At 45.5% G+C, this 72,089-nt stretch overlaps 2 protein-coding genes across 6 annotated transcripts; both read right to left on the bottom strand.

Moving 5' to 3' along the window:
* Nucleotides 1-2,004: 2,004 nt before the first annotated feature.
* On the bottom strand, nt 2,005-4,606 carry LOC120035126 (homeobox protein MSX-2-like). Its single transcript, XM_038981919.1, has 2 exons — nt 4,215-4,606; nt 2,005-3,023 (listed from the first exon to the last, which is right to left on the bottom strand). Exons 1-2 carry the CDS (start codon nt 4,552-4,554, stop codon nt 2,563-2,565), a joined length of 801 nt encoding a protein of 266 aa, XP_038837847.1. The 5' UTR covers nt 4,555-4,606; the 3' UTR covers nt 2,005-2,562.
* Nucleotides 4,607-24,383: 19,777 nt separating this feature from the next.
* Nucleotides 24,384-42,917, bottom strand: LOC120035006 (cytoplasmic polyadenylation element-binding protein 4-like). 5 transcript variants are annotated; one of them, XM_038981749.1, is made up of 11 exons: nt 42,812-42,917; nt 39,256-40,585; nt 35,064-35,159; nt 33,739-33,829; nt 32,932-32,982; nt 29,588-29,764; nt 29,310-29,399; nt 28,537-28,655; nt 28,034-28,148; nt 27,709-27,890; nt 24,384-27,497 (listed from the first exon to the last, which is right to left on the bottom strand). In XM_038981749.1, exons 2-11 carry the CDS (start codon nt 40,327-40,329, stop codon nt 27,270-27,272), a joined length of 2,223 nt encoding a protein of 740 aa, XP_038837677.1. In that variant the 5' UTR covers nt 40,330-40,585; nt 42,812-42,917; the 3' UTR covers nt 24,384-27,269. The 5 variants fall into 5 exon arrangements, with proteins under 5 accessions (XP_038837677.1, XP_038837673.1, XP_038837676.1 ...); XM_038981745.1 differs by having other exon boundaries at nt 33,739-33,832; XM_038981748.1 differs by having other exon boundaries at nt 33,739-33,832; nt 39,256-40,409; nt 42,812-42,895.
* Between the last annotated feature and the right edge of the window lie 29,172 nt (nt 42,918-72,089).

The raw sequence follows: 72,089 nt of genomic DNA on the forward strand, positions 1-72,089 counted from the left end.
AGAGAGAGAGAGTTAATGAAAGGTCTACAGTTTGTGGATGGATACAGCCAAACTCAATGCATAGAGCTGAGTCTCTGTGCTGCGAGGAGATATGGAACACATGCCAACAATCAAGTCAATGTGAGAAGTGTTATTTGCAGAAAATGTGCAATTTTCTTGTATATAATATAATTATGTGTTTAAAGTCAATTGGGCGATGAAAATATGAGTCCCAGGATAAAAGCACCACTTTACCTTGCCACCCAGTTGACCCCACACACACAGACTCAAACACACAACCTGACCCCAGATCTGTTTTTACTTTAACCAACTCCTCTAGTCAGACTGCAGTTAAGGCACATACAGATCTGGCAACAGGCTTCCAAAGACATTCATACTGCTTCAGCAATAACCTGGGTCGTATTCACTTGGCAACAAATGGAAGTAAACAGACTGAAACAGGGAGGGACTACCTGAACTTTTCCAATAAGAAAGGTTTGTTTTCTGTTGCAAAGCATTTCTCTACGGTTTGCATTAACGAATACAACCCAGGGCGGTTCAGTAAGACCCTAAGCATTTAGCTACACATCCTTCAGTTTAAAGACATTAAAGGGATTAGGGGTTAAATACCATATATGATTGGTCTAATGTGTTATGGTTCCTCATGTAATGACAATTGGCTCATTTCTTCTAAGACCGCCAGCTTGAGGAAAAGCCTCAGACGGGGAGCGGCGGACTTCAAAGTTTCCAAACATTATTACAGTAATAATATATATAGCTATTAGTTGACCTAACTGGTTTAATATATCTGCTATTAGTTGACCTAACTGGTTTAATATATCTGCTATTAGTTGACCTAACTGGTTTAATATATCTGCTATTAGTTGACCTAACTGGTTTAATATATATAGCTATTAGTTGACCTAACTGGTTTAATATATATAGCTATTAGTTGACCTAACTGGTTTAATATATCTGCTATTAGTTGACCTAACTGGTTTAATATATATAGCTATTAGTTGACCTAACTGGTTTAATATATCTGCTATTAGCTGACCTAACTGGTTTAATATATATAGCTATTAGTTGACCTAACTGGTTTAATATATATAGCTATTAGCTGACCTAACTGGTTTAATATATATAGCTATTAGTTGACCTAACTGGTTTAATATATATAGCTATTAGTTGACCTAACTGGTTTAATATATCTGCTATTAGTTGACCTAACTGGTTTAATATATATAGCTATTAGTTGACCTAACTGGTTTAATATATATAGCTATTAGTTGACCTATCTTGTTTAATATACTGTATATAGCTATTAGTTGACCTAACTGGTTAAATCTACCTCCCCCACTAACGCTAAAGCCTAATTTATACCTGGCCCTAACATGCGTTCTTTGTTCTGATCTTGTCCATATTCTGATTGTGCCCACATTTTCAGACAGCGTCTACACATGGTATTAAAATGTTTTTCTTATCCGTCCACTGTGTCCGGACTCAGAATCAAAGGTGAATTAGCCTATACTACACGTTTTAAAGCTCCGGGTACAAAGTTAAAGGTCGGATCAAACAGTCAGATCGACACATGATTAAACAATCCACTTGCATATGAAATTCTGTCGAATTTAAGCAATTTGTTCTTTGTATTTACCAGACGTAGAAGCATAATCATGACTAAAATACATACTGTAACTATAAGAAGAAGGTGACACCAAATCAAAAGACTAGATGTTTTACTCAGCAAATAACGACATTTATATTCAACATCAGACCACAAACTATTTACACTTGTAGATACACTTCATAAAATATATATTATAAACTGGGTGGTTCGAGCCCTGAATCCTGATTGGCTGACAGCCATGGCATATCAGACAGTATACCATGGGTATGACAAAACATTTATTTTTACTGCTCTAATTACATTGGTAACCAGTTTATAATAGCAATAAGGAACCTCAGGGGTTTGTAATATATGGCCAATATACGACGGCTAAGGGCTGTGTCCAGGCACTCCGCGTTGCGTCGTGCTAAGAATAACCTTAAGCCATGGTATATTGGCCATATACCACACCCCCTTGACTTTTACTGCTTAATTATATTACATTTATTCAATAAATATGTTGTCCTATATGTATATCACAAATATGAAAGTCTAAAAATAAACTTTCCCAAAGACAGGAAGGGCAAAAACAGAGACATCACTAATGCTATTATAGAGATAATCTGGCATTTACGGAGTGATCAGACAAACAGATCAATATCCTTCGGGAACGAGCCAACTAGCTTTGGCAAATACAGCACAGGTCAGGAGGTCAGAGGTATAGAATAAATGAACAATTACCCTGCAATGATGCTTGTACTATGGGTGTTCTGATGCGCTAGTCACTTCCGTAACAAACCAGGGAACACAAGGTACCGTATAACAATGTACACTTCCACATCTCTTGAATATATCAAAGTAGGTCCAGCACACTATATTCAAAGCACCCCTGAGAGTTAGAGTAGAATTTAATATCTTGTTGTAAGGTTCATCGCATACGCACACAAAAACACACACACACACCCCGACCAGTCTCAGGACAGGTGGAAGAGTCCGTACCCTACAGGTGAGGTGTACACCCCCAGATGTGGTACTGTTGTTAACAGAGTGGTACGTCTGAAGGGGTACCCCTGTCCTCCGCACATCCCTGAGACCCCCCCACCCAGACCCTCCAGACTGAGACAGAGGGGGAACGGCAGCGAGGAGAACCCCGGGTGATAGAACCCCGGCTTGGATCCAACACCTGCGGCGGCCATCTTTAGTTTCTCTACGTCTGCCTCCTGTAGTCTCTTGGCTTTAGCCCGCCGGTTCTGGAACCAGATCTTGACCTGGGTCTCTGAGAGGGACAGGGAGGAGGAGAACTCAGCCCGCTCAGCGATGGACAGGTACTGTTTATGATGGAACTTCCTCTCCAGGGACAGGAGCTGGGAGGTGGTGAAGGGGGTCCGGGGCTTCCTGTTGGTCTTGTGTTTCCTCAAGGAGGGATTGACCTGGTCTAGAGGGAGGGAGGGAGGGAGGTAAAAGGGGAGGGGAAGAGGGAGGGAAGGAGGGAAAGAGGGAGGTAAAATGGGAGGGGATGAGGGAGGGAAGGAGGGAAAGAGGGAAAGAGGGAAAGAGGGAAAGAGGGAGGTAAAAGGGGAGGGGAAGAGGGAGGGAAGGAGGGAAGGAGGGAGAGAAAGAGGGAGAGGAAGAGGGAGAGGAAGAGGGAGGAAAGGAAAGAGAGAAAGAGGGAGAAAAGGAAGTAGGGAGGGAAAGAGGAAGGGAAAGAGGGAGGGAGAGAGGGATGTCTCAGTAAAGGCGTAATGAGTGTTTGTGGTATTTGTCAACACCCAATAGCCTAAACATGTCATTAATATACAAAAAGAGAACATGAATCAAAATACACTGAGTGTACAAACATTAAGAACACCTGCTCTTTCCATGACATAGACTGACCAGGTGAATCCAGGTGAAAGCTATGATCACTTATTGATGTCACTTGTTAAATCCACTTCAAATCAGTGTAGATGAAGGGGAGGAGACATGTTTAAAGAAGGATTTTTAAGCCTGGAGACAATTGGGACATGGATTGTGTATGTATGATATTCAGAGGGTGAATGGGCGAGACAAAAGATTTAAGTGTCTTTAAACAGGGTATGGTAGTAGGTGCCAGGTGCACTGGCTTGTGCCAAGAACTGCAATGCTGCTAGGTTTTTCATGCTCAACATTTTCCTGTGTGCTCAAGAATGGTCCACCACCCAAATGACATCCAGCCAACACAAAAGCATTGAAGTCAACATTGGCCAGCATCCCTGTGGAACGCTTTCAACACCTTGTAGAGTCCATGGCCTGACGAATTGTGGCTGTTCTGCTGGTAAAAGGGGGTGCCACTCAATATTAGGAATGTGTTCCTAATGTTTGGTATACTTAGTGTATATACACAAATACATGAATTAAGCCTTCTCCCCTGATGATATGCAGTGTATTGAATGATATTGATCTGTAGATGGAATGGTATAAAACTACTGCACACTAAGACTTCTCCAATTCCATTTAAAAGTTATCTTATTTCAACATAGGCTACAACTTTAAAATACATTAGAAAACATAAATAACGGATATTTCCCAACAGTTCAGCATGGGACAATAATATACCAGGCCGTAGGCTATTCGATAACTCTTCTACAGTATGAGGTTGAGCACTTACTGAGCGCTGGAGACAACCTGCACCGCGGTGACATCCATGACGCACAGTCCCCTGGTTCCGACGTCTCTGATTTAACTGGCGAAGAAGACGGGTCAAAATTGTGAATAAAGTATTCTGGACTAGAAGGCTGTCTGGACACGGATACAGAGTAATTCCCCAGGGGAGAGACTATCGTACCGCTGTCGCGTCTCCCTCCTTCGCTATGAGTCCTATCCAACATGATCGCTTCCACACTGAAAGGTAAAGGTGATAAAGGTGTTTTGCGCTCCTTAAACTGCCTCCGTGGAGGAGTGTCCTCATAGGTTGAAAATCCATCTTTCGAATCTACTGGAGAATCCATGCTTCAAGTAAACAACAATATGCGCATCTCAACTGTTGTCCGCGGAGTCAACAACAATTTCTCAACTTCTGAAGTCTGTGTCTCTAAACTCATGAGAACGCTTGTTTAAAGTACTGGGACTTTCAACCAATTAAAACCCTGAAAAAACTGTAGAGGCGGAAGGAGACTTGTGATTGGCCTGTGAGTTTGGGGGATTACCACTCCGCGTAAACACTAGGCCGGGTAAACACGAGGCTAATTTACCGTTAACTGCGTGAGAAGGGGGATGTGTAGGGAAAATATCTGGGAACTAGTTCATGCTTCATTCCCTAAATGAAAGCTATTCCTCCAAATATGTAGATTAGGCCTGCCTAACCCCATTTTCCCAGAATAAATTACATAATTTATATTTAAAAATTAATATAATAAAAAATATGCTACATTCAACAAATGAAGGACATGAATCAATGATGAAAAATAGCCCATTGCCTTAGAAGTGAAAATTAAAAAAAGACTCTTTCAGTGCAGTAAATAGACAGCAGGTTGGCTGACAACATCACAAAAATGATGCACAGCATCCATGGGGGGCTGAAAGCATGTGCTGTTATGATTCTGAACCGTCAGAAACAATGACAGAAAGCTGCCATAAGGAGGAGTCGAAGGTGACTCGTTTCAGCTTGTATGTACCAACGTAAGGACGGAGACAGATCCACAGACCACACCCCGATTTCAATCATGGGAGTGTTTTTGCCAGGGTCAGCCCTGTGCTATCTCACTTGCAGACTAGTCCAGTGCTGCTGATAGGGAGCTGATTGTAGTGATATATTAGAGGTTGAGCCCCTGTCCTACTACTGTACCTCCCTCTCTGCTATTAGCTTGATGTGTATAGGTCTATGTGTCATCACAACTTGTCTCTGGGCGTCGGTCGGTGGCAGGAAGATGAAAGCGGATCAGAGAAACAACTTAATTGTTGTGTTACCACTTCAACACAGTCAAAGGACACCGCTCTGGCTCCATGGAGCCCTGACAAGTCTCTCTAATGTTGAAACTCGCTATGACCTTAAACATCACTTTGGTAGTCAATCACAATGGTAATCAATAAGAATTATGTCAGTCAACCAGGGTCCCAAATGGCACCCTATTCCCTATGCAGTGCATTACTTTTGATCAGGGCCCGATAGCAGGTTAGTAAATGACTGTCGTTACATTGTTGTTATTAACACCTTGTAATTAGGAGTGTGGAATCCGTCTCCTTTAAGCAGGATTTTTAAGGGTAATGAAGGTAAATTACTACCTTCCTGAGGTGTGTGGCGCCCGCTCACATTAGCCTCAGTCTATCATCACTCAGTCTGAGCAGTGCTGTCAGGTTAGGGTGTGTGTATGTGTGTGTGTGTGTGTGTGTGTGTGTGACTGTATAAAGCTCAGATGTACCTGTAGGGCTGCGCGTATGAAGAAACAGTAGATATACCGGTACAGAATAATAATAGTAATAATAATAATAAATATAATCTTCCAAGACAAAGCATCTCTGTTCTGTAGAGATCATGGATGTTATTCAAACAAATGCATTATCCAGAAAATCTAGAAATGATGCGTGGCCGCGCTCACACACACAAACACAAGCACGCACGCACAGATTCATAAAGGCCTAATGACGCAGGGGGGGCGAGGGGCTGACACCACCACACTAATCCTCAACTGTTTACAGTGCACAGCCCAGACACACTGGAGGCACTTAAATAATGCCTGTGTGTGTGTGTGTGTGTGTGTGTGTGTGTGTGTGTGTGTGTGTGTGTGTGTGTGTGTGTGTGTGTGTGTGTGTGTGTGTGTGTGTGTGTGTGTGTGTGTGTGTGTGTGTGTGTTTACAGCAACACAAGCCCCAGCCTCATGGAAACACATGCAAATCAATTAAGGGTCTCTCTTTCATCCCTACGGTTTCCCACTGTGATCTGTGTTTGTGTACGTGTGTGTTTGTGTAGGTGTGTGTGTCATAGTTTAGCTGGGTCAGGAGGAATAAGAGGAAGCGTATTCACACTTCCAGGATAATTATAGTAGTTTAATGAGAAGAGGCAATTAGCTGGAAAGGCAGTGAAGGAGAGAGAAGAGCGTGAGGTTTATACCAGAGCACAAGAAAAGTTCACTGATGTTGACATCCTTAGATTCCACCCATTAGTCATCTCCTCTCCTCTCTTCCCTTCTTCTCTCCTCTTTCCTCTCCTCTCCTCTGATTCATATCCCTGGTTAAGGGGGCAGAGTGGCCACACCAAGCCCAGCAGGGGTCTGTCTGATTGGGGGTAGACACTGTCCCCTCCTCCCTGACTCTACAGATAGATAGACGGCCAGCCTTAAGGAAATGTGTTCACATCTCTCTGGTTGTCCACCTAAATGTCAGCGTGCCAGGAGTCCAGCGTGAGCTTTGAGCTCCAGACCACTACAACCCTCAGTCCCATTGATTAGATACCATACAATTAGCACTGCCACACACACACACACACACACACACACACACACACACACACACACACACATACACACCCACACACACACACAGAGCTCACTGTCAGTTCCGCCTTTCTGAGTTAAGCTGGTGTATCTTTAGCCATTAGGAAACTAAAACACATGGTTTCCTAGACGTAGAGACCAGGGGGAAGGAATGGCTATGGGGCGTAGACGTAGAGACCAGGGGGAAAGAATGGCTATGGGGCGTAGACGTAGAGACCAGGGGGAAGGAATGGCTATGGGGCGTAGACATAGAGACCAGGGGGAAAGAATGGCTATGGGGCGTAGACGTAGAGACCAGGGGGAAGGAATGGCTATGGGGCGTAGATGTAGAGACCAGGGGGAAGGAATGGCTATGGGGCGTAGATGTAGAGACCAGGGGGAAGGAATGGCTATGGGGCGTAGATGTAGAGACCAGGGGGAAGGAATGGCTATGGGGCGTAGATGTAGAGACCAGGGGGAAGGAATGGCTATGGGGCGTAGATGTAGAGACCAGGGGGAAGGAATGGCTATGGGGCGTAGACGTAGAGACCAGGGGGAAGGAATGGCTATGGGGCGTAGACGTAGAGACCAGGGGGAAGGAATGGCTATGGGGCGTAGACGTAGAGACCAGGGGGAAGGAATGGCTATGGGGCGTAGACGTAGAGACCAGGGGGAAGGAATGGCTATGGGGCGTAGATTAGCAGCTTTACTCTGTCTCCTCTTTAATAATGCAATTCTGTTTGAATAGTGTTTTTTCCTCAAAAATATTTGATCCTAATTGCTTCAGCATAGACCCTGGTCTAATCTACCCCAGAAGCTAGCCTGAGGTCACAAAAGGCAGTCTCTTATTCTAGAAACCAGGGGAAGGGTCTATATTGTTGTACAGAAAATTGACATTTTATTGAATGCTATTTTCTGTACAACAATACTTGCTTCACTAAAAACCCAGGTCTAATCCACTCCAGAAACTAGCCTGAGGTGTTAGTAGCTAGTGTAACGGATGTGAAATGGCTAGCTAGTTAGTGGTGGTGCGCGCTAATAGCCTTTCAATCGGTGACGTCACTTGCTCTGAGACCTTGAAGTAGTGGTTCCCCTTGCTCTGCAAGGGCCGTGGCTTTTGTGGAGCGATGGGTAACGATGCTTCGTGGGTGAATGTTGTTGATGTGTGCAGAGGGTCCCTGGTTCGCGCCCGGGTCGGGGCGAGGGGACGGACGTAAAGTTAAACTGTTACATTGATGCTGTTGACCCAGATCACTGGTTGCTGCGGAAAAGGAGGAGGTCGAAAGGGGGGTGAGTGTAACGGATGTGAAATGGCTAGCTAGTTAGCGGTGGTGCGCGCTAATAGCCTTTCAAATCGGTGATGTCACTTGCTCTGAGACCTTGAAGTAGTGGTTCCCCTTGCTTTGCTTCGTGGGTGACTGTTGTTGATATGTGCAGAGGGTCCCTGGTTCGCGCCCGGGTCGGGGTGAGGGGACGGACTAAAGTTAAACTGTTACACTAGGACAAAGTCCCTTAAGCATGAAGCACCGGAAAAATGTACATATTTACATTTGATCTGTTATTCATTGTGAATAGAAATATTATATATATAAAAAAAAGCATGAAACCAGAATCTCACTTATCACAGTGGGAGGCCGTTCCTTCTCCTGCTAGAACAGAAGTGATACCTGCTGTGTGGCAACCCGGTAGCGACAAACCTATATAAATAAATAAAATATTTAACTAGGCAAGTCAGTTAGGAACAAATTCTTATTTACAATAACAGCTTACCAGGGAACAAACAGTAGGTTAACTGCCATGTTCAGGGGCAGAACGACAGATTTTTACCTTGTCAGTTCGGGGATTTGATCCAGTTACTGGCCCAACGCTCTAACCACTAGGCTACCTGCCGCCCTAGTGATTCTACTTGTAGAATCGCAATGCTTGTCAGTGGCCAACAACTTGACTTTGAGCCAATCAGAGAGCGCGGAACCCCACGTGGGGGAGCCAACAGGAGTGACAACAAAAAGGAAAAAAGAGGCCATTTTCTCTGTAAATCCAGTTAAATGTCACGAGCCAGTTACACTACATTTGCATTGTAGGCTATGGGATGGTAGCTCGCTAAGTGCACAGATGCAATACACAACACTAAATGCTTCCTCTAAGCTCGCTAACCACCTTAGCTAGTATTGACATTATACGTAAATCACAATGGATTCGTTTCCATGAAACAGCTGCCGAGTTAGTGCAACGCTCCTGCCACCTTCTGGTTTGGAGTTTTTTAACATGGCTGAGAGGCTGACGACTTCAAGGTCTTTGCTGTGTGAACACAAATGAGATTGACTGCCGACACTCTGTTCAGAAGTGCTAAGTACTGTCGGTAGTCATATATTTGACAATCCTACCGGTGTGTCTGAGCGATGGATTAGAATCCTTGAGGAAAACCAGAAAGTAGCTACATGCCGAAGCTACTGGAAGACTGATGTCCTCCTCTACAGACTGGTCACCAAGACAACCCCTTATTACAGCTGTCAACCCTAAGGAGGGTTAATAGTTAGAAGAGCCTCTTCTGAAAGTACATGGTGTCCTGACTGTTTCAGAGACCTCTTAGTAATAACAGGTCTGGATACAGGTTAAAACACGCAAATCACTGAGTTGAACAACCTATTCTAAACAGACTGACCCACACGGTCTCTCTCACTGTGTCTGGACGGATATTTTCCAGACTTCAATGGACAATATAATCTAAGCCTAACTTTTCATTCGGTACCTGTCAAACTGCGTCCACAGAAAAGAGTTTGATGACAAAAGTCAAAATAAACTTCAAGTTAACTTAACCCACATTTTGATTTAATTATAAGTATAGTTTAGATCTTGGATTTAATTATAAAAACAACAGTGAAAAGAGTTCTTTCCTTAAGTAGAAATTAACTGGGAAAGCTAGTGCTTTCTGGTTAATTTAGGGCACACAGGGCTTGCATTATCAAATGGCACCCTATTCCCTACATGAGGCTCTGGTCAAAAGTAGTGCACTATGTAGGGAATAGGGTGCCATTTGATAATGTTATAACATAACCTCCACCACTCCCTAAAGACAATTTTCTTTCTAGAGCACAGTGAATAAACACACGGTATAAAATGCTCTCACAGTACAGTCGAGTACATAAGACGTGTGGGTGTGTGTACGCATGTCTGCATTAAACATCCATGTTCTTTTCCTTTGGTCCCCCAATTCTAAATGACCAAATCGCAGTGACCACTGGTTCCTAATCACAATAAATGTCTGAATTGTAACCACTTTCCAGGGAAGAATTTATAGTGGGTTTAGTTTTGCTGGTATATTTTCCCACTGTTTTGCTTATTGCTCCAACTCATCAATATAACCCCAGGGGGGTTAAAACAGCTGGAACCACAACTCTGGCTCAGCACTGTCAACAAATCAGACCTCATTTCTCATGAAGGATGTAAAAATAGGATTACTAGTAAGCATGTCAGAGAAATGAGAGTGTTTGGACAATGCAGGACATTATGGTTGTCCAGTGTAAAGTCATGCTTGTGTTGGCTTCTTGTTTCTAACTCCCTCAGACTTACTGTACTGTAGCTTTACAGGGCAGTCAACAACTTTTTATTCAACTCCTCAACCCTGACCAAGCAACAAAAACAGACTAAACCCTGACCAAGCAACAAAAACAGACTAAACCCTGACCAAGCAACAAAAACAGACTAAACCCTGACCAAGCAACAAAAACAGACTAAACCCTGACCAAGCAACAAAAACAGACAAACCCTGACCAAGCAACAAAAACAGACTAAACCCTGACCAAGCAACAAAAACAGACTAAACCCTGACCAAGCAACAAAAACAGACTAAACCCTGACCAAGCAACAAAAACAGACTAAACCCTGACCAAGCAACAAAAACAGACTAAACCCTGACCAAGCAACAAAAACAGACTAAACCCTGACCAAGCAACAAAAACAGACTAAACCCTGACCAAGCAACAAAAACAGACTAAACCCTGACCAAGCAACAAAAACAGACTAAACCCTGACCAAGCAACAAAAACAGACTAAACCCTGACCAAGCAACAAAAACAGACTAAAACCTGACCAAGCAACAAAAACAGACTAAACCCTGACCAAGCAACAAAAACAGACTAAACCCTGACCAAGCAACAAAAACAGACTAAAACCTGACCAAGCAACAAAAACAGACTAAACCCTGACCAAGCAACAAAAACAGACTAAACCCTGACCAAGCAACAAAAACAGACTAAACCCTGACCAAGCAACAAAAACAGACTAAACCCTGACCAAGCAACAAAAACAGACTAAACCCTGACCAAGCAACAAAAACAGACTAAACCCTGACCAAGCAACAAAAACAGACTAAACCCTGACCAAGCAACAAAAACAGACTAAAACCTGACCAAGCAACAAAAACAGACTAAACCCTGACCAAGCAACAAAAACAGACTAAACCCTGACCAAGCAACAAAAACAGACTAAACCTGACCAAGCAACAAAAACAGACTAAAACCTGACCAAGCAACAAAAACAGACTAAACCCTGACCAAGCAACAAAAACAGACTAAACCCTGACCAAGCAACAAAAACAGACTAAACCCTGACCAAGCAACAAAAACAGACTAAACCCTGACCAAGCAACAAAAACAGACTAAAACCTGACCAAGCAACAAAAACAGACTAAACCCTGACCAAGCAACAAAAACAGACTAAAACCTGACCAAGCAACAAAAACAGACTAAACCCTGACCAAGCAACAAAAACAGACTAAACCCTGACCAAGCAACAAAAACAGACTAAACCCTGACCAAGCAACAAAAACAGACTAAACCCTGACCAAGCAACAAAAACAGACTAAACCCTGACCAAGCAACAAAAACAGACTAAACCCTGACCAAGCAACAAAAACAGACTAAACCCTGACCAAGCAACAAAAACAGACTAAACCCTGACCAAGCAACAAAAACAGACTAAACCCTGACCAAGCAACAAAAACAGACTAAACCCTGACCAAGCAACAAAAACAGACTAAACCCTGACCAAGCAACAAAAACAGACTAAAACCTGACCAAGCAACAAAAACAGACTAAAACCTGACCAAGCAACAAAAACAGACTAAACCCTGACCAAGCAACAAAAACAGACTAAACCCTGACCAAGCAACAAAAACAGACTAATACTTGACCAAGCAACAAAAACAGACTAAACCCTGACCAAGCAACAAAAACAGACTAAACCCTGACCAAGCAACAAAAACAGACTAATACTTGACCAAGCAACAAAAACAGACTAAAACCTGACCAAGCAACAAAAACAGACTAAAACCTGACCAAGCAACAAAAACAGACTAAAACCTGACCAAGCAACAAAAACAGACTAAAACCTGACCAAGCAACAAAAACAGACTAAAACCTGACCAAGCAACAAAAACAGACTAAAACCTGACCAAGCAACAAAACAGATCCAATTTCAGGAAAACAGCTGATTTGTATGGTATGTCATTTAAAAAAATTATTTTAACCAATTCTAAAGACACAACATTTAAAGGACAACTGCTCTGCTTTTAAAATATTGAGTGCGTCTGATCTTTTTGCAAATTATGGCAGTTTAAATGTCAAATAGCCTATGGTAACATCCAAAATATAATTTATCTTCAAAGTCAGACTAGCAAAGTCAAACCAAAACACACACACACACACACACACCTCATGACATAACACCATGACAAGATTTAATTGTCCATCAGACTAAAATAACTCAATACCTCCTCCATCTCCTTAATCAACCAGTTTGAAGCATGTCATTAGCATATACAGTATGGTAGAAGTGCCCTACATGTATACAGTATGTGTGAGAAGATCTGCAGAGAATGTATGCTATTTACTATGCAGTGTATTCTCCAGCAAAGGTAATGACAGATAGGAGGAGTCTGAGGAGACTTGAAAGGAAACACACAACTTTGGGGATGCACATGTTTTCAAACCAGTTAATTTTAATAAGGCCCCTATCAAACATAATGAATAAGGTCAAATTAGCATAAGATAAGTTCTATATTAATCTCCCGAGTGGGGTAGCAGTCTACGGCACTGCATTTCAGTGCTAGAGGCGTCACTACAGACCCTGGTTTGATTCCAGGCTGTATCACAACCGGCTGTAATTGGGAGTCCCATAGGGCGGCACACAATTGGCCCAGTGTCGCCGCCCGGGTTTGGCCGGGGTAGGCCGTCATTGTAAATAAGAATTTGTTCTTAACTGACTTGCCTAGTTAAATAAAGGTTCAATAAAAACTGTTTTGCAGAAAGGTAGTGGAAGAAGGGTTGGACCGGAGGTACTTGCATGTTCTGACTACAGAACATGATCTCAATAAGACATAGTCTTGGTGTCAGACTGGAAAGAAAAATAGAGACGAAAGAAAATCTAATTGTTGACCATAACCTTTAATCACCAGAGACACTCAGAGAGGAGGCCTGCTGTAAGCAACACTGGGGCTAATCACCAGAGACACTCAGAGAGGAGGCCTGCTGTAAGCATCACTGGGGCTAATCAGGGCTGGGATCATGGCTCACTTACATAGACTGTGTGTTTGTGTGGCTTTAGGATGTGATGAATGCCACCCATCCTCAATCCCCAACTCACCCAAGTGAGTAATAGCACTAAGCATAGGCTTTGCGACTGGGACCCTGACACAAACACACAGCCAATACGATCGATATGAACTGAACTAAAATACGCAACATGCAACAATTTCAACTATTTTACTGCGTTTACAGCTCATAATAAGGAAATCAGTCAATTGAAATAAATTCATTAGGCCATAATCTATGGATGGCACGAGTGGGCAGAGGCGCAGCCATGGGTGGGCCTGGGAGGGCATAGACCCACCCACTTGGGAGCCAGGCCCACCCACTGGGAAGCCAGTCCCAGCCAATCAGAATTAGTTTTCCCCCACAAAATGGCTTTATTACAGACAGAAATATTCCTCAGTTTCATCAGCTGTCCGGGTGGCTGGTCCCAGACGATCCCGCAGATGAAGAAGCCAGATGTAGAGGTCCTGGGCTGCGTGGTTACACGTGGTCGGAGGTTGTGAGGCCGGTTGGACGTACTGCCAAATTCTCTAAACCAAAGTTGGAGGTGGCTTATGGTAGAGAAATGTACATTAAATTATCTGGCAACAGCTCTGGTGGACATTCCTGCAGTCAGCATTCCAATTGGACGCTCCCTCAAAACTGTGGCATTGTGTTGTGTGACAAAATTGCACATTTTAGAGTGGCCTTTTATTTCCCCCAGCACAAGGTGCACCTGTGTAATGATCATGCTGTTTAATCATCTTCTTGATATGCCACACCTGTCAGGTTGATGGATTATCTTGGCGAAGGAGAAATGCTCACTAACAGGGATGTAAACAAATTTGTGCACAACATCTCTGGGATATTTTATTTCAGCTCATGAAACATGGGATCAACGCTTTACATGTTTTGTTTATATTTTTGTTCAGTGTAGTTGAGTTTGGCGGTCGATCAGGTTGAATAGTGTTCACCAGCTCTTTCAGCTTAGCATGCTAATGCAATCTAACAGGGTGGGTCTCTCCTAGCCTGGTCCCAGATCTGTGTGTGTTTTTGACAACTCTATTGCTTATTGAGTTGGCATTATAGCACAAACAGACTGGCCCTCAGGCTATGCCTAATGGTTTTTTAATACAACACACTCCATTCTCAGGACTAGCCTAAGAGCCCAGAAACCTCCTTTGTGTCCAGGGGCCTCTCCATATAAACAACACTGGGGGGAGTGGGGTCAGGAACAATCATAACAATAGAGTAAACATTCAATAGAGTATAGAGTGATAGAGAAAACGGCCTCTCCTCATCAACAATACAGTGAACAACAAGACCAATGCTGAGGCTAGGGCTGTGTGGTTGGAAGGTAGAGCCGCCATGATCTACCACCAGTGTCTGTCTCAAACCACAGCCTTGATTAGAAGATCTGTTCAGACCTTACACTGAAATGGGCTGTTTAGACCCTAATCACCTCCTGAGAATGTCTTTATCCACAACACTGTACTTCTAACACTCTTAGTAAATATACTGGGGATTGTTGTTGCCATACTGTACCACTAAACACTTCCTGCTACAACCTATTCCCTTCCACAGGAGGTTGGTGGCACCTTAATTGGGGAGGATGGGCTCGTGGTAATAGTGGAATGGTATCAAATATATCAAACACATGGTTTGATGCCATTCCATTTGGTTCATTCCAGCCATTATTATGAGCCATCCTCCCCTCAGCAGCCTCCACGGGTCCCTACACAGTGTGCTACTTTTGACCGGAGCCCTGCAGAAAGAGATGTTTAGGGGTGGGAGTGCTGAAAAAAATGGTCTCCCTGCACTGTTGATGACTATTTATGTCCGCTCATACAGGAGTGCAGCACCCTCAGCAACCCTACTTCCCACGGCAACTTTCCATAGGACTCTGGTCAAAAGTAGTGCACTATAAAGGGAATAGGGTGCCATTTGGGATGTGTCATATCCTTCTCCAACTCTTCTTACTCTCAATGTCACGTAGCCTAAGTTACGTAGAATTAGTATGTGCAAGATATCACCTGTACCTGGTTATCCTTTTCTAAAGTTGCTGTTATGTAGGCCTAACTGCATCAGCAAACCAAATGTATAATTGTGGTTGTTTATTAACGTACACTCACCAGCCAGTTTATTAGGCACATCACCCCGCTCACACAAAATGGATAGCTCCTAGACAGAGAGTCACGCAGCCGTGGCTGGCTATATAAAGCAGGCAGACGGGCGTCCAGGCATTCAGGTACTGCTTGATTGAACGTTAGAATGGCCGAAACATGTGACCTAAGTGACTTTGAGCGTGGTATGATCATTAGTGCCAGGCGCGTCGGATCCACTATCTCAGAAACGGATGCCCGCCTGGGCTTTTCACGCACAACAGTGTCTAGGTCAGGGCTCTCCAACCCTGTTCTTGGAGAGCTACCATCCTGTAGGTTTTAACTCCAGCCCCAGCTGTAACTAACCTGATTCAGCTTACCAAACAGCTAATTATTAGAATCAGGTGTGCTAGATTAGGGTTGGAGTGAAAACCTACAGGACAGTAGCTCTCCAGGAAAAGGGTTGGAGAGCCCTGGTCTAGGGTTTACCGATAATGGTGCGACAAACAAATGGTGCGACAAACGGCAATCCTGTGTGGGAAAACAGCTTGTTAATCAGAGAGGTCCAAGGAGAATGACAAGAATCGTGCAAGCTAACAGGCGGGCCACAGACAAATAACAGGGCAGTACAACAGTGGTGTGCAGAAGGGCATCTCGGAACGCACAACTCGTCAGTCCTTGTCACGGATGGGCTATTGCAGCAGACGACCACATCGGGTTCCACTCCTATCAGCTAAAAACAAGAAGAAGCAGCTCCAGTGGGCACGCGATCACCAACACTGGACTGTTGAGGAGTGGAAAAACATTGCCCGGAACATGATAGCAAGTTCAGTTTACTTGAGCAGCCTGTGCAGTCCCAAGACCTCAACCCTATAGAGCAGCTTTGGATGAGATGGAACGGGCTGTTCACATCATGAATGTACCGCCTTCCAATCTGCAGCAACTGCGTGATGCCATGGCGTCAACATAGACCAACATCCCTTTGGAACATTTCCGACACATTGTAGAATTCCCCAAAGAATATAGGCTGTTCTGGAGGCAAAAGGGGATCCGACCCAGTACTAGATGGATATACCTAATAGACTGGTCAGTGAGTGTATTTTATTTATTATTTATTTAACTATCTTCATGGTATCCAAGACAGAGAAGGGTAATGTAATTCATGTGAGTAGGTACCATGTCATTCAGCCTGTGTTAAACGATGTACGCTCAGTTGAAACTTGTCTGATTACAGGTAGAGGTGAGACAGGAGGTAATGGGGAATCATTACAGGTAGAGGTGAGACAGTTAGGAGGTAATGGGGAATCATTACATGTAGAGGAGAGACAGGAGGTAATGGGGAATCATTACATGTAGAGGAGAGACAGGAGGTAATGGGGAATCATTACAGGTAGAGGAGAGACATGAGGTAATGTGGAATCATTACAGGTAGAGGAGAGACAGGAGGTAATGTGGAATCATTACAGGTAGAGGAGAGACAGGAGGTAATGGGGAATCATTACAGGTAGAGGAGAGACATGAGGTAATGTGGAATCATTACAGGTAGAGGAGAGACAGGAGGTAATGTGGAATCATTACAGGTAGAGGAGAGACATGAGGTAATGTGGAATCATTACAGGTAGAGGAGAGACAGGAGGTAATGTGGAATCATTACAGGTAGAGGAGAGACAGGAGGTAATGGGGAATCATTACAGGTAGAGGAGAGACATGAGGTAATGTGGAATCATTACAGGTAGAGGAGAGACATGAGGTAATGGTGAATCATTACAGGTAGAGGAGAGACAGGAGGTAATGTGGAATCATTACAGGTAGAGGAGAGACAGGAGGTAATGGGGAATCATTACAGGTAGAGGAGAGACATGAGGTAATGTGGAATCATTACAGGTAGAGGAGAGACAGGAGGTAATGGGGAATCATTACAGGTAGAGGAGAAACATGAGGTAATATGGAATCATTACAGGTAGAGGAGAGACAGGAGGTAATGGGGAATCATTACAGGTAGAGGAGAGACATGAGGTAATGTGGAATCATTACAGGTAGAGGAGAGACAGGAGGTAATGGGGAATTATTACATGAAGTGGTGAAACATGAGGTAATATGGAATCATTACAGGTAGAGGAGAGACAGGAGGTAATGGGGAATCATTACAGGTAGAGGAGAGACAGGAGGTAATGGTGAATCATTACAGGTAGAGGAGAGACAGGAGGTAATGGTTAATCATTACAGGTAGAGGAGAGACAGGAGGTAATGGGGAATTATTACATGAAGTGGTGAAACACAGGAGAGGTAATAACCAGAGGTATGTGGTTGTTTAACATTTCCCTGCTGAGAAAATAACTGGGAGTCCCACAAAATGACCCATGAAATACAGGGAGAGGTGTAGTCTGTCTTATCAGACACTTACTGTACCTTATTTCAAATACTCTAGATTAGATAGATGTCTGTGTCAGTTGATCAATATAGCTGATCCTTTTGGGGATGCTTTTCTGTGTGTATGTTGTGTTCCATGTGTATACTGTACAAGGCCAGACTTTAGTGTGTTGTGACACACAGGGCAACACAACTGGCCTGTTAATACTACAGAACCACATGTTGGCTGTGGGTTGTTAATTCACTAATAAGGAGCAGGAAACAGAAACACATGTTGGCTGTGGGTTGTTAATTCACTAATAAGGAGCAGGAAACAGAAACACATGTTGGCTGTGGGTTGTTAATTCACTAATAAGGAACAGGAAACAGAAACACATGTTGGCTGTGGGTTGTTAATTCACTAATAAGGAACAGGAAACAGAAACACATGTTGGCTGTGGGTTGTTAATTCACTAATAAGGAACAGGAAACAGAAACACATGTTGGCTGTGGGTTGTTAATTCACTAATAAGGAGCAGGAAACAGAACCACATGTTGGCTGTGGGTTGTTAATTCACTAATAAGGAGCAGGAAACAGAAACACATGTTGGCTGTGGGTTGTTAATTCACTAATAAGGAGCAGGAAACAGAAACACATGTTGGCTGTGGGTTGTTAATTCACTAATAAGGAGCAGGAAACAGAACCACATGTTGGCTGTGGGTTGTTAATTCACTAATAAGGAGCAGGAAACAGAACCACATGTTGGCTGTGGGTTGTTAATTCACTAATAAGGAGCAGGAAACAGAAACACATGTTGGCTGTGGGTTGTTAATTCACTAATAAGGAACAGGAAACAGAAACACATGTTGGCTGTGGGTTGTTAATTCACTAATAAGGAGCAGGAAACAGAAACACATGTTGGCTGTGGGTTGTTAATTCACTAATAAGGAACAGGAAACAGAAACACATGTTGGCTGTGGGTTGTTAATTCACTAATAAGGAACAGGAAACAGAAACACATGTTGGCTGTGGGTTGTTAATTCACTAATAAGGAGCAGGAAACAGAACCACATGTTGGCTGTGGGTTGTTAATTCACTAATAAGGAACAGGAAACAGAAACACATGTTGGCTGTGGGTTGTTAATTCACTAATAAGGAGCAGGAAACAGAAACACATGTTGGCTGTGGGTTGTTAATTCACTAATAAGGAGCAGGAAACAGAAACACATGTTGGCTGTGGGTTGTTAATTCACTAATAAGGAGCAGGAAACAGAAACACATGTTGGCTGTGGGTTGTTAATTCACTAATAAGGAGCAGGAAACAGAAACACATGTTGGCTGTGGGTTGTTAATTCACTAATAAGGAGCAGGAAACAGAAACACATGTTGGCTGTGGGTTGTTAATTCACTAATAAGGAGCAGGAAACAGAAACACATGTTGGCTGTGGGTTGGTAATTCACTAATAAGGAGCAGGAAACAGAAACACATGTTGGCTGTGGGTTGTTAATTCACTAATAAGGAGCAGGAAACAGAAACACATGTTTGCTGTGGGTTGGTAATTCACTAATAAGGAGCAGGAAACAGAAACACATGTTGGCTGTGGGTTGTTAATTCACTAATAAGGAGCAGGAAACAGAAACACATGTTGGCTGTGGGTTGTTAATTCACTAATAAGGAGCAGGAAACAGAACCACATGTTGGCTGTGGGTTGTTAATTCACTAATAAGGAGCAGGAAACAGAAACACATGTTGGCTGTGGGTTGTTAATTCACTAATAAGGAGCAGGAAACAGAAACACATGTTGGCTGTGGGTTGTTAATTCACTAATAAGGAGCAGGAAACAGAAACACATGTTGGCTGTGGGTTGTTAATTCACTAATAAGGAGCAGGAAACAGAACCACATGTTGGCTGTGGGTTGTTAATTCACTAATAAGGAGCAGGAAACAGAACCACATGTTGGCTGTGGGTTGTTAATTCACTAATAAGGAGCAGGAAACAGAAACACATGTTGGCTGTGGGTTGTTAATTCACTAATAAGGAACAGGAAACAGAAAAACATGTTGGCTGTGGGTTGTTAATTCACTAATAAGGAGCAGGAAACAGAAACACATGTTGGCTGTGGGTTGTTAATTCACTAATAAGGAACAGGAAACAGAAACACATGTTGGCTGTGGGTTGTTAATTCACTAATAAGGAACAGGAAACAGAAACACATGTTGGCTGTGGGTTGTTAATTCACTAATAAGGAACAGGAAACAGAACCACATGTTGGCTGTGGGTTGTTAATTCACTAATAAGGAGCAGGAAACAGAAACACATGTTGGCTGTGGGTTGTTAATTCACTAATAAGGAGCAGGAAACAGAAACACATGTTGGCTGTGGGTTGTTAATTCACTAATAAGGAGCAGGAAACAGAACCACATGTTGGCTGTGGGTTGTTAATTCACTAATAAGGAGCAGGAAACAGAAACACATGTTGGCTGTGGGTTGTTAATTCACTAATAAGGAGCAGGAAACAGAAACACATGTTGGCTGTGGGTTGTTAATTCACTAATAAGGAGCAGGAAACAGAAACACATGTTGGCTGTGGGTTGTTAATTCACTAATAAGGAGCAGGAAACAGAACCACATGTTGGCTGTGGGTTGTTAATTCACTAATAAGGAGCAGGAAACAGAACCACATGTTGGCTGTGGGTTGTTAATTCACTAATAAGGAGCAGGAAACAGAAACACATGTTGGCTGTGGGTTGTTAATTCACTAATAAGGAACAGGAAACAGAAACACATGTTGGCTGTGGGTTGTTAATTCACTAATAAGGAGCAGGAAACAGAAACACATGTTTGCTGTGGGTTGTTAATTCACTAATAAGGAGCAGGAAACAGAAACACATGTTGGCTGTGGGTTGTTAATTCACTAATAAGGAACAGGAAACAGAAACACATGTTGGCTGTGGGTTGTTAATTCACTAATAAGGAGCAGGAAACAGAAACACATGTTGGCTGTGGGTTGTTAATTCACTAATAAGGAGCAGGAAACAGAAACACATGTTGGCTGTGGGTTGTTAATTCACTAATAAGGAGCAGGAAACAGAAACACATGTTGGCTGTGGGTTGTTAATTCACTAATAAGGAGCAGGAAACAGAAACACATGTTGGCTGTGGGTTGTTAATTCACTAATAAGGAGCAGGAAACAGAACCACATGTTGGCTGTGGGTTGTTAATTCACTAATAAGGAGCAGGAAACAGAACCACATGTTGGCTGTGGGTTGTTAATTCACTAATAAGGAGCAGGAAACAGAAACACATGTTGGCTGTGGGTTGTTAATTCACTAATAAGGAGCAGGAAACAGAAACACATGTTGGCTGTGGGTTGTTAATTCACTAATAAGGAACAGGAAACAGAAACACATGTTGGCTGTGGGTTGTTAATTCACTAATAAGGGACAGGAAACAGAAACACATGTTGGCTGTGGGTTAATTCACTAATAAGGGGCAGGAAACAAAAACACACAGGGCTCTGTTCATAAGTAGTGCACTATAAAGGGAATAAGGTGCCATTTTGGACACGCCCAGGCTTTACTGAGAACCTCTGATTGAGAAAGTTAAGCTGTGGCTGACCTGTGTATTCTACCGTTAGGTGGCTGAGTGTACAGTATCTAACACACCCACACACACACAAAATAGAGACAGTTCCCTCTAGTGGAAAAAGAGGTGAGGTTCTCCATGAGGAAGAAGGGCTGGTGCAACAGCCTTCAAACCCAGTAGTAGCACTCCAGGAGGGTTGGCTGACCTGTTATAGCTCACCAGACATAACAGAAATTAACAACACTTTCTCCTCAAGAAGTTGTTTTAATTCAGAACTCTTCGTTCCCCATGACAACAGTCAAAATCTGTGTGTTCCCCATCAAAACCAACCTATAGTCTATTTCTTCAACCAGAGGAAACTATAGGAACAGATTGCTAGAGATGTACAGTACAGGTTTAGTTTCAGGTAACATAAATAACCTCATCTTAATTCCATCTCAAATCAGCACATTTGCCAGGTAGTCCATAAACTTGGTTAAAACAAAATCATAACATTTAAGGGAAACAAATAAAACTATTCCATTCCTGAGTTTGAGAGGGAAAGAGAAGTTCCATAATCTATGTATCATTCCCAGATTGTAATCTAGTCTTCAGACTGAGTTGAATGTATAACTTGACTGCTATGGCTGAGGGAGACCAGTCTCTCTCTGATGCTCCTGTTCTCCTGCAGCATCCTACCGATGGTCCTTAACACAGCCTGTCTGGCTGCCCACTGCTGGGGAGGAGAGAGAAGTAACAGAGTTATGGCAAAGCCCACATCAACATCATATAAAAACTTTGTAGGTTAGAGACAGTACAGTAGTTTAATAACGGTAGGTCTGTGACAGGTAACACAATTCAACAGCTGCCAGACTGCCAAGGAAATGGAGGCAACAGACTCAAACCGCACAAATAAATCAGACATATTTGTAATACAGCATCAAATTTACAGGTTGGTTGGTTGATGTGTGCTTGTCTCTCTGGTAGAAGGTGAAGAGGTCTTCATTCATCATGGTCTGAGGAGTGCCTGTATTGGACATGGAGGAACAAGGAAGGAACGAGGCTGCGGCCCCGTTTAAAATATTTAAAAGTGATTCCTTCCTTCCTAGCTTCCTTGAAATTAGCACTGGTTAGACATGATTGGACAGGTAAACTGAACGACCCACATATATTCATGTTTTTTCATTCTAATCAGTGAATACTTCCAGGAAGTTACGATGGATTAATGAACTGTTAAAGAATTCTAACAGGGTTGAGTTGGGTAGCCTACCATTGACATAGCACCCAATTTAACGTTATCTAGCTAAATTAGACCATCACATGACAACATTCTGCTGATAGCTAACTACTTATTCTGACAATATTCTGGATAACGTTATTTTAGTGTAGTTACATCTTTGGCCAACGCTAGGACTTCTCCGTCTCTGTTGTTGTGATCTCTCTCCTTCACCTTGACTTCGGGCAGCTGTCATTCTCTCTATCACGGGAGGTGGTGGAGGCATCGACCTTCTCTCATCCTTTCGTTTCTTCTTTGACAGTGCAGGCTTGCTGTTACACTTCGTTAATTTGATCTTTTTTGTTGACAACGTATCTTGTCTTCTCCGTGAGCTGGACAACTCGATCAAGTACTCATTCATTTGCTGTCCATCTTTTTGACTACATCGTGAGGATTGATATCCAAAACTTGGCACGTAAACAGCCTTGAACTGAGCACCTGGCATCTTATTTCTATGCCTGTTTATCAACAATAATTTGAAGTTAGCTAGCAAAAGTTAGTCTAACAAAATGCTGCTGGCTAGCTAGGCTAGTAAACGGACAGTCTCGAGCCCGTGCCCTACCTACCTCGAGCAGTTAGGATTAGCTGCACGTGCCCAGTCTGTAAACATGAATCTAGAGATGCAACAACGCACTATTTAATTCTCAATTTAGCTGCTAATCACTCATTTTGTGAACATTAGTGTTGTCACTCATTGACCAAAAGAGCAGTACAATTTGCCACTGCCGGCCAAATGGATTGATGAAAATAAAAGATTTGCCTGCGGCATTACAATGGCTTCTCTTCGCCAGCAGATGGCGTTGCTTTCTTTTTCTGACATATGAAATAGCACATAGTGCAGTGGCCTGCTGAGTCCACTTTCAACCCTCTAGGTATCCGTCGTTGTTGGTATCAGGAGCCAAAGGTCCGGGCTGGAGAATTGGATCTGCCTGCATCTATAATTTGTGTCAGAAACCTCCTCCTTGGTCTCGGTCACACACAGCTGCACTCAACGGTTGTGGTCCAATACTCTACCCTTCTAGTCAAGTCAAATGCATTTAACAAGGGTCAACACCGTTCAGACAAATAAAAAAGACTAACAAAACAATGTAGAAAGACTGGTCTTGTAAGGAGGGACAATCTTCTGCATGAAGTGTGCACTTACTCACTCCCCATCATGGATTAAAAAGGAATGGACTGGTGTAACAATATTTATACCAATCCAGTGGGTTTAAATCCATGGAGGGGAGTTATGTCCACTTTTAGCAACATAATGAGAAATTGGAGTGTTTGAGTCAATAGTTTATTTGGGTGCAGGGTTCAAAAGGAATGTACTGAAAAAATAACCTGCGCGTTGTCCTTTTCATGTACAAACCTAGCAGCACACACGCCTTGCTTTCCTCAAGAAATTGACTTCAACCCCTGTTCTCCTCACAGCTGAGTTTTATTCTTTCAACATCTCACATTACAAATACTTCAAATGTTGTATGCATACAGTTATAAATAATTGGCTGCAGATGATTATATGACTTTAGATCTTGATTTTTACTTCAGTTCTACAAACCAACTATAAAAACTGACATCTGTTACCACATAACGTAACCGGGGGGGGGGGGGGGGGGGGGGGAGAAATATACAAATTGGAACTTATAAATGCGAAATGACCATAATAAAAATCAAGATGATGTCTCAAGTAAAAAAGGTATATCAATAAATACAACCTTCCCAACATACCATTAAAAACTATTGACATGTTTCGCAATCAAGTAATACTAACAGACATTATTCCTCTGAATGTGGCACACAAACAGCAATTAGAAAACCTAGACATCAACAAGTTCAACACATCACCCCAAAAAATATACAAATCTGATCCAAATGATAGTTTTACATTTCAATTGAAAATATAACAAATGCTAAATACGTTATCAACTTAGTATATACAATGTTTTCTTAATCACAGTAGCATGGTAGTAGCAAAATAATTGAATAAGCACAAAATAATGTTTAAAAATAAATTCAGTTATATATTAGTAGAAAGTATCTTTTTGTTTTACTTTGCAGACACCAGCATGAACAATAGTAGACTGAGAAAATAATCCTGTTTTAATGTTTACATGGTTTATATGGGTTTAAATGATTTACATTGCAGAAAGAGAGAAACTGTTTTAGGAAAGAAGAAGTATTGCACATCAGGGCTCAAAGTTAACTTGCAACATGAATCACATTCAAGTCTATGTCCCAAAGCATGCCACATCACAGGGGTGGAGTGATCAAGTCTCTTTAGGAACAAGTGTCTTCTACATGGCTAAACTCATGTGGTATCCTGCATGTACAGCAGGTCTGTCTGTGAGGGAGGCAGACTTTAGGTGAGAAAGAGAGGATAGATAGGTGATCTGAAAGAGAACTTAAAAACTCATACAAAAATAAAACAAAGAGAGATCTAGTGCATTACAATAGTTTTCTGCATTAACACTAGTCATGTTGTTATTCTGTATTACGTCATGCATGCCTAGAATAACTGGTACATTCTGGAACCTTCAGGTAGTTCCAGAATGAGAATCTAAATAGTTTTTAGAACACCTGTCATCATTCACTGATGATACAAGGGAACAAGGGTTCACTCATCCACCCAAGCCAAAACATTTTCCCAAGATTTTCCTTACCCACTACAAGCTGAATATATGTTTCAAGACTATCAAAATAAGTTTAGAAAGGTCTTGTCATGCCTTAAGATCCAGTACTTATGGTTTATTATTATGAAAGAGAAGTCTGTACTGTACATGATTGGCTAACTCTTTTTCTTTTCTCTACACAATCACACCAGACAATTTAACATTTACCAGCACTTAAATATATAAAAAGCTAAATTGAAAATTATATTAATATCATTCATTTTTTATTTTTTAAATTAAGTTTTACCATAAATGCAGATCTCTTAGTAACAAAGGTACAAAATTATTTTTCACCAAGTGAAAAAAATGAGGTATTGCAAAAGGAGTTATCCCATCTTGTGAAAAATGTGCCTAAAATGACTATTGAAAAAAATATTTAGAAAAGTAGTGCATAATAAATTTATATATGTTCATGACAAAATAATCAGCTAGAAAACACTGTACAAAAATCAGCAGGCCATGTATAAAATAATATCTTTATCTCTGTGACAGCAAGTTCTTCAAAGAGTGTCCAACTACTAATGTATTCATCCTCCACAGCTAGAATCCACTCGCCACAGCTCGGATCTACTTCCTCTACACTCCAGTCATGGTAGAGAGTGCGTCAGATCACCATGAGACTAGGCTGGTAGTCCTGTCTGTCTGTGCTTTAGCCAACTCCTCTCCATTTTAATTGGCTGGACAACGATAGCCAGAGGAGTTGGTTAACACTAAAGCACATAGTACCAGGCTGCATACTATGAGTCACTCAGGGAACACTGTAGCTAGCTACCACTGTACTGTGCATTCCTACTAGTACTATAACATTAGCATGTTAGCGTCCAGTGCTAATATCCCTGACAATATAAAGTGAGCTAATACTACTGCCAATACCGGAGCCCTGCCTAGATAGCTAGGGCTGTAGTCTTTATCAGCTGAAGGTGTCTTTCCAAAGACTTTCTCCCCTCTCAATTTCACAACGGCACTAGCCTTACTGACCTCCTGAACCTGAAAATGGAGTCTTATAGTCCTTAAACCCCTCAGATAATCAACTGGCTTTGATCACTTGTTTTTAGGCCAATCTTTGGTTTGCCCATTTTGGCTACAATGCGTCAATTTAAACCATGATCTAGAACGCATATCAGTAATCGATGTCAGGCCCGATACCGAGGGGATCATTTTTTTCTGAAGTAATCCTGTATGTACTCTGAACAGTTTATTTATGATGAAGGGAATTGTCAGTCTGTCTGCCCTACTGCAGTGGATTTCTTTGACTATTGAACTTTAACCTGACCAGTTGCTCTCAACCTTTGGTTAACGATACAATTATTAATCTAATCCTGCATGCGTAAAGTAACAAAATAAGTGCACCCTTTAAAACGCAACTGTTCTAGTTAATATACTGATTGAGGTGCAGCACATAGCTCACTCAAATGTTATATGTTACTCTTGACAACAAATGTAAGCAGCTTCGCCAGCTAATGAGAAAAGAAAGTACAGTCAAGTCAGAAGAAACACTTCTTCTCGTATCTAATAATGCATCCAAGTACTCATGCACACCTTAACTTAAATTCAAAACGGGATTTCTTTCACTTCGTTTTACTTCTTCTTAGCATTTACTTGTCTTAGAAGAAAGTCTGATTAAAAAAATAAAGATTAAATTAAGCTTTTAAGTTTCTTTTTGAAACTAAATAGGAACCAGCAAAAAGAAAAGTGCATTTAGTTTCTACAACATAGCCCGTCACCCTCCCTCCCTCCCTAATTCCACCTGAAGGATATGTGTCGGGGCCGGTCTCCCCCCTCCTTGACCAGTGGCTTGTGGAACTCTCGTCCGGCACGGGAGTGTATGGCTGCCCAGCAGTACTCGCAGTAGTACTGGAGACAGGTGACGTTAGCGCAGAAGAAGGGAGCGAACTTTCCCCCACAGCGTGTCCCCTGGCACTCATCACACAGCTGGTCATCCAGCACGTATGGCTTCACTTCCACCTGGGGGAGAGGGGGAGGACAGAAGGAGAAAGAGGAGATGAAACATACCCAGATGGAATGGGACATGAGAGAAACCAGAGGGGGAAAGCTCAGAGCCAGCGCCATTTTGTAGCTTAGCTATTGTTCGTGTGAGGGCTCTATGGTTCTTCTCCTGGACAAAATGCACAGCGTATGTGGCTCCGCTAAACTACCAAAGACCAGACTGACTCACCCGTTTGTCGATCTCGCCGTGCTGCAGCTGAACGAATCGAGCGCTGATAGCAGCGATGTAGCTCTGCTGATTGGAGAAGGCCACACGGCCCGCTCCTTTAGGGTACTTCAGCTCAGGGTCTGTGTCGATGCCAGCGTAACACACTCCTCCATACAGACGATCCATTATCATGGCCAGCTCCACTGGAACAGTAACACATATAGGCTGATGATGTGGCTGACTGGGTCTGTCACGCCAGACAGTGTTAGCCTGCTGAGCTAAAGCCTAGGCATTACTTTAGCTCAGTCTCTCTCTCAAACACACACACAGAATCACAGTCCAGTACCTGCGCGTAGAGGACGTGGCACCCCCCCTACGAAGATGGTCTTCCTCGGGTCCAGAGGCTGAGAGCCGTCCATCACAAAGTCACTGTCGTTCAGGTTCCAGGGACGGATCTGGACCTAGAGGAACGGCCAGACAACATTCAGATAACACCCATATAACATCTAGAAAAGGCTAACAAATGTCATATAATATTTGTAACTCTTTCAATGTCCATACAACTAGATGTGAACTAGGTGAGTGGAGTGGGCAGGGCTGAACTAGGTGAGTGGAGTGGGCAGGGCTGAACTAGGTGAGTGGAGTGGGCAGGGCTGAACTAGGTGAGTGGAGTGGGCAGGGCTGAACTAGGTGAGTGGAGTGGGCAGGGCTGAACTAGGTGAGTGGACTGGGGAGATCTCACAACTATTTACCAGCAGTGCTAGACTGACAAGGAGGACAGACAACTCCCACCAAGACTGACTGGCTCGTGTGTCACACACACAGACAGACACGTAAAGCTCCACTCACAGGCTTGTCCTTGATGGTGGGGCTGGAGACACAGAGGTAGAGCTTGCCATCCTCCTCGATACAGGCATCGATCAGAGCCTGGACAGAGCTCTCGTCTTGGAACAGTAAGAATGCATAACCTAGAGGGAAAGAAAGAGCTCAGTACTCTCATGACCTTCATCTAGTTCCCGTCATTCCTAGGGCCCCCCGAGTGTCCCCGTCATTCCTAGGGCCCCCGAGTGTCCCCGTCATTCCTAGGGCCCCCGAGTGTCCCCGTCATTCCTAGGGCCCCCGAGTGTCCCCGTCATTCCTAGGGCCCCCCGAGTGTCCCCGTCATTCCTAGGGCCCCCCGAGTGTCCCCGTCATTCCTAGGGCCCCCCGAGTGTCCCCGTCATTCCTAGGGCCCCCCGAGTGTCCCCGTCATTCCTAGGGCCCCCCGAGTGTCCCCGTCATTCCTAGGGCCCCCCGAGTGTACCCGTCATTCCTAGGGCCCCCCCGAGTGTCCCCGTCATTCCTAGGGCCCCCCCGAGTGTCCCCGTCATTCCTAGGGCCCCCCGAGTGTCCCCGTCATTCCTAGGGCCCCCCGAGTGTCCCCGTCATTCCTAGGGCCCCCCGAGTGTCCCCGTCATTCCTAGGGCCCCCCGAGTGTCCCCGTCATTCCTAGGGCCCCCCGAGTGTCCCCGTCATTCCTAGGGCCCCCCGAGTGTCCCCGTCATTCCTAGGGCCCCCCGAGTGTCCCCGTCATTCCTAGGGCCCCTAGTATTTCCTGGCCAATGTGACCATATCAGACTCACCTTTGGGTGGGAAATAGGACTTGCTCTCAGCCTTGTGGGGCCAATCGACAAACAGGTGACCGAACCGGCGGAAACTGGCAGTGATCTCATCTGAGAATGAAAGAGTCAAAGCTAGTCAGCTACACAGGCTCTTCAGGGCCCTGTAGTTGTAGCACACAGCCTTCAAGCCTCTGACATCACATGTCGGGACCCATTAACATAGACAACAGACGCCTCACATCGTCTTTAACTCAGAACTACATTGTAAAAGGTGTATTATTCTGTTCATTGATCAATACCTTCGTCTATATCGGGGGGCAGTCCTCCCACAAACACCTTGCGTGAGTATCTCTCCACTCGCTCTCCGTTGAGGTGCGGGAAACAGTGGGCGGATCCTAAACCAGGAAGTCCCTGGTCACCTGACTCGTCCTCTCCGAAGGACCGCTCGTCCTCCATGGGGAACAGGTTAGAGTGACCTGGAGGGCAGAGAGATAGATCGGTAGAGATACTTATTTCACACCATGTTGCCAACCCAAACCGTACTAACCCCGACACCCTGGACTTATTTCACACCATGTTGCCAACCCAACCCAAACCGTACTAACCCCGACACCCTGATGAAGACGTAAGCTGCTATACATTGAAGTATTTTAAAATGTCCCATACATTAAAGGCTTTTTAACTTTCAAACCAAACACGAGTGCCTGGACATTTTTATGCCACTTAGCACCTATTTGTGGTTATATTTATTTTCAAACCAGTGTGCTGGCTCCGATAATTCATTTTCACATTGTCCTTTCCAACAACTATTGTGGATGTTTAACCAGGCCAGCTCAGTAGAGCTTGGATTTAACCAGGCCAGCTCAGTAGAGCTTGGATTTAACCAGGCCAGCTCAGTAGAGCTTGGATTTAACCAGGCCAGCTCAGTAGAGCTTGGATTTAACCAGGCCAGCTCAGTAGAGCTTGGATTTAACCAGGCCAGCTCAGTAGAGCTTGGATTTAACCAGGCCAGCTCAGTAGAGCTTGGATTTAACCAGGCCAGCTCAGTAGAGCTTGGATTTAACCAGGCCAGCTCAGTAGAGCTTGGCTCAGCTCTGTTTGACTCAGTCGACGAAAAAAGGGTAAGATTGTACCCAAATAAATACACCTACAATAAAATTGCGGTACATTGATTGAAATCAAATGAACTCAAATAAAGCAATTTTTCATTGTGATGAAGACAAAAGAGAACCGTGATCATGAAACCAATCATGATTTCCGCAAGCGCTTACAAGATTTGATGTTTTGGTAAAGTCTAGTGACAAGCCACCACAGCCAGGTCATAACAACCCAGCAGGAAACAGGCACCCGACAATCATGTCAGCTCATCTTTTTTGCTATTGCGCTGTACATATGATCAGATTTCACAACAAACACGTGTTGAAGGTTATTAATATAGCAATCTGAGACGGTCAGCACAACTGCAATAAAGACAACCTGGAAATCCATTTCAACACTTCACCATGTTAAGTATATAAAGCAACACAGAGCAGTAGGCCACAATCTACACGGAAGTTCTTAAATGCTTTATACACTGCTCCAAAAAATAAAGGGAACACTAAAATAACACATCCTAGATCTGAATGAATGAAATATTCTTATTAAATACTTTTTTCTTTACATAGTTGAATGTGCTGACAACAAAATCACACAAAAATTATCAATGGAAATCAAATGTATCAACCCATGGAGGTCTGGATTTGGAGTCACACTCAAAATTAAAGTGGAAAACCACACTACAGGCTGATCCAACTGATGTAATGTCCTTAAAACAAGTCAAAATGAGGCTCAGTAGTGTGTGTGGCCTCCACGTGCCTGTATGACCTCCCTACAACGCCTGGGCATGCTCCTGATGACGTGGCGGATGGTCTCCTGAGGGATCTCCTCCCAGACCTGGACTAAAGCATCCGCCAACTCCTGGACAGTCTGTGGTGCAACGTGGCGTTGGTGGATGGAGCGAGACATGATGTCCCAGATGTGCTCAATTGGATTCAGGTCTGGGGAACGGTCGGACCAGTCCATAGCATCAATGCCTTCCTCTTGCAGGAACTGCTGACACACTCCAGCCACATGAGGTCTAGCATTGTCTTGCATTAGGAGGAACCCTGGGCCAACCGCACCAGCATATGGTCTCACAAGGGGTCTGAGGATCTCATCTCGGTACCTAATGGCAGTCAGGCTACCTCTGACGAGCACATGGAGGGATGTGCGGCCCCCCAAAGAAATGCCACACCACACCATGACTGACCCACCGCCAAACCGGTCACGCTGGAGGATGTTGCAGGCAGCAGAACGTTCTCCACGGCGTCTCCAGACTCTGTCACGTCTGTCACATGTGCTCATGTGCTCAGTGTGAACCTGCTTTCATATGTGCTCAGTGTGAACCTGCTTTCATCTGTGAAGAGCACAGGGCGCCAGTGGCGAATTTGCCAATCTTGGTGTTCTCTGGCAAATGCCAAACGTCCTGCACGGTGTTGGGCTGTAAGCACAACCCCCACCTGTGGACGTCGGGCCCTCATACCTCCCTCATGGAGTCTGTTTCTGACCGTTTGAGCAGACACATGCACATTTGTGGCCTGCTGGAGGTCATTTTGCAGGGCTCTGGCAGTGCACCTCCTTGCACAAAGGCGGAGGTAGCGGTCCTGCTGCTGGTTTGTTGCCCTCCTACGGCCTCCTCCACGTCTCCTGATGTACTGGCCTGTCTCCTGGTAGCACCTCCATGCTCTGGACACTACGCTGACAGACACAGCAAACCTTCTTGCCACAGCTCGCATTGATGTGCCATCCTGGATGAGCTGCACTACCTGAGCCACTTGTGTGGGTTGTAGACTCCGTCTCATGCTACCACTAGAGTGAGAGCACCGCCAGCATTCAAAAGTGACCAAAACATCAGCCAGGAAGCATAGGAACTGAGAAGTGGTCTGTGGTCACCACCTGCAGAACCACTCCTTTATTGGGGGTGTCTTGCTAATTGCCTATAATTTCCACCTGTTGTCTATTCCATTTGCACAACAGCATGTGAAATTTATTGTCAGTGTTGCTTCCTAAGTGGACAGTTTGATTTCACAGAAGTGTGATTGACTTGGAGTTACATTGTGTTGTTTAAGTGTTCCCTTTATTTTTTTGAGCAGTGTAGTATTTATAGAATTAAGATGAGATTGTTTTATTATATTCATTTCAAATCCTCCCTGGGGACTTGAAGTCTTCCTCTGCAGGTTCAGTCGGGGACTAGTGAACAGTCAGCGTTTAAGAGGTAAACACAGACAAGTTGCATCTGAAAATGGCACCCTATTACACCATTTTAGACACAGAGAGGCCAAACCAGACAGCATGTACTGTGTAATGGCCGCTTTGCAAATAATGACATGACTTAGGCTAAAACATGAAGACATTTTGGGTTTGGCTTTACCTCGTCGTCTGCCATAGCTCCTAGCTGCATGTAAAACAAGAGACAACAGCCTTCATACCAACTCTTAACAGCACAGGGTTATAAAATAATGTACACTCCATGAACAACTTGCATCCAATTGACTACCTGTACTGTGAATGGCTGAACTAAGCTATACACTTTATTGTATTGAGGCAAAATCTAACATTTCCATACCATTCATGGGCAAAGACCCATCTCCGGCCTGGTGAGAGAAACCATAGCGACCTGGAGAAGAAGAGACCGAAGTCAGTTAGAATATGTATATTATTTTGCCTTCTCACTCCATATAGCCACCACATTTCACCAACTGTAGTTCTGTGATGTACTGAGGAGAATGAGAATTGAGATGAGCAGCAGAACCATCAAAGCATCCAGAGAACTCTGACTTAACAGCCAACAGATAGCGATACATGATCAGAGAGGGGAAATAAGTGATGGACTGGCCATAAATTAACATAGAGACAAACTCCTTCTGAAGAGCAGTCAGGGTCTTGGCTATAAAACATGTCTTCAGAGATGGTATGCGACAAAACGTAACCCAAATGTTTAATTCATGGTGGTGGAGAGAATGGAGAGTGGAGCATGGATCAAAGTGGCAGCATAGTAGTACTTAAACAGGTAAGCGTGTGTGATTGAGCAGGTTTAGACGGAGTAGAGCCGTTTCGCCTCTATCCTGCACTAGCACAGCTAGACATTGTACCAACCGGTCAGAATTACGTGAAATCAATCTTCTGTCTCTAAATTGAAAATATGCCATTACTGTATATTCAGCAAATATTTCCTCATTGTTTGTGGAGTATTACAGAATACCAGGGCCTATATTCAAAGCATCTAGGATCAGGTCCCCCTTGTACATATAATCATATTCATTATTTTTCTAAAGGAAAAAAACTCATTCAAGAACAGCACTCTTATTCTGAGACGCTTTGTGAATACTGACCCAGGGTGTTTCTTCATACTGCGAGAAACAGAGAAACCCACCTTTCAAGGAATCCTGTTCAGCCCTCATAATATCAATCAGACTGTTCTCCAGAGAGTGCATGCTGAAGCCATCAAAGGAACGGGTTCTCTCCTGCTGAGAGACACACAGAGACAGGGAACACGATGATTAGCCTGCGGTGTTCTAAGAACAGGAACACAGAACCATTCTGACGCGAGAACCCGTGGTAGGTTCTAATCTAGACCCTTGACACAGTTTTGCTTTGTGTATAGATGAGAACTATGTTGTCCTGGTACTTTAGACCTAAACAGTTACACATCCACGGAGACGTTCTGTGGTGATGCTTATCGAATAAAATACCACCAAAATGTATTTCTGTGATTCTACAGAGATATCTCCAGATGTAGGCCATCTACAGCTTTTGCATCACATGCCCCTGTCTCTGTAGATAGACACAGAATGCTTTTCAAATAATCCCTTCCTTGAAGTAATCACCGATCTGTGTGTGACTGGAACGCTAAAGCTAGACTTACACCCTACTGCTTTAGCCAATCCAGGTCATGTCAGATCTGCGTTTACCTCAAAGAAGAAAGGATGCATGCCTTCTTTATGTATTCAAACTGGGCCTTCTTTATGTATTCAAACAGGGCCTTCTTTATGTATTCAAACAGGGCCTTCTTTATGTATTCAAACAGGGCCTTCTTTATGTATTCAAACAGGGCCTTCTTTAAGTATTCAAACAGGGCCAAAGCCTGCAGAAGTGAGATGACAGTATGTCAACATTTATCATACAGGCGTTGTGGCATCTCAAACAACAACAGGAGGAGGCTGGGGTTTCCGTATTTAACGTGCTGCATCTCTAACGAAAGAAGAAAGCTGAAGTTTCCGTACCAAATGGCACCCAATTCCCTGTATTGTGCACTACCTTTGACCAGGCTCTGGTTTAAAGTAGTGCACTAAACAAGGAGTATGGTGCTATTTTGGGTGAACTCTGATTACCGGATTAGGCCTCTTCATGGCATACGCTTACCACCACATTCACAGATCTATAAGACTACATATACAACAATAGTTACTGTGAATTTCATCAAGAAACAAGTTGTTGGCCTAATTGTCATTGATGTTATCAGATGCTCTACTTACTAGTAACTAGATCATATTTGCTCTTCTCATTTACTTTGATGTGTACTGTTTTACACATATCAGAACATATAATTTGTCTCTGACACTTGTATCAAAAATGCCTCTACAAAGCTGCGCGTGTTGGTTTTAACAACATAGAAGCATGTTTCAAGTCAATTTTTTCATTGTCCTATAAGGGTGGATAAATATATTTTCTCTACAGTTTGCTCATCCCTTCTCTCACCTGGAAAGGGAAGTTGTCAGTGCGACTCATGCTGTCTTCCATCCAGGCCTTTTGGTTGAACCCAGAGTTATTACGAGGATACTTCTGAGAGGGCACCTGGAAGATAGGACAATATTATATACACTGCTCAAAAAAATAAAGGGAACACTTAAACAACACAATGTAACTCCAAGTCAATCACACTTCTGTGAAATCAAACTGTCCACTTAGGAAGCAACACTGATTGACAATAAATTTCACATGCTGTTGTGCAAATGGAATAGACAAAAGGTGGAAATTATAGGCAATTAGCAAGACACCCCCAATAAAGGAGTGATTCTGCAGGTGGTGACCACAGACCACTTCTCAGTTCCTATGCTTCCTGGCTGATGTTTTGGTCACTTTTGAATGCTGGCGGTGCTCTCACTCTAGTGGTAGCATGAGACGGAGTCTACAACACACACAAGTGGCTCAGGTAGTGCAGCTCATCCAGGATGGCACATCAATGCGAGCTGTGGCAAGAAGGTTTGCTGTGTCTGTCAGCGTAGTGTCCAGAGCATGGAGGCGCTACCAGGAGACAGGCCAGTACATCAGGAGACGTGGAGGAGGCCGTAGGAGGGCAACAACCCAGCAGCAGGACCGCTACCTCCGCCTTTGTGCAAGGAGGTGCACTGCCAGAGCCCTGCAAAATGACCTCCAGCAGGCCACAAATGTGCTTGTGTCTGCTCAAACGGTCAGAAACAGACTCCATGAGGGTGTTATGAGGGCCCGACGTCCACAGGTGGGGGTTGTGCTTACAGCCCAACACCGTGCAGGACGTTTGGCATTTGCCAGAGAACACCAAGATTGACAAATTCGCCACTGGCGCCCTGTGCTCTTCACAGATGAAAGCAGGTTCACACTGAGCACATGTGACAGACGTGACAGAGTCTGGAGACGCCGTGGCGAACGTTCTGCTGCCTGCAACATCCTCCAGCATGACCGGTTTGGCGGTGGGTCAGTCATGGTGTGGGGTGGCATTTCTTTGTGGGGCCGCACAGCCCTCCATGTGCTCGCCAGAGGTAGCCTGACTGCCATTAGGTACCGAGATGAGATCCTCAGACCCCTTGTGAGACCATATGCTGACACATGCACATTTGTGGCCTGCTGGAGGTCATTTTGCAGGGCTCTGGCAGTGCACCTCCTTGCACAAAGGCGGAGGTAGCGGTCCTGCTGCTGGGTTGTTGCCCTCCTACGGCCTCCTCCACGTCTCCTGATGTACTGGCCTGTCTCCTGGTAGCGCCTCCATGCTCTGGACACTACGCTGACAGACACAGCAAACCTTCTTGCCACAGCTCGCATTGATGTGCCATCCTGGATGAGCTGCACTACCTAAGCCACTTGTGTGGGTTGTAGACTCCATCTCATGCTACCACTAGAGTGAGAGCACCGCCAGCATTCAAAAGTGACCAAAACATCAGCCAGGAAGCATAGGAACTGAGAAGTGGTCTGTGGTCACCACCTGCAGAATCACTCCTTTATTGGGGGTGTCTTGCTAATTGCCTATAATTTCCACCTTTTGTCTATTCCATTTGCACAACAGCATGTGAAATTTATTGTCAATCAGTGTTGCTTCCAAAGTGGACAGTTTGATTTCACAGAAGTGTGATTGACTTGGAGTTACTTTGTGTTGTTTAAGTGTTCCCTTTATTTTTTTGAGCAGTGTAATATTAGTACAAGTGGGATATTACCATGTGATTGTACCATTGAAGCGCACGATAGAGTTTACTTTATGGCTCAATAGACATCAAGAGCATTAGCTGGATTACAGTCTGCAGTCGCAAATAAACTATATCATAAGCAACTAAATCAAGCACTATTGGAGTTTGGCAAAACATTGAAATTAAAGAAATCATTGACTAGTTCATTGTAGGCTGTTAAATGAATATGGTTAATCTACTCATCAGTCTGAGGCCTTTGGGACATCCGGTCTTAACAGGTATGAGGTGTGCCATATACAGTTGTAGTCTGAAGTTTACTATTCACCTTAGCCAAATACATTTAAAATCAGTTTCACGATTCCTGACACTTAATACCAGTAAAAATTCCGTCTTATGTCAGTTAGGATCACCACTTTATTTTAAGAATGTGAAATGTCAGAATAATAGTAGAGAGAATTATTTATTTCCGCTTTTATATCTTTCATCACATTCCCAGTGGGTCGGAAGTTTACATACACTCAATTAGTATTTGGTAGCATTGCCTTTAAATTGTTTAACTTGGGTCAAATGTTTTGGGTAGCCTTCCACAAGCTTCCCAAAATAAGTTGGGTGAATTTTGGCTCATTCCTCCTGACAGAGCTGGTGTAACTGAGTCAGGTTTGTAAGCCTCCTTGCTCACACACGCTTTTTCAGTTCTGCCCACAAATTTTCTATAGGATTGAGGTCAGGGCTTTGTGATGGCCACTCCAATACCTTGACTTTGTTGTCCTTAAGCCATTTTGCCACAACTTTGGAAGTATGCTTGGGGTCATTGTCCATTTGGAAGACCCATTTGCAACCAAGCTTTAACTTCCTGGCTGATATCTTGAGATGTTGTTTCAGTATATCCACATAATTTTCCTTCTTCATGAAGCCATCTATTTTCTGAAGTGCACCAGTCCCTCCTGCAGCAAAGCAGCTCCACAACATGATGCTGCCACCCCCGTCCTTCACGGTTGGGATAGTGACCTTCGGCTTGCAAGCCTCCCCATTTTTCCTCCAAACATAACGATGGTCATTATGGTTGAACAGTTCTATTTTTGTTTCATCACACCAGAGGACATTTCTCCAAAAAGTATAATCTTTGTCCCCATGTGCAGTTGAAAACCATAGTCTGGCTTTTTTAATGGCGGTTTTGGAGCAGTGGCTTCTTCCTTGCCGAGCGGCCTTTCAGGTTATGTTGATATAGGACTCGTTTTACTGTGGATATAGATACTTTTGTACCCGTTTCCTCCAGAATCTTCACAAGGTCGTTTGCTGTTGTTCTGGGATTGATTTGCACTTTTCACACCAAAGTACGTTGATCTCTAGGAGACAGAACACGTCAGAACACGTGGTAACTTCAGGCGTTTGGAAATTGCTCCCAAGGATGAAGCAGACTTGTGGAGGTCTACAATTCTCTTTGAGGTCTTGGCTGATTTCTTTAGATTTTCCCATGATTTCAAGCAAAAAGGCACTGAGGGTAGGCCTTGAAATACATCCACAGGTACACCTCCAATTGACTCAAATTATGTCAATTAGCCTATCAGAAGCTTCTAAAGCCATGACATCATTTTCTGGAATTTTCCAAGCTGTTTAAAGGCACAGTCAACTTGCTGTATGTAAACTTCTGACCCACTGGAATTGTGATACAGTGAATTATAAGTGAAATAATCGGTCTAAACAATTGTTGGAAAAATTACTTGTGTCATGAACAAAGTAGATGTCCTAACCGACTTGCCAAAACTATAGTTTGTTAACAAGAAATTTGTGGAGTGGTTGAAAAACGAGTTTCAATAACTCCAACCTAAGTGTATGTAAACTTCCGACTTCAACTGTACATCTAACAGTACCAGGTTGTTAGATGGGAGTGTGCAGTACATACATCTAACAGTAGCAGGTTGTTAGATGGGAGTGTGCAGTATATCTAGCTAGTTCAGTAGCAGGTTGTTAGATGGGAGTGTGCAGTATATCTAGCTAGTTCAGTAGCAGGTTGTTAGATGGGAGTGTGCAGTATATCTAGCTAGTTCAGTACCAGGTTGTTAGATGGGAGTGTGAAGTATATCTAGCTAGTTCAGTAGCAGGTTGTTAGATGGGAGTGTGCAGTATATCTAGCTAGTTCAGTAGCAGGTTGTTAGATGGGAGTGTGCAGTATATCTAGCTAGTTCAGTAGCAGGTTGTTAGATGGGAGTGTGCAGTATATCTAGCTAGTTCAGTAGCAGGTTGTTAGATGGGAGTGTGCAGTATATCTAGCTAGTTCAGTAGCAGGTTGTTAGATGGGAGTGTGCAGTATATCTAGCTAGTTCAGTACCAGGTTGTTAGATGGGAGTGTGAAGTATATCTAGCTAGTTCAGTACCAGGTTGTTAGATGGGAGTGTGCAGTATATCTAGCTAGTTCAGTACCAGGTTGTTAGATGGGAGTGTGAAGTATATCTAGCTAGTTCAGTACCAGGTTGTTAGATGGGAGTGTGCAGTATATCTAGCTAGTTCAGTACCTGGTTGTTGGGGAAAGACTTCTTAAGTGGTGAGATGGAGTTGAGGGCCGTCACGCCTCCATTGAGGCCCCTGCGATACTCACGAACCCCCTGTGACCCTCCCCAGCCACCGTACCCACCTCCCCCGGGGCTCCAGGAGGTGGAAGTGGGGGGGGCAGGGCTCTGGTAGCTGCCCCAAGGGGAGGGGGGCTTGGACTGGGCCGGGGCCAGGTGGGGCAGCTGGGTGAAAGCTCCAGAGCGGTGGGGGTGAGGAGGGAAGGAGGGCTGGGGAGGGTGGGGGGAGGCTGGAGAGCGACGGTGCTGAGGGGGGACCCCCTGGTTGTGGGGGTGGTAGTGGTGGGGAGGAGGGTGGTGCTGGGAGACCGGGCCGATTTGGGGGGAGAAGCTGCCCCCCGCCCCTCCGAAGCCGGGCCCCGCGTGGTGGGAGAAGTTCTGGAACAGCATCTGGGGTCCGTTAGCGTTGGAACCAGCCGGGCCAAAGAACCCACCCCCGACGTCCTCACCGATTACGGGGGAGGGGTTGGAAGGTATGGTCGGGGACCAGTTGTTGAAGGAGGTCAAGGAGGAGGAGGTGGTGGTGGATTGGGCTCCGGACGTCCCCATCCCCAGGCTATCCTGGTAGTCAAACCCCCCCAGCACCGGAGGAGAGTCCATCCCACCCCTAAGCTTCTCCTTCCCACCGGTCTCCAACGAGCCCTTCTCCATGGAGCCGTCCTCGGATAGGATTCCATCCAGCTCCCCTAGGCCACCTCCGGCCTCTTGCTGCCCAGGGGAGAGGGCCTGCGGCTGGGCCTTCTCCTGCAGGTCCTGGCGGTCCAGGGCGTTGGACTTGTCGGAGTCAAGGATCTCATCCTGCATGTTACTGTGGGGTGTTACGGAGGGGAACAGCCAGGCGCTACCTCCTCCATTGGTGGCCGAGGTGCTGTTGACGAATGAAGGGGGGCTGGGGGGGTTGGCAGGGTGATTGAGGTGGGGGGGCTGGGGTTGGAGGTGAGGGGGGATCCTCACGGGGAAAGCAGACTTGTTGCCACTGCCGTTATTCTTCACCAGGACTCCGAAGCCGTAGTCGTCCATTTATGAATCCCGGGGTAAAGACGATATTTCCTCCTCAACTTGGTTCTTCTTATCTCAATGTCTTCTAGGCCTATTTCCTACTGTATAACATGGGGAGAAAAGGAGAGGAGTGCGGGAGAGAGGGAGGAATTGAAGGGAGAAAGGGGGTGAGGGAGAGGACAGAAGTGAAGGCATGCGCGAGAAAGAAAGGAGAGGGAAAGGTGATGTAGGGAAAACAGTGGGTGGCGTAAAAAGGGGGAGACGGGTGAGAAGCGGACTAGACAGGGTCGAGGGAGGGGGGGAGAGAGACAGAGGGAGGGGGGTGGAGGGGGGGGGGGGTCGAGAGAGAGACAGGGTCGAGGGAGAGAGAGACAGGGTCGAGGGAGAGAGAGACAGGGTCGAGGGAGAGAGAGACAGGGTCGAGGGGGAGAGAGACAGGGTCGAGGGGGAGAGAGACAGGGTCGAGGGAGGGAGGGGGAGAGAGACAGGGTCGAGGGGGAGAGAGACAGGGTCGAGGGGGAGAGAGACAGGGTCGAGGGAGGGAGGGGGAGAGAGGCAGGGTCGAGGGAGGGAGGGGGAGAGAGGCAGGGTCGAGGGAGGGAGGGAGGGGGAGCGGGTCGAGGGAGGGAGGGAGGGGGAGCGGGTCGAGGGAGGGAGGGAGGGGGAGAGGGTCGAGGGAGGGAGGGAGGGGGAGAGGGTCGAGGGAGGGAGGGAGGGAGACAGGGTCGAGGGAGGGAGGGAGGGAGGGGGAGAGAGACAGGGTCGAGGGAGGGAGGGAGGGAGACAGGGTCGAAAGAGGGAGGGAGGGGGAGAGAGACAGGGTCGAAAGAGGGAGGGAGGGGGAGAGAGACAGGGTCGAAAGAGGGAGGGAGGGGGAGAGAGACAGGGTCGAAAGAGGGAGGGAGGGAGGGAGAGACAGGGTCGAGGGAGGGAGGGAGGGAGGGGGAGAGAGACAGGGTCGAGGGAGGGAGGGAGGGAGGGAGGGAGGGAGGGAGGGAGGGAGGGAGGGAGGGAGGGAGGGAGGGAGGGAGGGAGGGAGACAGGGTCGAGGGAGGGAGGGAGGGGGAGAGAGACAGGGTCGAGGGAGGGAGGGAGGGAGGGGGAGAGAGACAGGGTCGAGAGAGGTTGGGAGAGACAGGGTCGAGAGAGAGGTTAGGGAGAGAGACAGGGTCGAGGGAGAGACAGGGGAGGGGGAGAGACAGGGGAGGGGGAGAGACAGGGTCGAGGGAGGGGGGGGTCAGAGGGTCGAGGGAGGTTGAGAGAGGGTCGAGGGAGGTTGAGAGAGGGTCGAGAGAGGGTCGAGAGAGGGAGGGGGTCGAGGGAGAGACAGGGGGTCGGGGGGGAGACAGGGTCGGGGGGGAGACAGGGTCGGGGGGGGAGACAGGGTCGGGGGGGGAGACAGGGTCGGGGGGGGAGACAGGGTCGGGGGGGGAGACAGGGTCGGGGGAGGGAGTCAGAGGGTCGAGGGAGGGAGTCAGAGGGTCGAGGGAGGTTGAGAGAGGGAGGGGTCGAGGGAGAGACAGGGTCGAGGGAGGGGGAGAGAGACAGGGGGGGACATAAATACAAAGGCTATCATTCCACAATTTGATCCTACAGGCCATCCAAAACAACACCAGCCTTGCCAACTGCAGTGACTTTGCTGCAACTGCAGACTGCTAGTGATGTAACAATGAGATTAAATCATTGACTCGCTCAGCCACAGTAGGCCAAGGCTACATGATAAAATAACAGACTTAGCATAGCAGTAGTAGTAGCAGGCCACAACAGAAAACACCTGAGTGAACATGCGTAGGTTAGCTGCGGTATAAGCACCTAGCACCAGGCAGGCTGGCTACGCTATTAGTTGCCGTTTCTCTTCCCAAAGGTCGTTATGTGGCTAGCAAGCTAACAGCTGCTGCATTGGGTTCCATGTGCCCTGTCAATCAAACACATTACGATTATCAGTGTTGGTCTATTTGAGGTCTATATGCAGTGTAGTGTGTGTCTATGCCGGTGCGTTATAATGAAGGTAAATACACCAACACCTACCGAATATCTAGATTTTTTTCTGCAATGACCTCCTCCGTCGCGACCAGTTAAAGAAGAAAATGCTGGTGACGTTTCTTGTCTATGCTGAATCTAGGGTAGCCTAGTTCCCCGTATACAAGCCGCTCGGCTAGGGTAATAGCCGACAAGCTACTATAGTAGATACATTGTAGCCGATCTAACGAGCAATCGAAGCAGATATGCAAAAATGTCGATGACAAATTAAACAATGTATCCGAAAATTCCACCGACAGCGATACACGGGTGATATCACTGCGGTGATATTGGTATTAAATGGTGTGTGTATCTTTAAACGACCTCGTCGGTTCCGTGTCCTGTGTGTTCAATGTCATAGCTTAGCACCAATCGTTGTCGTCATAATTTTTGTGCAATTCTAAACTACGGGTATAAACCTGAGTGCATTTCTCTGGTACGACATTACATTTCTGAAACGGATTCTATATCGTGCATTATGTACCTCTAAATTGTCGTCATGTCCTTATGGTTCCTAGATGTTGCCATATTTCAGCTTTTTTTCAATTTTCTGCATTTCCAAGTCAACCGGTACGAATGGTCTCTTCTAGTCGATGACAGCTGGGCCAGTAGGGAGACACTTCCGACTCATAACCCCGCCCCCGCCTCCTCCAACTCCCACTCACAGACTGCAAGGGTTTCCCTCTGCGGCCTCGCCCCTTTCCACAGATGAATGGCGTTTAATTGGATATGTGTGGGTAAACCACACCCATCTCACGCCTTTTCAATGAAATGGCACTGCGTTCAAGACGTTCTCAGCCCAAATAAGGATGTTGAGAAATTCATGGGTGGAGTTACACATGCAGGCAAATAATGCACAAAATTCAAACTAGATGTATTTTATACATTCAGTACTCCCTGCATTTAAAAATCTAGTCAGTCAAGGCTTCTGTGTGATATTCATCTATGATTAAACGGGTTTATTAAACACATTTAAACACAAGAAAAAGGCAAGATAAGAGGCCAATCTAGCACATTTGGTTCCTTTGAAGTTTCCTATTGGTTGTGGGAACGAAGTCATACGTTTCCTGACGGTAAAACTGAACGTTTTTTTAAACATTCTGAGAACTGAAGTGAACATTTTGCCTGTTCTGGGAACGTTCAGTTTTAGGTTGCAAGGAGGTTCTGAGAACGTTTTACTATGGTTCCCTGAAAGTTTTCATTAATGTTCTGAGAACGAAATTGTAGGATATTTGAAGGTAACAAAATAATGTTCTGAGGACATGTTTCAACAAGACATAGGTTAAGCTAGCATAGGTTAACTGTTTTGGCACCTAAAACCTTCACAAACTTTTACAGATGCACAACTGAGAGCATCCTGTCGGGCTGTATCACCGCCTGGTACAGCAACTGCACCGCCCGCAACCGCAGGGTTCTCGAGAGGGTGGTGCGGTCTGCCCAACGTATCACCGGGAGAAAACTACCTGCCCTCCAGAACACCTACAGCACCCGATGTCACAGGAAGGCCAAAAAGATAATCAAGGACAACAACCACCCGAGCCACTGCCTGTTCACCCAGCTATCATCCAGAAGGCGAGGTCAGTACAGGGGCATCAAATCTGGGACAGAGAGACTGAAAAACAGCTTCTATCTCAAGGCCATCAGACTGTTAAATAGCCATCACTAGCACATTAGAGGCTGCTGCACTATATACATCGACTTGAAATCACTGACCACTTTAATAATGGAACACTAGTCACTTTAATAATGTTTACATATTTTGCATTACTCATCTCATATATACTGTATGCTATCCTACTGTATGTTAGTCTATGCCGCTCTGACACTGCTCGCCTAAATATTTATATATTCTTAATTCCGTTACTTTAGATTTGTGTGTATTGTTAGATATTTCTGCACTGTTGGAACTAGAAACACAAGCATTTTGCTACAGCTGCTAAATACGTGTATGTGACCAATACAATTTGAACTCCAAGCACAGATAGGACACATGGAAATTAATTTGCTTAGCCATTAATCATGCAAACACATTTCTTTTTTATTGTGGCACAGCGTCAGCGTCAGTGAGACTTGAACTTATGTTCTCTATCCATGGAATTACTCCACTGCGCCACATGTGAAACGTGAGAACACTCCCAATGTCAAACCAGTTTTAGAACATTCCTAGAACATTACCAAAATTGAAATCAAATGTAACCATGTTTGAACTTTTAGGAAACGTTCTGTTAAAGTAATGAAATACCAAGAAAATAACAGTATTTTGTCAAGTTCCTTAAATGTGCTGAGAATGTTCCAAAGCCAAACAACTATCCTGCACCAGAAAGTTGTGGGAAGGTTGTAGGCAAAATAACCATAGAACAACCACGCTCTCACCAAGCTCTAAGAAACATATGGTTCTCAGAACGTTATGTGCGAGCTGGGAATCTTTCATAAGCCTTGACTCTGGAACATACTTTATTGGTCAAGATGTGATAATCAAATGATTGAATCAGTTATTTATCCCTTTAAGATTAATCAGAAAGCATCAGAGAGAGATTGTGTGTGTGTGTGTGTGTTCGGTAGCACCAAGCTGCACAGTGCACACTGCTGCATGGCAATCTCATTAAAATAAGCTGCTGCTATTTTCAGCTGGTAATCGAGCTTTACGGCTTGATTAATCTCGCCTTGATCAGATCTGAACCTCACTGTTACTTAGAGATCTCTCTCTCGTTCTCTCTTTCCCTCTCTCTCTGCAGTGCTGCCCTCGTCACTTCCACCTGGTTTCTGTTCTTGTGAGAAGTTGTTCATATTGGGTGTTTATTGTGTTTACATGACAATGTCTGCCCCAGCCCTCCACAAGACTGTGTTAGCCCACTGAGCTAAAGCCTAGCAGGTATCTTCAGGACCAAGTCTTCAGGTATCAAGCAACATTACTCATCATGTAAAAGCGCACAGTGACCGACTCCCTCCCTTAGACTCACACACAATCATAACTGAGGTCTACAGACAGGCCTCATTCACCTTTCATTATTCATTAATAATAATAATACATTGGATTTATATACCACTTTTAATAAGTGCCATGGGATTTTTAATGACAACAGAGAGGCAGGACACCCGTTTAATGTCCCATCCCAAAGACAGCACCCTATACAGGGCAATATCCCCTTCACTGCCCTGAGACCAGCCCTGTTCCCATCCAGTGACCGACCAGGACCAACCCTGTTCCCATCCAGGGACAGAACAGGACCGACCCTGCTCCCATCCAGGGACCGACCAGGACCGACCCTGCTCCCATCCAGGAACCGACCAGGACCGACCCTGCTCCCATCCAGGGACCGACCAGGACCGACCCTGCTCCCATCCAGGGACCGACCAGGACCAACCCTGTTCCCATCCAGGGACTGACCAGGACCGACCCTGTTCCCATCCAGGGACTGACCAGGACCGACCCTGCTCCCATCCAGGGACCGACCAGGACCAACCCTGTTCCCATCCAGGGACCAATCAAGACTGACACTGCTCCCATCCAGGGACCGACCAGGACCAACGACCAGGACCAACCCTGTTCCCATCCAGGGACCGACCAGGACCGACCCTGTTCCCATCCAGGGACCAACCAAGGCTGACACTGCTCCCATCCAGGGACCGACCAGGACCAGCCCTGCTCCCATCCAGGGACCGAACAGGACCGACCAGGACCAACCCCGTTCCCATCCTGTGACCGACCCTGCTCCCATCCAGGGACAGAACAGGACTGACCCTGCTCCCATCCAGGGACCGACCAGGACCAACCCTGTTCCCATCCAGGGACCGACCAGGACCAACCCTGTTCCCATCCAGGGACCGACCAGGACCAACCCTGTTCCCATCCAGGGACTGACCAGGACCGAACCTGTTCCCATCCAGGGACTGACCAGGACCGACCCTGCTCCCATCCAGGGACCGAACAGGACCGACCCTGCTCCCATCCAGGGACCGACCAGGACCAACCCTGTTCCCATCCTGTGACCGACCAGGACCAACCCTGCTCCCATCCAGGGACTGACCAGGACCAACCCTGTTCCCATCCAGGGACTGACCAGGACCAGCCCTGCTCCCATCCAGGGACCGAACAGGACCGACCCTGCTCCCATCCAAGGACCGACCAGGACCAACCCTGCTCCCATCCAGGGACTGATCAGGACCAAACCTGCTTATCTTCAGAGGCAAGCCAGCAGTGGTATGCAGGGTGATATGCTGCTCGCGATTAATATAGTCAGCTCAGTCATTCATTGGTTTAATTAATTCATTAGTTCACAGGGACTAGGACAGGGGCAGGGTTGACTCCAGTTCCACCCAACTGTAGAAACGTGTGTGTGTGTGTGTGTGTGTGTGTGTGTGTGTGTGTGTGTGTGTGTGTGTGTGTGTGTGTGTGTGTGTGTGTGTGTGTGTGTGTGTGTGTGTGTGTGTGTGTGTGTGTGTGCGTGTAGGAGCATGGGCTGATGCTATCTGGTTTATCTGCTAGCCATGGCTCTGCTACTGATCCTATAGGGTTTCAGTTACTATGCCGACCTGAGCCCTACTATGTGTAGGCTGGTACAGTTTCCTTGGTGTTGTTCCTGTCCACTGTCCCCTGGCAGTTACACTGTCCATGTCCCCTGTCATCCCTGTCCACTGTCATCCTTGTCCCCTGGCAGTTACACTATCCCAGTCACTACTCACCTCTCCACTGTGACAGCTGATTTGTGGATGTGCAGGGTTTTGCTCCAACCCTTCTCTAACACACCCAGTAGCTCTCTAGGACGAGGCCAACCCTATGAATGAGTCCCAAATGACACACTATTCCCTATATAGTGTACTACTTTTGAGCAGGGCCCATAGAGCTCTGGTCAAAAGTAGTGAACTATAGGGAATTGGCTGCCATTTATAATGCACAGTTCTCTTGGAAAATGGTTGGATAGCTCTGGTCAGTGGTGAGATTTCGCCATCTGGTGGTCGTTGTACATTACAACACACGTCTACACTGATGTCTGGTGTCACTCTCCAGAAAGAGAGAGCAGAGAAAGAGGACAGACCGAGATGTCAATAGACATGTGGAAGGACAACACTTTCCAAGGCCTAATTTAAAACATGGGATGAACTACTTGTGAGCTGTTTGAATTGCTCCACAAGTACAACGTACACACACCATTATAAACCATCAGAACTGAACTGAACATGAACTGAGGGTGTTTGGTAAAAGCACTCTAGCATGGTTGGAAATGTAACAAAGTATGCATCTTTTAAACCCCTATCATGGTCATATTGTTTAGTGAGACAAGGTATGTCCTATATGTTTAGTGGAGACAACACATTAAAACTGACACTGTTAACAAACCCGACGAAGGAAGAGCTCAGAAACCCGCTGACCGGCTGACGTCTGCAGTTACGTGTCTGAATAGAAGAGCTGTTTGGATCTTTCGAGTTGTTGAAACTTGAAACACAGCTCGTATTTCAACATCAGACGAAAAAGAGATCAGATGAGAACAAGGGTCGTGTTTAATTTCAGACAAGTTACTTCTCGCTGCTCTTTACAGAGCTGATAGGTGAAATAAATATAGTGGCCTCTAGGTGGAGATGTGGTTAATACCTATCCAGAAGCATCAGATCCTGGAAGAAGAGGAGAAGTGGAGAAGACACAGGGAACAACTTTTGACCTGCTGGATCTCTGAGAGTTTACAATGATACAATTCTGCCTCACCTCCCCTCTCCTTTCCTCTCCTCCCCTCCCCTCTCCTCTCCTCTCCTTTCCTTTCCTATCATTTCCTCCCCTCCCCTCCCTCCTCTCCTCCCATCCCCTCTCCTTTCCTCTCATTACCTCTATTGTCCTCTCCTTTCCTCTCCTCTCCTTTCCTCTCCTTTCCATTCCTTTCATTTCCTTTCCTTTACTCCCCTCTCCGTTCTTTTCCTCTCCTCTCCTTTCCTCTCATTTCCTTCCCTCTCCTCTCCTCCCCTTTCCGCTCATTTCCTTTCCTCCCCTTCCATCTCCTTTCCTCCCCTTTCCTTTCCTCCCCTCTCCTCTCCTCCCATTTCCTCACCTTTCCTCCCCTATCCTCTCCTTTCCTCCCATCTCCTCTCCTCTCCCCTAACCTTTCCTTTCCATTCCTCTCATTTCCTTTCCTTTACTCCCCTCTCCTCTCCCCCTCTCCTTTCTTTTACTTTCATTTCCTCTCATTTCTTTTCCTCCCCCCTCCTCTCCTTCCCTTTCCGTTCCTCTCCTCCTCTCCTCTCTTTCCCTCTACATTCCTCTCCTCTCTTTCCCTCTACATTCCTCTCCTCTCTTACCCTCTCATTTCCTCTCCTCTCTTCCCCACTCCTCTCCCCTCTTCCCCTCTCCTCTCCCGATTGCCTAATACCTAATACTAAACACTTTGTCTGTCTGTGTATAATTAGATGACTGCCAACCTTGTATGTTTGGGTTTGTCTTATCCGACATGAACATTACAGTTTGCGTTCTGTGCAACTTCACGCACGCGTTTACTGTAAACACTGAGGCTGTACCTGCTTTAAGTTACAGTTTTAACAGTGGCCAAGCTGGCTACGATAGCTATTTGATCATAATGTAGGCCTACCAGAGTGGACTACCATCAAAAACAATAGAGACAAAAAGAGTTCCATAACATTTTAACGTGGAAATAGCTGTTCTATCATTCAGCCTACAGTAGCAGCCAATGTGTGGTGTTCAAAAGCCACATTCCATGAGACTTTTGTTAAAAAACATGCAGGGCTTGACATTAACCTGTTTATCCACTTGTCCTTCAGACAAGGAAGTGGCTGAAAATGTTGTGTTTGATGCAAGAAACAAAATAAAATGCATTATTATTCCCATACCATTATTACAGAGAATCAGACAAATTATGCTATGCTCTACCTATTGGCTACTTAGCTTATTCAAGACTGTCTCAAAATACAAAACTTCCCCTTTAACATCTACAGGATCGGCTGGTCCCCGCGGGACGGTTGAGCTAACATAGGCTAATGTGATTAGCATGAGGTTGTAAGTAACAAGAAAATTTCCCAGGACATAGACATATCTGATATTGGCAGAAAGCTTAAATTCTTCTTAATATAACTGCACTGTTCAATTTACAGTAGCTATTACAGTGAAATAATACCATGCTATTGTTTGAGGAGAGTGCACGGTTATGAACTTTAAAAGTTATTAATAAACCAATTAGGCACATTTGGGCAGTCTTGATTCAGAAATACAATGGTTCATTGGATCAGTCTAAAACTTTGTACATACACTGCTGCCATCTAGTGGCCAACATCTAAATTGTGCCTAGGCTAGAATAATACATTTTCGCCTTTCTCTTGCATTTCAAAGACGATGGTACAAAAATATATATATATATATCTTTTACCAGGTGTTATATTCTCCTACATTCATTTTCACATTTCCACGAACTTCAAAGTGTTTCCTTTCAAATTGTCATGACTTCTGCCGAAGTCGGTCCCTCTCCTTGTTCGGGCGACATTCGGCGGATGACGTCACCGGTCTTCTAGCCATCGCCGCTCCACTTTTCATTTACCATTTGTTTTGTCTTGTTTTCCTGCACACCTGGTTTACATCTCATCATCATTACTATGTGTATTTAGCCCTCTGTTCCCTCCATGTCTGTGTGGGGTATTGTTTATTTGTCAAGGTTGGCACGCTTCCGGCTGGTTTGCACCGGGTTTTGTTTCATGACCGTGCTTTGTGGCAGCCGGTACTTTGTACTTGGGTTTTGTACTTTGTGCTGCCTCACTTGTTCCTTGGGCATTTGTTTCGTGACGCGGTTGCGTTTTGTATTATGATTGCCTAAGTAAAGTGCTTTGTCCACTCATCTCTGCTCTCCTGCGGCTGACTTCCATGCACCAGCTACACCCACCATTGACAGAATACCCCACCTTCAATTGGAGTCAGCAGGAGCAGGTGCCCCTGTTATTGGGGTAGAGGAGCGCGTCCAGGAACACGCAGCGATGCTCAACCATCTCGGCGCCGCCATGGATCGCGTCGTCCAAACAATGGACCGCTGGGAGAGACAGGGAGTCCCTCCAGCACCTCCACCAGCACAACAGGGGCCTCCACTACTCGCTTCCCCTGCACCCGGTTCCAGTGGGATTCGCCACGCCTTCCCCGGGGAGTACGATGGGACGGCTGCCCGCTGCCAGGGTTTCCTGCTGCAGTTGGAGTTATACCTGGCGACCGTCCACCCGGCTCCTTCGGGCCGTGAGAGGGTGTCCGCCCTCGTCTCATGCCTCTCGGGGAAAGCCCTGGAGTGGGCCAACGCCGGGTGGGTGGAAGGAGATGCGATGCTGGACAACTTTGAGGAGTTCACCCGTCGTTTCCGGGCAGTCTTCGACCACCCGCCCGAGGGTAGAGCGGCGGGTGAACGTCTCTTCCACCTGCGGCAGGGGACGAGGAGCGCTCAGGAGTTCGCTCTGGACTTTCGGACCCTGGCCGCCGGAGCAGGATGGAACAACAGGGCCCTGATCGACCACTATTGCTGCAGCTTGCGCAAGGATGTCCGTCGGGAGTTGGCCTGCAGGGACACCACCCTTACATTTGACCAGCTGGTGGACCTGTTCATCCGGCTGGATAACCTGCTGGCCACCCGCGGACGTCCAGATCGGGCTCTGTTGGTTCCATCCTCCAGCACCACTGCTCCGATACCTGTGGAGCTGGGAGGTGCTGTGCTTAGGGAGCCCGGAGGAGGGGCCTTCGTGTGCACCATCTGTGGCCGCAGAGGGCACACTGCTGGTCGGTGTCGAGTTGGTTTCTATGGGGGTCGAGGCAGCAGGCAGGGCACTCTAGCGTCACCCCAGGTGAGTTGGCACCATTCTCACCCAGAGCCCTCGGTTGCACACCTGTTTTTGCATGTCATGTTTCCTGAGTTTTCCCTGCATTCCCAGCATAAGGAGCTCGTCAATTCAGGCGCGGCTGGGAATTTTATAGACCGAGCATTCACTCATAGTTTAGGGATCCCCATTGTTCCAGTGGCTGTGCCCTTCCCAGTTCACGCCTTAGACAGTCTACCATTGGGGTCAGGGTTGATTAGGGAGGCCACTGCTCCCCTGGGCATGGTGACGCAGGTGGGTCACAAGGAGAGAATCAGTCTCTTTCTCATTGACTCTCCTGCGTTTCCCGTGGTGCTAGGCCTACCCTGGTAAGCCTGTCATGACCCCACTGTTTCATGGCAACGGAGGGCTCTCACAGGGTGGTCGCGAGAGTGCTCGGGGAGGTGTTTAGGGGTTTCCGTTGGTGCTACTACGGTGGAAAGTCCAGACCAGGTCTCCACCGTGAGCATTCCCTCTGAATATGCCGATTTGGCTCTCGCCTTCTCCAAAAAGAAGGCGACTCAATTACCACCTCATCGACGGGGGGATTGTGCGATAAATCTCCTGGTAGACGCCGCACTTCCCAGGAGTCACGTGTATCCCCTGTCACAGGCGGAGACGGCGGCTATGGAAACATATGTCTCCGAATCCCTGCATCAGGGGTACATTCGGTCCTCCACTTCACCCGCCTCCTCGAGTTTATTTTTTGTGAAGAAGAGGGAGGGAGGTCTGCGCCCGTGTATTGACTATCAAGGCCTAAACCAGATCACTGTGAGCAGTTACCCGATACAGCTCATGGCCACAGCGAATGAGTCAATGCACGGGGCGCGCTTTTTCACCAAACTAGATCTCAGGAGCGCTTACAACCTGGTGCGTATCCGGGAGGGAGACGAGTGGAAGACGGCGTTCAGTACTACCTCAGGGCATTATGAGTACCTCGTCATGCCGTACGGGTTGGTGAATGCTCCATCAGTATTCCAAGCCTTTGTAGACGAGATTTTCAGGGACCTGCATGGGCAGGGTGTAGTGGTGTATATTGATGACATTCTGATATACTCCGCTGCACGCGCCGAGAATGTGTCCCTGGTGCGCAAGGTGCTTGGTCGACTGTTGGAGCATGACCTGTACGTCAAGGCTGAGAAATGCCTGTTCTTCCAGCAGTCCGTTTCCTTCCTAGGGTACCGCATTTCCACCTCGGGGGTGGAGATGGAGAGTGACCGCATTTCAGCCGTGCGTAATTGGCCAACTCCCACCACGGTAAAGGAGGTGCAGCGTTTTTTAGGGTTCGCCAATTACTACCGGAGGTTTATCTGGGGCTTTGGTCAGGTAGCGGCTTCCATTACCTCACTGCTGAAGGGGGGCCCGGTACGGTTGCAGTGGTCGGCTGAGGCGGACCGGGCTTCTGGTCACCTGAGGGCTCTGTTTACCTCGGCTCCCGTGCTGGCCCATCCGGATCCCTCTTTGGCGTTCATGGTGGAGGTGGACGCATCCAAGGCTGGGATAGGAGCAGTGCTCTCTCAACGCTCGGGTACGCCACCGAAGCTCCGCCCCTGTGCCTTCTTCTCGAGGAAGCTCAGCCCGGCAGAGCGAAACTATGATGTGGGAAACCGGGAGCTGTTGGCTGTCGTCAAGGCTTTGAAGGCGTGGAGACATTGGCTTGAGGGGACTAAACACCCTTTTCTCACCTGGACTAACCATCGCAATCTGGAGTACATCCGGGCAACAAGGAGACTGAACCCTCGCCAGGCAAGGTGGGCCATGTTTTTCACCCGTTTTGTTTTCACCCTTTCTTACAGACCAGGTTCCCAGAACGTGAAGGCAGACGCACTGTCCCGGCTGTATGACACAGAGGAGCGGCCCATGGATCCCACCCCCATACTCCCTGCCTCCTGCCTGGTGGCGCCGGTAGTGTGGGAGCTGGACGCGGACATTGAGCAGGCGTTACGTGCAGAGCCCGCTCCCCTCCGGTGTCCCGCTGGGCGTTTGTACGTTTCGCCTGCTGTCCATGACCAGCTGATCTATTGGGCCCACACTTCACCCTCCTCTGGTCATACAGGCATCGGTCGGACGGTGCGCTGTCTGAGTGGGAAGTACTGGTGGCCCACTTTGGCTAAGGACGTGAGGGTTTATGTTTCCTACTGCTTGGTGTACGCCCAGTGTAAGGCTCCTAGGCACCTGCCCAGAGGTAAGCTACACCCCTTACCCGTTCCAAAACGGCCTTGGTTGCACCTGTCGATCGATTTCCTGACCGATCTCCCCCTTCACAGAGTAACACCATGACCCTGGTTGTTGTGGATCGTTTCTCTAAGTCCTGCCGTCTCCTCCCTCTGCCCGGTCTCCCTACGTCCCTACAGACTGCGGAGGCCTTGTTTACGCACGTCTTCCGGCACTATAGGGTGCCTGAGGATATAGTGTCTGATCGGGGTTCCCAGTTCACTTTGAGGGTCTGGAGGGCATTTATGGAACGTCTGGGGGTCTCAATCAGCCTTACCTAGGGTTTTCACCCCGAGAGTAATGGGCAGGTGGAGAGAGTGAACCAGGATGTTGGTAGGTTTCTGCGGTCTTATTGCCAGGACCGGCCGGGGGAGTGGGCGGCGTTCGTGCCCTGGGAGAGATGGCTCAGAACTCGCTTCGCCACTCCTCCACAAACCTCTCCCCCTTCCAGTGCGTCCTGGGGTATCAGCCGGAGACTGAGGCTCCTGCGGTGGTCGACTGGTTCAGGCGCGCGGAGGAGACATGGGATGCCGCCCATGTTCACCTCCAGCGGGCCGTGCTGCGCCAGAAAGCCAGCGCAGACCATCACCGCAGTGAGGCCCCGGTGACCGGGTCTGGCTCTCGACCCGAAACCTGCCCCTCCACCTTCCCTGCCGGAAGCTGGGACCGCGGTTTGTGGGGCCATTTAAAGTCCTGAGGAGACTGAACGAGGTGAGTTACAGCTTCCCCCCGATTACTGTATTAACCCCTCGTTCCATGTGTCTCTCCTCAGGCCGGTGGTGGCTGGCCCGCTCCAGGAGTCTGAGGTGCGGGAGGTTCCTCTGCCCCCTCTGGACATCGAGGGGGTCCCGGCATACTCCGTTCGCGCCGACTGGGAGGAGTCCGGAGGAGAGATGCTGGGTCCCGGTGGAGGACGTATTGGACCCTTCAATGCTGCGGGAGTTCCACCGTCTTCATCCGGATCGCCCTGCACCTCGCCCTCCGGGTCGTCCCCGAGGCCGGTGTCGGCGCACTGCTTGAGCCGCGCGTCAAGGGAGGGGTACTGTCACGGTCCCTCTCCTTGTTCGGGCGGCGTTCGGTGGTCGACGTCACTGGTCTTCTAGCCATCGCCGCTCCACTTTTCATTTACCATTTGTTTTGTCTTGTTTTCCTGCACACCTGGTTTACATCTCATCATCATTACTATGTGTATTTAGCCCTCTGTTCCCTCCATGTCTGTGTGGGGTATTGTTCATTTGTCAAGGTTGGCACGCTTCCGGCTGGTTTGCGCCGGGTTTTGTTTTATGCCCGTGCTTTGTGGCAGCCGGTACTTTGTACTTGGGTTTTGTACTTTGTGCTGCCTCACTTGTTTCTTGGGCATTTGTTTCGTGACGCGGTTGCGTTCTGTATTATGATTGCCTAAGTAAAGTGCTTTGTCCACTCATCTCTGCTCTCCTGTGCCTGACTTCCATGCACCAGCTACACCCACCATTGACACAAATGGTATCAAGAATATGCATATCCTTGCTTCAGGTCCACATTTTAGGTGAACATTTTAAATAATACATAAAAAATGAAGACATAAAAAGCTCTTTACCTGACTGGTTTTTCAAAGATGGATAGAAATGCACACATTTTGTGCTCTTGTTGGAAATGACCACTTCCCCATTGTTGACTAGAAATTAGATAGTGAGTTATTAGCCCAGTTATAACTAACTAGCAAATAATATGAACCAATGTTCTAGACAACTGGGAACTCTGAAAAAAACTAGCTCTGACTGGGAAAATACGCTTTGAATGGTCATCCAACTAGGAATTCCAAGTCGGGAACTCCAACCTGAAGATCACTGACGTCATAATTCAACCATGATTCAACCAACTGAGTTCCCAGTTGTCTTGAAAGCACCATTAATCCAGAGAATGCCAGACTTTGATTACAAAGTTTGATGACAAAATTTGCCACAAAGGACCGCCACTCCACCTTCCTGTTCAAGTGAGCACAGCACAACAAGATGAGTCCAAAAAGGTCTTGTATGCTGCTGCATAAATTATGTAATATGCCAGGGAGATATGTATACTGTAGCTAAGAAAGTAATACTAAGTGTATGTTGTGTAGTAATCTGTTAGTAGCCCATGTGCCTCAACCTAATCATTTGGTCCCTTTTCCACTTTCAACTTAGCCTACTGTTCTGATTTAGTGGTGGTGCATATGTAGCCTATAGCCTGTTTTAGAATGTTTATCTGTTTATTTTTTTATTGTGAAACAAGAAATAAGACAAAAAAACAGAACTTGAGCGTGCATAACTATTCATCTCCCCAAAGTCAATACTTTGTAGAGCCACCTTTTGCAGCAATTACAGCTGCAAGTCTCTTTGGGTATGTCTCTATAAGCTTGGTACATCTAGCCACAGGGATTTCTGCCCATTCTTCAAGGCAAATCTGCTCCAGCTCCTTCAAGTAGGATGGGTTCCGCTTGTGTACAGCAATCTTTAAGTCATACCACATATTCTCAATTTGATTGAAGTCTGGGCTTTGACTAGGCCATTACAAGACATTTAAATGTTTCCCCTTAAACCACTAATGTGTTGCTTTAGCAGTATGCTGTCACGCCCTGGCCTTAGTTATCTTTGTTTTCTTTATTATTTTAGTTAGGCCAGGGTGTGACATGGGGGATGTATGTGTTTTGTATTGTCTAGGGGTTTTTGTATGTTTATGGGGCAGTGTTTAGTCTAGGTGTATGTATGTCTATGGTTGCCTGGATTGGTTCTCAATTAGAGACAGCTGTCTATCGTTGTCTCTGATTGGGAGCCATATTTAGGCAGCCATAGTCATTAGGTAGTTTGTGGGTGATTGTCTATGTGTAAGTTGCCAGTGTCTGCACTTATTGTTTGTATAGCTTCACGTTCGTCTGTTTGTTGTTTTGTTTAGTTTGTATAGTGTTCGTTTCGTTTTCGTCTTCATTAAAGAGAGAATGTATTGTTATCACGCTGCGCCTTGGTCCTCCTCACTTAAATGTTACGACGAACGTGACATATGCTTAGGGTCATTGTCCTGCTGGAAGGTGAACCTCCGTCCCAGTCTAAAATCTCTTTAAGACTGAAACAAGTTTCCCTCAAGAATTTCCTTGGATTTAGCGCAATCAATCATTCCTTAAATTCTTACCAGTTTCCCAGTCCCTGTCGATGAAAAGCATACCCACAGCATGATGCTGCCACCACCATGCTTCACTGTGGGGATGGTGTTCTCGAGGTGATGAGAGGTGTTGGGTTTGCGCCAGACATAGCATTTTCCTTGATGGCCAAAAAGCTAAATTTTAGTTTCATCTAACCAGAGTACCTTCTTCCATGTGTTCGGGGAGTCTCCCACATGCCTTTTGGCGAACACCAAACTTGTTTGCTTATTTTTACCTTTAAGCAATGGCTTTTTTCTGACCACTCTTCCTTAAAGCCCAACTCTGTGGAGTGTACGGCTTAAAGTGGTCCTATGGACAGATACTCAAATCTCCGCTGTGGAGCTTTGCAGCTCCTTCAGGGTCATCTTTGGTCTCTTTGTTATCTCTCTGATTAATGCCCTCCTTGCCTGTTCCGTGAGTTTTGGTGGGTGGCCCTCTCTTGGCAGGTTTGTTGTGGTGCCATATTCTATTCTTGCTTAGTGGTGGTGCCCCTTGCTTAGTGGTGGTGCCCCTTGCTTAGTGGTGGTGCCCCTTGCTTAGTGGTGGTGCCCCTTGCTTAGTGGTGGTGCCCTTTGCTTAGTGGAAGTGCCGCTTGCTTAGTGGTGGTGCCCCTTGCTTAGTGGTGGTGCCCTTTGCTTAGTGGTGGTGCCCCTTGCTTAGTGGAAGTGCCCCTTGCTTCGTGCTGGTGCCCCTTGCTTTGTGGTGGTGCCCCTTGCTTAGTAGTGTTGCAGACTATGGGCCCTTTCAGAACAGGTGTATATATACTGAGATCATGTGACAGATCATGTGACACATTGCACACAGGTGGACTTTATTTAACTAATTATGTGACTTCTGAAGGTAATTGGTTGCACCAAATCTTATTTAGGGGCTTCATAGCAAAGGGGGTGAATACACATGCACGCACCACTTTTCCGTTTAAAATTTGTTTAAAAAAATGTAAACAAGTAATTTTTTTCATTTCACTTACCAATTTGGACTATTTTGTGTATGTCCATTACATGAAATCCAAATAAAATGTTATTTAGATTACAGGTTGCAATGCACAAAAATAGAAAAATGCCCAGGTTGGTGAATACTTTTGCAAGGCACTGTATGTCATTTGACGTAATTTTATCTGTGGCCAGTGACATTAAGCCTTCATCGAAGGCCACTTCTAATGTAACTCTATGGCAGCACCAAAGGGGCTTACATTTTCGAGCTCTCCCTGTAGATTTTGCAGTGATGTAGTATCCCCAAGAGTGACAGAACACTGAGCCAATCACGGCGCAACTAGAGAACATTACCAACTCCTACACTTCGTATTTTCCGCTGGCTGCCCCACCACCACAGAAAGTACTGCGTTAGGGTGAAACACCTTAATTTTGGAGCTGCCTGACTCAAGAAAGCAAAAAAAAGACCATGTTTGTATGTGGCTTTATTAACTCAATGATGTTTGTTTTTTTACATTGTTTTCAAACCGATATGTGCCACGTATTAATGCCAAAATAACATGCAAAAAATTTACAGTTGAAGTCAGAAGTTTACATACACCTTAGCCAAATACATTTAAACTCAGTTTTTCACAATTCCTGACATTTAATCCTAGCAAAAATTCCCTGTTTTAGGTCAGTTAGGATCACCACTTTATTTTAAGAATGTGAAATGTCAGAATAATAGTAGAAAGAATTATTTATTACAGCTTTTATTTCTTTCATCACATTCCCAGTGGGTCAGAAGTTTACATACACTCAATTAGTATTTGGTAGCATTGCCTTTAAATTGTTCAGCTTGGGTCAAATGTTCCGGGTAGCCTTCCACAAGCTTCCCACAATAAGTTGGGTGAATTTTGGCCCATTCCTCCTGACAGAGCTGGTGTAACTGAGTCAGGTTTGTAGGCCTCCTTGCTCGCACATGCTTTTTCAGTTCTGTACACAAGTTTTCTGTAGAATTGAGGTCAAGGCTTTGTGATGGCCACTCCAATACCTTGACTTTGTTGTCCTTAAGCCATTTTGCCACAACTTTGGAAGTATGCTTGAGGTCATTGTCCATTTGGAAGACCCATTTGCGACCAAGCTTTAACTTCCTGACTGATGTCTTGAGATTTTGCTTCAATGTATCCACATAATTTTCCTACCTCATGATGCCATCTATTTTGTGAAGTGCACCCGTCCCTCCTGCAGCAAAGCACCCCCACAACATGATGCTGCCACCCCCATGCTTCACGGTTGGGATGGTGTTCTTCGGCTTGCAAGCTTCCCCCTTTCTCCTCCAAACATAACGATGGTCATTATGGCTGAACAGTTCTATTTTTGTTTCATCAGACCAGAGGACATTTCTCCAAAAAGTACAATCTTTGCCCCCATGTGCAGTTGCAAACCGTGGTCTGGCTTTTTTTATGGCGTTTTTGGAGCAGTGGCTTCTTCCTTGCTGAGCGGCCTTTCAGGTTATGTCGATATAGGACTTGTTTTACTGTGGATATATATATATTTTTGTACCTGTTTCCTCCAGCATCTTCACAAGGTACTTTGCTGTTGTTCTGGGATTGATTTGCACTTTTCGCACCAAAGTACGTTCATCTCTAGGAGACAGAACGTGTCTCCTTCCTGAGTGGTATGACGGCTGTGTGGTCTCATGGTTTTTATACTTGCAAACTATTGTTTGTACAGATGAACGTGGTACCTTCAGACGAAATGGCTCCCAAGGATGAACCAGACTTGTGGAGGTCTACAATTTATTTTCTGAAGTCTTGGCTGATTGTTTTTGATTTTCCCATGATGTCAAGCAAAGAGGCACTGAGTTTGAAGGTAGGCCTTGAAATACATCCAAAGGTACACCTCCAATTGACTCAAATGATGTCAATTAGCCTATTAGAAGCTTCTAAAGCCATAACATAATTTTCTGGGATTTTCCAAGCTGTTTAAAGGCACAGTCAACTTAGTGTATGTAAACTTCTGACCCACTGGAATTGTGATATCGTGAATTATAAGTGAAATAATCGGTCTAAACAATTGTTGGAAAAATTACTTGTGTCATGCACGAAGTAGATGTCCTAACCGACTTGCCAAAACTATAGTTTGTTAACAAGAAATTTATAGAGTGGTTGAAAAACGAGTTTTAATAACTCCAACCTAAGTGTATGTAAACTTCCGACTTCAAATGTAAATGTATATATATATATATGCAGTAGATATACAGTACCAGTCAAAAGTTTGGACACACCTACTCATTCAAGGGTTTTTCTCAGACTCTCAGATAGACTAGTTGACCCCAGTGGTGTAAACTGGCCTGTGGGCCAGTGAGCCAGTCAACCATGGCTAAGAGAGGTAAATATAAAGGTCTAATAATAAACCTGAGAGCTGTAAACACCTCTCTGTCCTCTGTGGTCTCAACTCAACCGGGCCCTGCCCTGGATCATTGAAGGCTCCTGTACAGTACCTGCCACACAGTACGTATGTGTGTTTGTGTTTATGTGTGTGTGTGTGTGTGTGTGTGTGTGTGTGTGTGTGTGTGTGTGTGTGTGTGTGTGTGTGTGTGTGTGTGTGTGTGTGTGTGTGTGTGTGTGTGTGTGTGTGTGTGTGTTTCTCTGCAGTCACCTTTGATATCGCAGGGTTTCATAAGGCTATTGTATTATGGGGGGTGGAGGCTGAGGGTCACAGGAAAATGTTCTCTCTCTGACCCTCTGACCCTCTGTCTCTCTGACTCTCTGTCTCTCTGACCCTCTGACTCTCTGTCTCTCTGACTCTCTGACCCTCTGTCTCTCTGACTCTCTGTCTCTCTGACCCTCTGACTCTCTGTCTCTCTGACTCTCTGACTCTCTGACCCTCTGACTCTCTGTCTCTCTGACTCTCTGACTCTCTGACTCTCTGACTCTGTCTCTCTGACTCTATATGTTTCTCTATATGCAATGCCTTCAGAAAGTATTCAGACCCGTTGACTTTTTCCACATTTTGTTACAGCCCTTTATGGTAGAGTGGCCAGACGGAAGCCACTCCTCAGTAAAAGGCACATGACAGCCTGCTTGGAGTTTGCCAAAAGCCACCTAAAGACTCTCAGATCATGAGAAACAAGATTCTCTGTTCTGATGAAACCAAGATTGAACTCTTTGAACTGAATGTTAAGTGCCACATCTGGAGGGAACCTGACACCATCCCTATGGTGAAGCATGGGGGTGGCAGCATTATGCTGTGGGAAGTTTTTCAGCAGCAGGGACTGGGCGTCTACTCAGGATTGAGGCAAAGATGAGCAGAGGGAGACAGGGAGATCCTTGATGAAAACCTGCTCCAGAGCTCTCAGGACCTCAGACTGGGTGAAGGTTCACCTTCCAACAGGACAAAGACTCTAAGCACACAGCCAAGACAATGCAGGAGTGGCTTCAGGACAAGTCTCTGAATGTCCTTGAGTGGCCCAGCCAGAGCCCGGACTTGAACCCGATCGAACATCTCTTGAGAGACCTGGAAATAGCTGTGCAGCAACGCTCCCCATCTAACCTGACTGAGCTTAAGAGGATCTGCAGAGAAGAATGGGAGAAACTCCCCAAATACAGATGTGCCAAGCTTGTAGTGTCATACCCAAGAAGACTCAATGCTGTAATCGAGTAAAGGGTCCTAATACTAAATGTGATATTTCCGTTTTTTTTAAATTATAAATTAGCCCAAGAAATTTAATAACCGGTTTTTGCTTCATCATTATAGGGTATTGTGTGTAGAATGATAAGGATTTAAAAAATATATATATCAATTTTAGAGTAAGGATGTAACATAAGAAAATGTTGTTAAAGTCAGGGGGTGTGAATACTTTCCGAAGACACTGTACATGTCTCTCTGTCTCTCTGTCTCTATGCATCTTCCTGTCTAATCTCTTCTCCCTGTCCTTTCCTCCCCTCCCCTCCCCTCCCCTCCCCTCCTCCCTCCCTCCTCTCCTCCCCTGTCTCTATCTAACAGACAGTGACAGTATGAGAGGAGGGCCTGTCTCTATCTAACAGTGACAGTATGAGAGGAGGGCCTGTCTCTATCTAACAGACAGTGACAGTATGAGAGGAGGGCCTGTCTCTATCTAACAGTGACAGGATGAGAGGAGGGCCTGTCTCTATCTAACAGACAGTGGCAGAATGAGAGGAGGGCCTGTCTCTATCTAACAGTGACAGTATGAGAGGAGGGCCTGTCTCTATCTAACAGACAGTGACAGTATGAGAGGAGGGCCTGTCTCTATCTAACAGTGCAGTATGAGAGGAGGGCCTGTCTCTATCTAATACAGTGACAGTATGAGAGGAGGGCCTGTCTCTATCTAATACAGTGACAGTATGAGAGGAGGGCCTGTCTCTATCTAACAGTGACAGTATGAGAGGAGGGCCTGTCTCTATCTAACAGACAGTGACAGAATGAGAGGAAGGCCTGTCTCTATGTAATAGACAGTGACAGTATGAGAGGAGGGCCTGTCTCTATCTAATACAGTGACAGTATGAGAGGAGGGCCTGTCTCTATCTAATACAGTGACAGTATGAGAGGAGGGCCTGTCTCTATCTAATACAGTGACAGTATGAGAGGAGGGCCTGTCTCTATCTAATACAGTGACAGTATGAGAGGAGGGCCTGTCTCTATCTAATACAGTGACAGTATGAGAGGAGGGCAGTGACAGTATGAGAGGAGGGCCTGTCTCTATCTAACAGTGACAGTATGAGAGGAAGGCCTGTCTCTATCTAACAGACAGTGACAGTATGAGAGGAGAGCCTGTCTCTATCTAACAGTGACAGTATGAGAGGAGGGCCTGTCTCTATCTAACAGTGACAGTATGAGAGGAGGGCCTGTCTCTATCTAACAGACAGTGACAGTATGAGAGGAGGGCCTGTCTCTATCTAACAGTGACAGGATGAGAGGAGGGCCTGTCTCTATCTAACAGACAGTGGCAGAATGAGAGGAGGGCCTGTCTCTATCTAACAGTGACAGTATGAGAGGAGGGCCTGTCTCTATCTAACAGACAGTGACAGTATGAGAGGAGGGCCTGTCTCTATCTAACAGTGCAGTATGAGAGGAGGGCCTGTCTCTATCTAACAGTGACAGTATGAGAGGAGGGCCTGTCTCTATCTAACAGTGCAGTATGAGAGGAGGGCCTGTCTCTATCTAACAGTGACAGTATGAGAGGAGGGCCTGTCTCTATCTAACAGTGACAGTATGAGAGGAGGGCCTGTCTCTATCTAACAGACAGTGACAGAATGAGAGGAAGGCCTGTCTCTATGTAATAGACAGTGACAGTATGAGAGGAGGGCCTGTCTCTATCTAATAGACAGTGACAGTATGAGAGGAGGGCCTGTCTCTATCTAACAATGACAGTATGAGAGGAGGGCCTGTCTCTATCTAACAGTGACAGTATGAGAGGAGGGCCTGTCTCTATCTAACAGTGACAGTATGAGAGGAGGGCCTGTCTCTATCTAACAGTGACAGTATGAGAGGAGGGCAGTGACAGTATGAGAGGAGGGCCTGTCTCTATCTAACAGTGACAGTATGAGAGGAAGGCCTGTCTCTATCTAACAGACAGTGACAGTATGAGAGGAGAGCCTGTCTCTATCTAACAGTGACAGTATGAGAGGAGGGCCTGTCTCTATCTAACAGTGACAGTATGAGAGGAGGGCAGTGAGAGTATGAGAGGAGGGCCTGTCTCTATCTAACAGTGACAGTATGAGAGGAAGGCCTGTCTCTATCTAACAGACAGTGACAGTATGAGAGGAGAGCCTGTCTCTATCTAACAGTGACAGTATGAGAGGAGGGCCTGTCTCTATCTAACAGACAGTGACAGAATGAGAGGAAGGCCTGTCTCTATGTAATAGACAGTGACAGTATGAGAGGAGGGTCTGTCTCTATCTAATAGACAGTGACAGTATGAGAGGAGAGCCTGTCTCTATCTAACAGTGACAGTATGAGAGGAGGGCCTGTCTCTATCTAACAGACAGTGACAGAATGAGAGGAAGGCCTGTCTCTATGTAATAGACAGTGACAGTATGAGAGGAGGGTCTGTCTCTATCTAATAGACAGTGACAGTATGAGAGGAGGGCCTGTCTCTATCTAACAATGACAGTATGAGAGGAGGGCCTGTCTCTATCTAACAGTGACAGTATGAGAGGAGGGCCTGTCTCTATCTAACAGTGACAGTATAAGAGGAGGGCCTGTCTCTATCTAACAGACAGTGACAGTATGAGAGGAGGGCCTGTCTCTATCTATCTAACAGTGACAGTATAAGAGGAGGGCCTGTCTCTATCTAATAGACAGTGACAGTATGAGAGGAGGGCCTGTCTCTATCTAACAGACAGTGACAGTATGAGAGGAGGGCCTGTCTCTATCTAACAGACAGTGACAGTATGAGAGGAGGGCCTGTCTCTATCTAACTGTGACAGTATGAGAGGAGGGCCTGTCTCTATCTAACAGACAGTGACAGTATGAGAGGAGGGCCTGTGCTCTGTTTTATTGCTCCTGTGACAGTGGCCTGATCTGATACAGCGAGCCCCTGTGTTCACAGCAGGTCAGGCGTTTGTGTGTGTGTGTGTATGTGTGCAGGATACTGGCACAGACAGAATCATCACTCAAGTGTTGCTTTCTGGGCTTCACATATCCAGGCCCCACATAGTGAACACCATTCATTAATATCAGGCTGAGGAGGAGAGGAGGGAAGAAAAGAGGAAAGGAGAGAAGCGGAGAAGAGAAGAGGAGGAGAGGTAAGTAAAGAGTTGAGAGGAAAGGAGGAGTGGAGAGGTAAGTGAGAAGATGAGGGGAGGAGAGGTGAGGAGAGGAGAGGAGATGAGGGGAGGTGAGGTGATGACGGGAGAGGAGAGGGGAGGAGATGAGATGAGGGGAGACGGTGTGATGACGGGAGAGGAGAGGGGAGGAGAGGGGATGAGGGGAGGTGAGGTGATGATGGGAGAGGAGAGGAGAGGAGAGGAGAGGAGAGGAGAGGAGGGGAGAGGAGGGGAGGGGAGGAGAGAGGAGGGGAGGGGAGGAGAGAGGAGAGGAGATGGTGTGCCAAATACCCTTGTCAGTTATTTGCAACTGACTGGACTGAATGAACATCCTTTCACTTCATCCATCTAACTCTGGAGGGTACAGATGTTGTGGAGATTTATATGCAGTCCTTCAGTCCTGGCAAAAAGCTACGACAACAACATACTTTATCAATGTCATAATGTTGCATGAACATGGCTAGTTCAATCGAGTACAGGCTGTATGAAAGACGGAATGCAAGAGCACGTGATGCCGCGGAGCTGAGCAGACGTTGACAAACCGAGCTCTTCAAAGTTATTCTATTATTACCTAAATAACAACGTTGAAACAATATTCTAACATCGGCTGATAAATTGTCAAGTACTTACCTTCCCAAAGAGCCATGGACCGCCGACAGAGAGGCAAGAAGGGCGACCAAAACGTCGTTGATTCCCAAGATAACGATAACGCTAGCAAGATTAGCATTAGCCCTCATAACTCAAACGACAGTTCCAGACTGTTGCTCTCGGCCTCTTGCGAGCCTGCCGACATGCTGGCTACTCTCCTCCGGGAAATTCAGGATGGTAACAAAGGTCTTTCTATGAAAATCGATAAGAGAACGGCTGAACTCCATTCTTCCATTGACGACCTGAAATCCTCCATGAATGATCTCCTTTTGAGAACGACTGAGGCAGAGTTGCGCATTAGCACAGTTGAAGACACCATCGCTCGACATGACCAGGTCTTGATACAACTGCAAAAGGACAATGCCTACCTCAAAAACAAGGTAGATCAGATGGAGAACCAGAGCAGACGTAGTAATATCCGTGTGGTGGGATTGAAAGAGGACAGCGAGGGCCGTGACCCGGTCCGTTTCTTCACTCAATGGATCCCGGATGTCCTAGGCACAATCAACTTCACCAAGCCACTGGAAATCGAACGCGCCCACAGAACATCAGCGCCGAAACCCCGGCCAGATGAGCCCCCACGGGCCGTCCTGATCAGGTTCCTCCGTTTCCAAGACAGAGAGAAGGTACTGCAACTCGCAAGAGCCAAAGGGGACATAACCATTGATGGCAAGAGGGTCAGCCTTTTCCCGGATATGAGCGCGGATCTCGCAAGACATCGCAAGCAGTTCAGACCTGCCGCCAAAGCACTGAAGGAGAAGAACATCATCGGCTACCTCATCCACCCTGCGCGGATGAAAGTTCAGTACAAAGGCCAAAGCCATCTCTTCAACACGCCGGGAGAAGTGTACACTTTTCTCAAAGAACTGAGCAACGTCTGAGCCAGGACGGTCTATTTGGGGGATAAGATGCAGTTTGTTTTGTTTTCTCTTATCCGGACTGAACCGCTGATATCCTCCGGTCGCTATAATTGATTTGTACATTTTCAACTAATCGTATCTTTCCGGGGTGAGTTCTATTACATTTACAGGAGAGTATATTTTGGTTTAGTACATATCACTGGGCGAAGCAAATAAGTGGGTTTAGGCCCACTGCTTTCCCCCTCATTTATGTTAATCTTTCGAAAAGAGACTCAAGCAGCCCTTACCGTGGGCAGTAAATATTCAGCCATAAATATCTATTCACAACGTTTGTTTTCAATTTTCAATTTAGAGAGCTCGCAGGTTTTAGTTTACGCCAAGGTTTAGCTAGTAAGAGCAAGATGGAAAGCGAGCAGCAACGTACCTCTACAAGTGTATTCATGTTTGATTGTTGGGATTGTGGTTTTAGTCTAACAATTGGGGTGGGTGGGATTCTTTATTTTTTTCCCCTTTTTTCTATGTTTATTGTTTCCTTCCTAAAGAGACAAACCAAAGTTGAAACATTTCCTAACTATCTACATATGATAGATTTCCATTCAGTTACATATTTGAAACCCAACTATGCTTAATCCACTAAAATATGTCACATTCAACGTAAAAGGTCTTAACAGCCCGATTAAAAGGAAGAGAGTCTATACATACCTTAAGAAATTAAAGGCTGACATTGTGTTTTTACAAGAAACACATCTTACAGCCAGTGAACACAAGAAATTGAAGAGGGAATGGGTAGGACAAGTTTTTGCGTCCTCTTTTAACTCCAAAGCAAGAGGAACTGCAATTTTGATAAGTAGACACATCCCCTTCTGCGTCAACAACACCATCTCTGATCCCTCTGGCAGGTTTGTTTTGGTGCAGGGGCATATGTTTTCAGAGTCTTGGACCCTATTGAATATCTACGCTCCTAACTTCGATGACCATATGTTTATTCAGAATGTCTTCCTTCAGGTCGCTCAAGCACCACCAGGATGGTTACTGGTTGGAGGAGATTTTAATTTTTGTTTAGATACAGTTCTTGATAGGTCCTCTGATAAACCCTCACTTCTTACCAAAGCCGGCAAGCTCACCATGTCATTCATGAAAGATCTCAATTTACTAGACATCTGGAGACAGTTGCACCCACAGGATAGGGACTACTCTTTTTATTCACACCCACACAAGACACACACACGCATAGATAACTTTTTAATATCGACACAACTGTTTCATAGAGTGTTAGATGTCGAATATCTCCCCAGATTGATTAGTGACCATTCTCCCCTGGTATTATCAATCTCCATTCCTACCAAGGTAAATGGAGCATATAGATGGAGACTAAATTCTACACTCCTAAAGCAACCTGAATTTTGTGCATTCATCAAAGAGCAGATCAATATTTTCACTTTGACAAACAAACCCTCCGCTCCTGACAGTTTCATTCTTTGGGACACATTGAAGGCCTATCTGAGGGGACAGATCATTTCCTATACTAAAGGGCTGAAGAGAAAACACGGTGCGGAACTGAGTGCCCTTGAATCTGAAATCCCAGAGCTAGAGAAAACCTACCAAAGAGGCCCGACTAAAGATCTATACAGGCTTTTGGTAAATAAAAAACTGAAATATAATATTCTGAACACATATCAAGCTGAGAGGGCCATCACTAAATCAAAACAGCGTTATTACGAGCTTGGAGAGAAAGCTCACAAAGTATTGGCATGGCAACTGAAAGCAGAGGAAAGTAAGAGGACAATTAATGCTATAGAAACTCTTACTAATGAGATATCTTTCGACCCTACTGAAATGAATAATACTTTTAAGAAATACTATGAAGACCTCTACACTTCCCAATCAAGCGATGATCTATCAGAGATCGACTCCTTTCTCTCCTCTCTCAACCTCCCATGCCTGTCATGGGAAGACAGCGAGCGCCTGAGTGAACACTTCTCAGTTCCTGAATTGTTGGAGGCCATTAAATCCTTACCTTCTAATAAATCTCCTGGGGAAGATGGCTTCCCTCCAGAGTTCTATAAAGAATTTAGAGAGCTGTTGGTCCCCTACCTTATGGAGGTACTTAAAAAAGCCAGGGAAGACAACTGCTTTCCAGTCTTTCTCTCAAGCAGTGATTACTGTAATCCACAAGAAAGGGAAAAATCCACTAAAGTGCGCCTCATATAGACCAATCTCTCTCCTTAACACAGATTGTAAACTGGTCACCAAGATGCTATCTAAGAGACTGGAGTCATGTCTTCCCCTGTTGGTCAACCCAGATCAGACTGGCTTCATAATTAATAGATTGTCCTCCAATAATCTCAGGAGGTTCTTTGATATAATTCACCTTGCTAACAAAAACAAAATACCTTGTGTCGCAGTCTCCCTCGACGCTGAAAAGGCCTTTGATAGGGTTGAATGGCCATACCTCTTTCACGTCTTGGAAAAGTTTGGTTTAGGTACCGGGTTTGTAAATTTGATAAAATCACTCTACAAATCTCCTAAAGCTAGGATTGCTACCAACGGGATTACTTCCTCCTCTTTCCCTCTCTATAGGGGGAACAGACAAGGTTGCCCAATTAGCCCCCACCTCTTTGCCCTCGCCATCGAACCGTTGGCTGAGGCTATTAGAACGTGCCCTGACATACATGGCTTTGAGGTGGGCTCCCATACCCATAAATTATCACTCTTTGCGGACGACCTTATCTTATTTCTAACAAACCCAGAACACTCCCTCTCTCATTTGCAGATCCTACTATAGTGTTATAGTTCTTTCTCTGGATATAAGGTCAATTTAGATAAAAGCGAAATCTTACCGTTGTCTGTCTTTGACCATCATACCATCAAGCACAAGTTTCCTTTTAGATGGTCGCCTATGGGCTTCACATATTTGGGCATAATGGTGGATGGTAACCTGAACAACCTCTATAAACTCAATCTGGCCAGTTTGTTGCAAAAGGTGGAGGGTGACCTTTGTAAATGGATGGACTTACCTCTCACTCTACTGGGTAGAATCAATGTAATTAAAATGAATGTCCTGCCCAGATTTCTATATCTGTTTCAATCTCTCCCTATCCCTGTTCCCGCAGCATTCTTTTCCTCTCTCGACAAGATGACCAGACGGTTTATCTGGCACGGCAAAACCCCTAGGGTTGGCCTGGATAAACTGACCCTGGATTACAGTCAAGGGGGCTTAAACCTCCCCAATTTTAGAATGTACTACTGGGCAGCACAGTCTAGGTTTCTGGCTCAGAGGTTTGACAAGGGTCCCTCTCCCTCATGGTTGAACATTGAAAAGCTTGAGGTAAATGATGACACTGGGGCAGAATTGTTTTACAAATGGGACAGAAAATCTATAAAAACCATCACAGACAACCCTTTAATCATACATTCTGTCCTGGCATGGTGCAAACTGCATGAGCTGTTTGGACGAGGGGGATTCCTTTCCCCTAAAACCCCTTTATGGAACAATAGATTGATTCCTATGTTTTTCCAGAATAGTAACTTTAGACCATGGTCTGATAAGGGGATCACTCTTCTGGAACATTGTTACGAGGAGGGAGTTCTTATGTCTTTTGATCAGCTGAAACAGAAATACCACTTGCCTAACAGGGACTTCTTTAGCTACCTACAACTACGAAACTTTATTAGGGTGTCTCTCAAGGGACAATGGAACCTACCTAAGATGTCACCTATTGAACAACTCTGCCACGCAGACCAACCACTGTTCAAGACCATTTCCCGTGTTTACGATGCTCTTATGTCAGGACTAACACTGCCTGGGCTAGATAAACCCCGACTTAGATGGGAAAAAGATCTGGGTATTGATCTTGATGAGGGTCTATGGAGTGACCTAAGCAGGGATTGTGTTACATCCACATTGAACTCCAGATACAGACTGATCCAGTTTAATTTCCTCCATCAGCTCTATATCACCCCATCTAGACTGCACAAGTTCAACCCTGATATCTCCTCCCTATGTTTTAGATGTGGCTCAGATGAAGGAACATTCCTCCATTCCACTTGGCAGTGTTCAAAACTACACGGTTTCTGGCAGGGGGTATGCGATACCATATCCTCAATTCATGGGGTTGCATTCCCTTTAGACCCGGAGGTCTGTCTACTGGGCAACTTTACTAACACCAATCTTAGGCAAAGCCATACTATAAAGCTAACAGAAATATTGCTAGCGATTGCCAAGAAATGTATCGCCTTGAAAAGGAAAATGGAATCCCCCCTGCCAGTTGCAATGTGGCTATCAGAAGTTAATAGTTGTATCCCACTGGAGAAAATTACTTACCGCTTGAGGAATAAGTTAAATACATTTTACAGAATTTGGCAACCTTTTATTGACTATATGGAGAATCTCCCCCCACATCACATTGAATGAATCTCTATAATATCCTTATATAATGTTTCACACGTAACGTATAATATGTAGCCTACGGCAGGTGACCATATGATCCAATGTCTCATTATTATTATTATTTTTTTTTTATTGTATGTTTGTATATATAATTATAATTTGTTTTATTTTTTCTTTCTTTGTTACGCTCATCTGTTATTGTCACTTTGTCCTATTGTTGTCTAATATCTTTTCACGTTTGTCTTGAATGTTGTTAATTGGAAAATGCAAAATAAAATATTCAACAAAAAAAAAGACGGAATGCAATATAACATTTTATGAAATAGTTTGGGGAATGGCCTCGTCTCCAAGGGAAGATCCTCTGAGCCAGACGATGTGATGGCAGGAAGTCCTATGCGGGGCTGCTGGCACTGAAACACCCCTGCTGGTAGAAAGGATCGCTTAGATGTGCTCAATCTAAAAACTGTACCAAATGATTCACCTCCATTTCTCCTTCAAGTACCATGTCGCAATATGCCGTCTGTGGGAAACAGCGATATTAAAGAAAGGAGATAGGAATACAATTGGACAATAAATGGAAAAACACCGACCCAACTTGACAGTTGAACAATTGCATTCACGTTAGCATGTCGTGTCACGCCGTTGTTAAGCCAATCGTCACACAATCCGATTCTAATTGGGTTTCCCATCTCCTTAAAATGATCTCTGTGGGAATGCAAATTAACGCTGCTCTCGCTCTGGGCAGAGAGGAACTGCAACTTGGTGAGAGACTCATTTTACAGCTAGCTAGCTTTTTCATATGTTGATATTCCCTTTGATATTATTGTGTGTATCTATGTTTTCTAGCTAGCTAGCCAGCCAGCCCAGGGAGAGAGAGAACATTGCATTGTGGCTATTGAAGTAGACTTGAGCTGCAACATATTTCCAAAAACGATTTTCACGTTTCTACCAATCTTGTTATTACAACAAAATGAAACATTTGTTCACAAAAAATATTGTTTTCACATGTTAGTGTTATTTAACACTGTTTATCACTGTTAATTATAGTAATTTGTGGTTTGGGGTGGATCATTTAAAATTTTAGTTTGATTTTTATTTCAATTTAGAATTATCCCTTTAAGGTTATGATAGCTGAAGGATGACTTTCAAAAACTGTTGCTGAAAAACAGCAAGAGAGAGAACGAGGGTAAGTTGACATATGTGACCGACCACCTCGATTCGGTCTTATATAGCAAAATTTGAAATTGTGTTTTTTACATTGGATAAAAGTAGAGACACAGAGCTAGAAAATGGTATATCATACACTGCAGTTGAAGAACAATGGGAAAGTAATTCTTCTTTGAAAGTTGATAAACTTGTAATCCCACTTTTGAGAAAATGGCCCTTGTATGTTTTGGTACACCTACTGGAGAGCTCTTCTTTGTCTACAACCATTCAGCATTGTTCACACCCTCTTAAGCCTTAGCTCTACCCATCTCTTTCAGGATTTACGTGAGGCCATGTGGTAAACAAATCAAATCAAATTGTATTTGTCACATGTGCTGAATACAACAGGTGTAGACCATACAGTGAAACGCTTACTTACAAGCCCTTAACTTCTTACGGCTAGCTAACATACCGGTACATACTGCTGTAATGCTATGCGGTTCGTAAGGATAGCGTAGCTAACAAATTTTCAGCTAACATAACATGTAACGTAACTTATTTGAAAAGTCATTACTTTATTATGTTGCTCAACATTTTCATAACTAGTTAAAGCAATGAATTTGTTTCGCTTTTTTCCAGCCAAAGAGAGGAGTCACAAAAAGCAGAAATAGAGATAAAATTAATCCCTAACCTTTGATGATCTTCATCAGATGGCACTCATAGGACTTCATGTTACACAATACATTTACGTTTTGTTCGATAAAGTTCATATTTATATCCAAAAATCTCAGTTTAAATTGGAGCATTATGGTCAGTAATGTTGTGCCT

Source organism: Salvelinus namaycush, chromosome 42 (assembly GCF_016432855.1).
Source record: "Salvelinus namaycush isolate Seneca chromosome 42, SaNama_1.0, whole genome shotgun sequence".
NCBI classification, from domain to species: domain Eukaryota; kingdom Metazoa; phylum Chordata; class Actinopteri; order Salmoniformes; family Salmonidae; genus Salvelinus; species Salvelinus namaycush.

Bases quoted from the DNA above. Each gene is read 5' to 3' on its own strand.
- LOC120035006 (XM_038981745.1), bottom strand. From the start codon at position 40,329: ATGGACGACTACGGCTTCGGAGTCCTGGTGAAGAATAACGGCAGTGGC. The intron at 29,400-29,587 runs GTATTGATCAAT...TTTCATTCTCAG, and splicing joins GCCCCCCGATATAGACGAAG to ATGAGATCACTGCCAGTTTC. The intron at 28,656-29,309 runs GTGAGTCTGATA...CTTTCCCTCTAG, and splicing joins GTCCTATTTCCCACCCAAAG to GTTATGCATTCTTACTGTTC.
- LOC120035126 (XM_038981919.1), bottom strand. From the start codon at position 4,554: ATGGATTCTCCAGTAGATTCGAAAGATGGATTTTCAACCTATGAGGAC. The intron at 3,024-4,214 runs GTAAGTGCTCAA...CCCTCCCTCTAG, and splicing joins CAGGTTGTCTCCAGCGCTCA to ACCAGGTCAATCCCTCCTTG.